Source organism: Pinus tabuliformis, chromosome 6, assembly GCF_031772625.1.
Source record: "Pinus tabuliformis cultivar Carrire ecotype Pingquan chromosome 6, CPIR1, whole genome shotgun sequence".
In the NCBI taxonomy this organism is placed as follows: domain Eukaryota; kingdom Viridiplantae; phylum Streptophyta; class Pinopsida; order Pinales; family Pinaceae; genus Pinus; species Pinus tabuliformis.
This window is the reverse complement of record NC_142292.1, coordinates 730,673,093-730,745,181: the sequence shown is the minus strand read 5'-3', so window position 1 is coordinate 730,745,181 and position 72,089 is coordinate 730,673,093. Positions and strand designations below refer to the sequence as shown.

The following is a 72,089-nucleotide window of genomic DNA, read 5'->3' as shown; positions in this document are numbered from 1 at the left end:
CCCTTATTTAAGCACTACTAGTGACAGACGGAGATTTAGTAGATCTAGCGACATGGCTAATTTCATTAAGACAGCCGGTGACAGAGCATGCAGCAGGGCCAATGGCAGAGGCAGGGCAGGAGTTTCAGTTGACTTGGTGGACAATTTCAGAATCAATAGAAGTGCTAAGGTTTCGTAATCCTCCATCATGATGCTATTAAATTTCAAGTAAGCGATATCTCCCATTTCGGTTACTGGGATTTGGGTATCACTAACTCTGAATAACCCTATCTGTTTACATAGAGGGAGAAATAAGAGCAATGGGGTTGTTGGATAAGCAGTGTAACAGTACTCTCACAGGCCCTCGCCTTGAGAATGGCCTTGGTAAACTCAACAGGGAAGGGAAGGTCTGTTTCATCACATATCTTCATTCATCCCTTCATTTGCATTCTACCCAGTTCCTTACTTTACTTTGGGACTTTCAAGGCCAAGGCTGGAAGTGAGCTGTTGTTTGTTTTAACTGTATTGTCAGGGATTACTGTGGATGGAGGTAATGCAGATGTAGCTGTTGATCAATACCATCGTTACAAGGTATTATTATCTGCAAATCTAAGAACAATAAATGTCACTAGGACAACCTATATGCAGTGGCTACTTGTAAGCCATCCTCAAGTTTTATGTGCATGTCCAACCCCATTATTGTTGTTTTCATACTAATGTATCAATAGTTAAACTCCTAGATGATTTGGGTATCAACCTGATGCAAAATTTCATGTGGGTTTTGAAGGAGGATATTGATCTAATGTCTGCGATGGGAGTAGATGCCTATAGATTTTCAATCTCATGGCCCAGGCTTATTCCTAGTATATTTCTGTTTGAGCTCTGACCACATGTTTAATCCTGAGAATTTAGTAAACACTCCCTTGAAGGCAAGATGCCCTGATCTTCATTGTAATCTTTACTTCTTTTGGTTAACTGTGTCATATATGGTTTCTTTTCTGAACATGTCGAAATTACTTGGTCTTTTGTTTTGTCAATGGCACACCTACATTATTCGCTTTACTCTAATATAGTCTGTGAGCTATCATATCAAGGATTTTTCTTATCAACGATGCTATGCTATCTTAGTTATCTTAGTGGTACCAATAATTGCGAGTTCTAATTACCGATTTACCAAATACCTTGGTTAGGATCAATATTTACTGGTAATTGAACTTCGATTCTGAATTTCGCTGAGCGATTATTCACTGAAATGTAGTTGAAAGTGAAACAACAAACTTCAATCTAAAACTTGCCAAAAAGTCTCTTGCTATTCGACTAGATTGCTCCTTTGAGTTTCAAAACATTTGGCAAGTAATGCCAGTCCAAGTCAAACTACTGTGATAATTAGATTTTGGCAGTCATCTCTATTCCAAGTCCAACTACATTAGTAATTAGATAGCCTGAGTTTCCAAACATTTGGCAAGTAATGCCAGTCCAAGTCAAACTACAGTGATAATTAGATTTTAGCAGTCATCTCTATTCCAAGTCCAACCACATTAGTAATTAGATAGCCCTGAAATGTGGGCTTCATATACTGCAAAATCAGGGCTAATGGGTCTTTCTGTTTGCTCATATAATATAATTGTAGAATTGAATTCCTTGGTATTAGTTTAAACTAACACAGAAAACTAAAAAGCATAAGGCCCCAACCTTGCCGAATGACTGGATTGGCTGCATTATTAAGCTGTGTTTTTGAAGTAACTGATATTGCGCCTGTTGCGCCTGCCCAAAGGCAAGACGAAGGCATATAAACTAATATACAAACCGTGAAAAGAGTAGATGCAATCCATATCTATAGAAATATGTTATCAGAACACATTCATAGAATGATAATGAATGTTCAGGTAGCGAATTTGTCAACAACTTTATCTAAGTGTAATGCCTTAACATTGCATTTTTTTTAAATCTAAATTACTTATGTATTAATATTGTAAAAAAAGTTACAAACAATATTAGGTGTGGTCTACCATAATAAAAAACCAGGTCATACCTTGCTGCCAGCTAGCATAGGACCATTCTGAGCATACACAATAGTATATGTGTGCTGACAAAACAAAAGACCAAGTAATGTCCACATGTTCTGAAAGCAAACCAAAAATTCAAGAGCTAACCAAAAGAAGTAAAGACTGCACTGAAAATCAGGGCATCTTTCCTTCAAGGGCCAGCTTGCAAGGATGGACTAACTTGTTCGTTGGTCATTTTGACTTTCCCTTTGCCTGGAGGTGTTCATGCAGGCTCCTCATCAATCATGACCGGATTGGAGCTGGAAACGATATTTCCAGTTTTACAGCCCTATTAGGCCATTGAACTCAGGGAGTTGGCATTTTGACTCTTTTTCAAAATGAAACTTTTATTAAAGCTTCCAAGCCTTGAACTACAAGCCTCTGAACTCAAATAGTTGGCATCTTGGCTCCTGTCATGAAGAAAAACTTCATAGCTCTTATTGTTTGCTAAAATTTCAGAAATGTGCAGTGTTTCTAATCTGTCTGGTTTGCTTCTGCATCTTGGATATCACTGCAGAAGCTCTTACATGGTTTGTTTGTGTTTGTGTGATCAGAATTAAAAACAAAAAACATGATTACTGTTTGTACCTTGTGTCTGTTGTCCTCGAAGGGGTCTGATATAGGATTAAATCACCCACCATGCCCTGGGTGCATAATAGACAAGTGGAAACCCCCCCCCCCCAAAGCTGGAAGTTCAAAAAGTTTCCTGCTGGGCTTTGTTTCTAATTTTGGAGGGTAGATACTATGAGTTTTTGGTGGCTATGAGTGAATAGCATTTGTAAATCATATACTATTACTTTCATACTGAATGGCTCTGCTATTGATTATCCGAATGATACTGGCAAGCAACCTGGTTTGAATTGTTACCCTAGTGATTTGGTCAAACCCATACCCTGGGATCTGTTATGTTCATTAATAATTCCCATGATTCTTGTATGATGCCTATATCAAGTCCATCTTGCAGGAGCATGCACACTAAACTAGAGGAAAGCCATGAAAGGCATAGGGTAAGATCATATAATGAAAAGTATGCTTTAGACAGTAGGATATATTTAAGACATCATATTGGACAGAAGAATATATTTAAGAGTTTGTATTGCTTGTAGAGTGAAGAAATTATTGGTGTTGGGCTAAGAGTTTTCTTCCATCCCTAATACATAGAATTTGGTTTTTCCTCTTCCACTCTTTCTCCCTTTGTATCTTCATCTATACATCTATTGCAGTGACCACTGCATAAATTCTCCCAGAATTGTTATGCTTGTGGTTTCATTTTCTGCATGCATAATAATATAAGGTCTTGTTTAACATTTTTGCAATATATTCTTCCTTTTTCTTCTTTGTATCTATATCCAAGCACTGTGCCATATCTTCAACCTAGGCTAGCACTATTTCAATTCCATGGCATCGATGAACAATTTCATTTTCCATTTTCCCATGAGAATACAACTATATTGTAGTGACGCTTGAGCCATCTTGAAATTGATGAACAATTTGATTTTCCATTTTACCACGAGGATACAACTATATTTTAGTGACCCCTGAGCCATCTTGAAATTGCCAAAGTAGACTTTTAAGGTTTTAGTTTTTATGGTTATTAATCGATACTACAAAAGGATTATTGTGTTTGATAAGTTTATTAAGTTGTCTGGTAATGACACCTCTTGTAGCTCAATGTTTTTTGCCAATTGGTTGGCACATTAAAAATTCAGTTGAATTAGTTTATTGCATTAAGGTGGTTTGTTTCCAAAGTGGATTGTTAGTGGTTGAGTTCTGTCTGTTAACTGATTTCTCCATTGAACCTGTTGCCCTTCCATGTTTGTTATTTCAATTCAATTCAGATTGGGATGTTTTCATTTTATATGAACTATGTATTGTTTTTGAAGCATGTTAAATAAATCAGCAATAAAAATTTGGACTCTATCATATATCTCCCTTTTCAGATTATCCATGCCTTCCACTAAGAGATGAAGTTTATATTTAAGTTTGCAGCTTCTCTTGTCAGTGGACAAAGGCTACAGAAATATGTTTACGATAAGATCTCAAATGAAATACCTGAAGGGTCTTACTGTCTTGTTTACATTCATACCTCTGTTCAAAGGAGTGAAAACAGACCCACCGTGTCTACTTTGTGGTTGATCTATGAATAATTTCCTCCGACTTTTAAGGAAACGCTTCAGGTGGTGTATTTCCTACATTCAGGACTTCAATCAAGACTGTTTTTTGCAACCCTTGGCCGTTTCTTCTTGAGTGCAGGGTGAGTATTAAGCTGAGTTTGCATTTTGACTCAAATAATTCATTAGAACTAATTGTTGTAGATGTGATCATAAAGTTTTGATGTGTTATGCAGTTTATACTGCAAACTGAAGTATGTAAATCGTCTAGAATTTATATGGGATTACATTAGGAAGGGACAGATTGAGATTCCTGATTTTGTGTATGACCATGATGATCAACTGGAAGACAGACCTTTGATGGACTATGGTGTTGAAACATGATTACTATTTGTACCTTGTGTCTGTTGTCCTCGAAGGGGTCTGATATAGGATTAAATCACCCACCATGCCCTAGGTGCATAATAGACAAGTGGAAACCCTCCCCTCAAAGCTGGAAGTTCAAAAAGTTGCCTGTTGGGCTTTGTTTTTAATTTTGGAGGGTAGATACTATGATTTTTTGGTGGCTATGAGTGAATAGCATTTGTAAATCATATACTATTACTCTCATACTGAATGGCTCTGCTATTGATTATCTGAATGATACTGGCAAGCAGCCTAGTTTGAATTGTTACCCTAGTGATTTGGTCAAACCCATACCCTGGGATCTGTTATGTTCATTAATAATTCCCATGATTCTTGTATGATGCCTATATCAAGTCCATCTTGCAGGAGCATGCACACTAAACTAGAGGAAAGCCATGAAAGGCATAGGGTAAGATCATATTATGAAAAGTATGCTTCAGACAGTAGGATATATTTAAGACATCATATTGGATAGAAAATATATTTAAGAGTTCGTATTGCTTGTAGAGTGAAGAAATTATTGCCAGAGTAGACTTTTAAGGTTTTAGTTTTTATGGTTATTAATCGATACTACAAAAGGATTATTGTGTTTGATAAGTTTATTAAGCTGTCTGGTAATGGCACCTCTTGTAGCTCAATGTTTTTTACCAATTGGTTGGCACATTAAAAATTCAATCGAATTAGTTTATTGCATTAAGGTGGTTTGTTTCGAAAGTGGATTGTTATTTGTTGAGTTCTGTCTGTTAACTGATTGCTCCATTGAACCTGTTGCCATTCCATGTTTGTTATTTCAATTTAGCTCAGATTGGGATGTTTTCCTTTTATATGAACTATGTATTGTTTTTGAAGCATGTTAAATAAATCAGCAATAAAAATTTGGACTCTACCATATATCTCCCTTTTCAGATTATCCATGTCTTCCACTAAGAGATGAAGTTTATATTTATGTCTGCGGCTCCTCTTGTCAGTGGACAAAGGCTACAGAAATATGTTTACGATAAGATCTCAAATGAAATACTTGAAGGGCCTTATTGTCTTGTTTACATTCATACCTCTGTTCAAAGGAGTGAAAACTACCCTGGCGTGTCTACTTTGTGGTTGATCTATGAAGAACTTCCTCTGGCTTTTAAGGAAAGGCTTCAGGTGGTGTATTTCCTACATCCAGGGCTTCAGTCAAGACTATTTTTTGCAACCCTTGGCCATTTCTTCTTGAGTGCAGGGTGAGTATTAAGCTGAGTTTGCATTTTGATTCAAATAATTCATTAGAACTAATTGTTGCAGATGTGCTCATGCAGTTTTTGATGTGTTATGCAGTTTATACTGGAAACTGAAGTATGTAAATCGTCTAGAATTTATCTGGGATTACATTAGGAAGGGACAGATTGAGATTCCTGATTTTGTGTATGACCATGATGATCAACTGGAAGACAGACCTTTGATGGACTATGGTGTTGAAACATGATTATTGTTTGTACCTTGTGTCTACTGTCCTCGAAGGGGTCTGATATAGGATTAAATCACCCACCATGCCCTAGGTGCATAATAGACAAGTGGAAACCCTCCCCTCAAAGCTGGTAGTTCAAAAAGTTGCCTGTTGGGCTTTGTTTCTAATTTTGGAGGGTAGATACTATGATTTTTAGGTGGCTATGAGTGAATAGCATTTGTAAATCATATACTATTACTCTCATACTGAATGGCTCTGCTATTGATTATTTGAATGATACTGGCAAGAAACCTAGTTTGAATTGTTACACTAGTGATTTGGTCAAACCCATACCCTGGGATCTGTTATGTTCATTAATAATTCCCATTATTCTTGTATGATGCCTATATCAAGTCCATCTTGCAGGAGCATGCACACTAAACTAGAGGAAAGCCATGAAAGGCATAGGGTAAGATCATATTATGAAAAGTATGCTTCAGACAGTAGGATATATTTAAGACATCATATTGGACAAAAAATATATTTAAGAGTTCGTATTGCTTGTAGAGTGAAGAAATTATTGGTGTTGGGCTAAGAGTTTTCTTCCATCTCTAATACATAGAATTTGGTTTTTCCTCTTCCACTCTTTCTCCCTTTGTATCTTCATCTATACATCTATTGCAGTGGCCACTGCATAAATTCTCCCAGAATTGTTATGCTTGTGGTTTTATTTTCTACGTGCATAATAATATAAGGTCTTGTTTAACATTTTTGAAATATATTCTTCCTCTTTCTTCTTTGTATCTATATCCAAGCACTGTGCCATATCTTCAACCTACGCCAACACTATTTCAATTCCATGGCATCGATGAACAATTTCATTTTCCATTTTTCCTTGAGGATACAACTATATTGTAGTGAACCTCAAGCCATTTTGAAATCGATGAACAATTCGATTTTCCATTTTACCACGAGGATACAACTATATTGTAGTGACCCCTGAGCCATCTTGAAATTGCCAGAGTAGACTTTTAATGTTTTAGTTTTTATGGTTATTAATCAATACTACAAAAGGATTATTGTGTTTGATAAGTTTATTAAGTTGTATGGTAATGGCACCTCTTGTAGCTCAATGTTTTTTACCAATTGGTTGGCACATTAAAAATTCAGTCGAATTAGTTTATTGCATTAAGGTGGTTTGTTTCCAAAGTCAATTGTTAGTGGTTGAGTTCTGTCTGTTAACTGATTGCTCCATTGAACCTGTTGCCATTCCATGTTTGTTATTTCAATTCAGTTCAGATTGGGATGTTTTCCTTTTATATGAACTATGTATTGTTTTTGAAGCATGTTAAATAAATCAGCGATAAAAATTTGGACTCTACCATATATCTCCCTTTTCAGATTATCCATGCCTTCCACTAAGAGATGAAGTTTATATTTATGTCTGCATCTCCTCTTGTCAGTGGACAAAGGCTACAGAAACATGTCTACGATAATATCTCAAATGAAATACCTGAAGGGCCTTACTGTCTTGTTTACATTCATACCTCTGTTCAAAGGAGTGAAAACTGCCCTAGCGTGTCTACTTTGCGGTTGATCTATGAAGAACTTCCTTCGTCTTTTAAGGAAAGGCTTCAGGTGGTGTATTTCCTACATCCAGGGCTTCAGTCAAGACTGTTTTTTGCAACCCTTGGTTGTTTCTTCTTGAGTGCAGGGTGATTATTAAGCTGAGTTTGCATTTTGATTCAAATAATTCATTAGAACTAATTGTTGTAGATGTGCTCATGGATTTTTTGATGTGTTATGCAGTTTATACTAGAAACTGAAGTATGTAAATCATCTAGAATTAATCTCGGATTACATTAGGAAGGGACAGATTGAGATTCTTGATTTTGTGTATGACCATGATGATCAACTGGAAGACAGACCTTTGATGGACTATGGTGTTGAAACATGAATACTGTTTGTACCTTGTGTCTACTGTCCTCAAAGGGGTTTGATATAGGGTTAAATCACCCACCATGCCCTAGGTGCATAATAGACAAGTGGAAAGCCTCCCCTCAAAGCTGGAAGTTCAAAAAGTTGCCTGTTGGGCTTTGTTTCTAACTTTGGAGAGTAGATACTATGATTTTTTGGTGGCTATGAGTGAACATCATTTGTAAATCATATACTATTACTCTCATGCTGAATGGCTCTGCTATTGATTATCTGAATGATACTGGCAAGTAGCCTAGTTTGAATTGTTGCCCTAGTGATTTGGTCAAACCCATACCCTGGGATCTGTTATGTTCATTAATAATTCCCATGATTCTTGTATGATGCCTATATCAAGTCCATCTTGCAGGAGCATGTGCACTAAACTAGAGGAAAGCCATGAAAGGCATAAGGTAAGATCATATTATGAAAAGTATGCTTCAAACATCAAGATATATTTAAGACATCATATTGGATAGAAAATATATTTAAGAGTTCGTATTGCTTGTAGAGTGAAGAAATTATTGGTGTTGGGCTAAGATTTTTCTTCCATCTATAATACATAGAATTTGGTTTTTCCTCTTCCCCTCTTTCTCCCTTTGTATCTTCATCTATACATCTATTGCAATGGACACAACATAAATTCTCCCAGAATTGTTATGCTTGTGGTTTTATTTTCTGCGTGCATAATAATATAAGGTCTTGTTTAACATTTTTGCAATATATTCTTCCTCTTTCTTCTTTGTATCTATATCCAAGCACTATGCCATATCTTCAACCTACGCCAGCACTATTTCAATTCCATGGCATCGATGAACAATTTCATTTTCCATTTTTCCGTGAGGATACAACTATGTTGTAGTGACCCTTGAGCCATCTTGAAATTGATGAACAATTTGATTTTCCATTTTACCACGAGGATACAACTATATTGTAGTGACCCTTGAGCCATCTTGAAATTGCCAGAGTAGACTTTTAAGGTTTTAATTTTTATGGTTATTAATCGATACTACAAAAGGATTATTGTGTTTGATAAGTTTATTAAGTTGTCTGGTAATGGCACCTCTTGTAGCTCAATGTTTTTTACCAATTGGTTGGCACATTAAAAATTCAGTCGAATTAGTTTATTGCATTAAGGTGGTTTGTTTCCAAAGTGGATTGTTAGTGGTTGAGTTCTGTCTGTTAACTGATTGCTCCATTGAACCTGTTGCCATTCCATGTTTGCTATTTCAATTCAGTTTAGATTGGGATGTTTTCCTTTTATATGAACTATGTATTGTTTTTGAAGCATGTTAAACAAATCAACAATAAAAATTTGGACTCTACCATATATCTCCCTTTTCAGATTATCCACGCCTTCCACTAAGAGATGAAGTTTATATTTATGTCTGCAGCTCCTCTTGTCAGTGGACAAAGGCTACAGAAATATGTTTACGATAAGATCTCAAATGAAATACCTGAAGGGCCTTACTGTCTTGTTTACATTCATACCTCTGTTCAAAGGAGTGAAAACTACCCTGGCGTGTCTACTTTGTGGTTGACCTATGAAGAACTTCCTCCGACTTCTAAGGAAAGTCTTCAGGTGGTGTATTTCCTACATCCAGGGCTTCAGTCAAGACTGTTTTTTGCAACCCTTTGCCGTTTCTTCTTGAGTGCAGGGTGAGTATTAAGCTAAGTTTGCATTTTGATTCAAATAATTCATTAGAACTAATTGTTGCAGATGTGCTCATGCTGGAAACTGAAGTATGTAAATCGTCTAGAATTTATCTGGGATTACATTAGGAAGGGACAGACTGAGATTCCTGATTTTGTGTATGACCATGATGATCAACTGGAAGACAGACCTTTGATGGACTATGGTGTTGAAACAGATCCCTTTCAAGTTTATGACATGGCTACCAATTGATCATCTGATTCTTGATACTCCTTAAGATGGGCCTCCTAGTCACTGTGCAAACTTTATCCATCAATTATGGCCATTTGTTGTACAACATTTTATTTTCTTTCTTTTCCTTTTGTATGCAAATGTGAGTGATCCCTTTCCAAGTGACCTCCCTTGACAGGAGACTGTGTTCTTGAGAGAAGGCACTTTCTTGTTTTTCTATTGCAGTTTAGTTAGCAAAAATCCGTGTGCCATGATTCTTGTATGATGCCTACGTCAAGTCCATTTTGCAGGAGCATGCACACTAAACTAGAGGAAATCCATCAAAGGCATAGGGTAAGATCATATTATGAAAAGTATGCTTTAGACAGTAGGATATATTTAAGACATCATATTGGACAGAAGAATATATTTAAGAGTCCATATTGCTTATAGAGTGAAGAAGTTATTGGTGTTGGGCTAAGAGTTTTATTCCATCTCTAATACATAGAATTTGGTTTTTCCTCTTCCCCTCTTTCTCCCTTTGTATCTTCATCTATACATCTATTGTAATTGCCATTGCATAAATTCTCCCAGAATTGTTATGCTTGTGGTTTCATTTTCTGCGTGCATAATAATATAAGGTCTTGTTTAACATTTTTTCAATATATTCTTCCTCTTTCTTCTTTGTATCTATATCCAAGCATTGTGCCATATCTTCAACCTAGGCCAGCACTATTTCAATTCCATGCCATCGATGAACAATTTCATTTTTCATTTTTCCATGAGGATACAACTATATTGTAGTGACCCTTGAGCCATCTTGAAATCGATGAACAATTTGATTTTCCATTTTACCACAAGGATACAACTATATTGTAGTGACCCCTAAGCCATCTTGAAATTGCCAAAGTAGACTTTTAAGGTTTTAGTTTTTATGGTTATTATTCAATACTACAAAAGGATTATTGTGTTTGATAAGTTTATTAAGTTTTCTGGTAATGGCACCTCCTGTAGCTCAATGTTTTTTACCAATTGGTTGGCACATTAAAAATTTAGTCGAATTAGTTTATTGCGTTAAGGTGGTTTGTTTCCAAAGTGGATTGTTAGTGGTTGAGTTCTATCTGTTAACTGATTGCTCCATTGAACCTATTGCCATTCCATGTTTGCTATTTCAATTTAATTCAGATTGGGATGTTTTCCGTTTATATGAACTATGTATTGTTTTTGAAGCATGCTAAATAAATCAGCAATAAAAATTTGGACTCTACCATATATCTCCCTTTTCAGATTATCCATGCCTTCCACTAAGAGATTAAGTTTATATTTATGTCTACAGCTCCTCTTGTAGGCTACAGAAATATGTTTACGATAAGATCTCAAATGAAATACATGAAGGGCCTTACTGTCTTGTTTACATTCATACCTCTGTTCAAAGGAGTGAAAACTGCCCCGGTGTGTCTACTTTGTGGTTGATCTAGGAATAACTTCCTCCGGATTTTAAGGAAAGGCTTCAGGTGGTGTATTTCCTACATTCAGGGCTTCAGTCAAGACTGTTTTTTGCAACCCTTGGCCATTTCTTCTTGAGTGCAGGGTGAGTATTAAGCTGAGTTTGCATTTTGATTCAAATAATTCATTTGAACTAATTGTTGCAGATGTCCTCATGCAGTTTTTGATGCGTTATGCAGTTTATACTGGAAATTGAAGTATGTAAATCGTCTAGAATTTATTTGGGATTACATTAGGAAGGGACAGATTGAGATTCCTGATTTTTTGTATGACCATGATGATCAACTGGAAGACAGACCTTTGATGGACTATGGTGTTGAAATACATCCCTTTCATGTTTATGACATGGCTGCCATTGGATCATCTGATTCGTGATACTCCTTGAGATGGGCCTCCTAGGCACTGTGCAAACTTTATCCATCAATTATGGCCATTTGTTGTACAACATTTTATTTTCATGCTTTTCCTTCTGTATGCAAATGTGAGTGATCCCTTTCCAAGTGAATTCCCTTGACAGGAGACTGTGTTCTTGAGAGAAGGTACTTTCTTGTTTTTCTATTGCAGTTTAGTTATCCAAAATCCTTGTGCTATAGAATTATGCCATTCCGCATTGGGTGTACATATATGTAAATAGTCAAACCTAAAAACATGGCAGCATGCAGTTACTATGATTTAGTAGTTCATCTTGCCGAAGGTGTTGATGGAAAAAGGGTGTGTAGTGCAGAAGCATGGTGCAGATTATTGTCATTGGAAAGAAAAGCTACTTTTTGTGTTAAAACTTGGCTTTCAAAAGTTTCAAAAGCATGCCTAGCACACATTGTCTGCACGGTTTTTGCCTCAAAGCTAGCCAATTTCCACTACTTGACTGAATAACTACTCTTATAGTCAAATTTGTATTTTGACTGTTGAATTAAATTTTGATGTACCTTCTATGTACAGAATAATATATCCTGTCATGAAGAAAAACTTCATAACTCTTCTTGTTTGCTAAAATTTCAAAAATGTGCAGTGTTTATAATATGTCTGGTCTTCTTCTGCATCTTGGATATCACTACAGAAGCTCTTACATGGTTTGTTTGTGTTTGTGTGATTAGAATTAACAAAAAAAAAAAAAAAACATGATTAACCAACTGTTCTGGACAGACATATTTATAATGGCTTGAAAAAGAATTACTTGTTTTGCAGCGCTTTCCCTTCTCTGAAAAAATCTTCTTGAATGATAATGATAAGTTTACTTGGACAATGTTCAGTTATCTGAATAAAAATCCTTTTTGAATGACAGATAGGTTACTTGGACTATGTGGATTTTGGTCCCATCAAATCATGAAGTTTGTTCTTATGTTCATGGATCTTTTCTCAACGATCATCAACTTTACAACATTGGATCAGTAAATTTTGCCCAATTCAGATTCTAGAGCATGAATAATTGGGCTTGAGAGGCAAACACACCTCTGAGCTCACCAAATTTAGTTGAAACGATATTGCCAGTTTGTTCTTATTGTATCACACTTGGGCTATATCATTATGCCTGTATGGTCGATCTTCTTGTCCGTGTAGGGCAACTGGATGATGCACATGCCGTTATTAAAAATATTCCCTTGAAAATTGATTTTCGGGTGTGGGGAGCCTTGCTCAGTGCCTACAGGATTCAGAGATGGTAGCAGGGAGGATTGTACAGTAAAATTTATATGTTCCATCACCAGAATATGGCTGAGCTTAAATGGTGGGGTGTGGGGAGCCTTGGTCAGTGCCTGCAGGATTCAGAGATGGTAGCAGGGAGGATTGTACATTAAAATTTATATGTTCCATCACCAGAATATAGCTGATCTTAAATGGTGCAATTTGCAAATGAAAAGAATTAAAGAGGCAGTAGCAGCTGCATGAGTTGTAAAGCAAGCTTATCAAAGACTATGGTCCAATACACTGTGAACCATGATCAGGTGTAGCATTTTGGAGTCACTCCAAAATAAGGCAAATCATCAGAATTCTAATAAATGTTAAAATTATTGGATGTTTTAGTAAAGTCTCAATGATGTGTAATTCAATCAAACATAACACAGTCATTTCTCAATTAGCAATGTCTTTATTCCTAAAATAACCTACAATCTACAATTCATGAAAACTTCCCTTGCCTCATTATTCAAAGCTAGAAAACCCAATTCCACATACAGAGATGAGAAGGAAAATAACCTAATCATGCATCAATCTCATCTCCATACAAGATTTTCAAGGAAGTAGAAGTACAATGTCTAAATTCACCTCTTGATTTGGTGTCATAAGTTAACTAGGGGAACCTACCCTCATCGGCTATTATATTAAACTTGTCAATTACATATCTTTCGTACTCTTACATGATGTGGCCTCGGCATTGAATTCAATCTTCAAGCTTCTTGCAAATCTTTTCTCTGCATTGTAAATCCATTTTGATAATTCTCTGGATCCCATATACCATAATGAACTAGTCCCCTGTCCCACTTGTGACTTGTAAGACATTCAAAATAATCTTTTAGCCTACTATTAAAAGGTCTCTTGCCAAATTTCAAAATCAGATGAGGACTGAAGGTTGGAAAAATTCATAGCTGCATCAATTTTGTTCATTATGCTTTGGGGTTTTCTTTGGTAAACTTGAAATGTGGCTTAGAGTTCACAATCAGAGGAGGACTAAAGGTTGGAAAAATTCATAGTCGCATCAATTTTGTTCATTATGCTTTCGGGTTTGCATTAAAATCTCCATAGTATTCATGGGATGCATAGCTATAACAATCATCAGATTAGAATGTTTGCAAGAGATCAGGAGACCCATATCTACAATTATATTCCAAGAAGAGGAGGTAGTAGTAGATTCTAAATAAATTAGCAATGCAACAACATAAATGTTTGCAACAAATTTAGAGAGATCCACCTTCTTGAATAATGCACACACTACATGGATAATGGATTTCTGCACTTTATGCCTTACGGCGTTTCCTTTGCAACATCTGGTGCAAATGCTAGTTTAAATATGTCAAATAAATTTAGCTTTAGGCAATTTTTTTTTTCTAGGTTAAGACTAAACTAAGTACCCACGGGGAATTGAACCAGTGACTTATCACAAGGAGTGCCTTAACAGCGCACCCATTCACCGTCAATCCAAAGTCCCGTGGGCAGCTTTAGGCAATTTATATAATTTGTTATTATTTTTAATTTCTCTAGTGCTTAAAAGGAATCAAAATGGATTAAATATAAATTTTAGTGATTAATGTGAATCAAAATGAATCAAAATAGGGTTTTGATACTACTTTCACTTTGAATAAAAATAACCCATACAATTTTGAAAATTTTATATAACTTCATATTTATTAATTATAAAAAAGTAATTTAATTAATAAAAAATATAGATTTATTTTGAAAAATTATCTATTTAAAAAAATATAGATATATTTTCCCCCGATCGGGGTGATAATGACGGTGTTCAGGGCAATTAATACAAATCAAGTAAGGGAGGATGACGAGGCAATAGGAATTCGGGTAATGATGAAGGAGGACAGAGAGATCAGCAGAAAGGATATCATGCCGAGGAGGAGCGGCGATGAAGTAATGAAGGATGAAGCTGGTGGAGGGAATACGGTAGAGATTGGACGTGGGTACGACGGCACAGAGGAAGGACGAAGGGAGGTGGGTTGTCATGAAAACGGCAGGTGGCAGGAGAATCAGGAGAAGAGAAGGGAGGAGAATTGGCGGAGGAGATATCATAAAGGAGGAAGGCGAGACAAAGGAAGGAGGACGATAAATGAAACTGCAGAGGATAAGCGAAGAGCCAGGGTGGTGAGAACATTAGGTAAGCTCACAGAAGGACAAAGGAGGCAGAGAAAACAATCAGGCAGCGCCGAAAGGGGGAATCGAATGGCAACGAGGAGGAGAATGAGAAGCGAGGCGGATGAAGAGAACAGAGGTCGAAGAAGCCCGGAAAAGAAAGGGAAAGGAATCGAGGCTGAAGACACTGCAGAGCAGTATCAGACAATTCAGGTCGATACTGAAGATGATGTGGAAATGTTTGATTCTGATGAGGATAGAGCTGAGCAACCAAAAAAGAGGGTATGGAAGGATGCGGGGTCAACAAAGGACAAACCACAGGAGGACAGAGAGTATGGAGAGAGGAGAAGCAAAGGGCGAGAGGAGGGAGGCGACTTCGGGAGCACCTCGGGTATGAAAAGTCGGGGAGGCAGGGGAAATTACAGGAACAGAGGAAGAGCAGGACGGGGACGAGGCCGGCACAATAGAGGAAGAGGATGGGCGGAAGGGAGACGGGAGGAGCATGAGCCATTACCGGCAAGAAAATATAGAAAGACATTGAAGAAGAAGATACAGTTTGCAGAGCAAGCCTACTGTGAAAACACTAATAAAGATATCAGAAGGATAATACAGCATCTGGAGGAAGAAGCGACCCAGGGTCAATCAGGATCAGAAATGGAAGATTGGGAATACCTCCTACCGGATCCAGGGAATACTAGAGGACGCATGACTCTGTATAAACAGGCCTTGCATGTATACTGGGTCATGAAAAGGCTGTTGGCAAAGGCTATGGAACAAGTTGCCATGGAGATGGCTAAATTGTCCCAGGGAATTCCAAATTTGAAGAAAGAAATGCAGAATATTCAGGTCACCCTCATAATGCAGGATAAAAAACTGGAGGAGATACAACAGCAGATAAAGAAGATCAACCCGGGCATAAAGAAAGAAGATGATCAGCAGGAAGCCATGGCGGAATAATATTTGAAGATATGTACATGCTCTCCGTAGTTTTTTGAATGTCGGTGGATAGTTTGGTTTCTTTTTTCAGTTTATAATGCAAACAAGAAGCAGTAGTAATCTTTTTGATTGTTTAGTTTACATAGCCTGGACAAGAAGAATTAGTATTTTTTGCTTTTGGATGGCTGTCAAAAACTTAAGGTGGCCAACAGACCCGGTTTCCCTTCGGGGCGGGTTGAGGCCACCATGAAAATGTACTGGTTTCAATTCGAAGTAATGGAAAAAGAATGGTCCCTCCTTAGCTTACAAGAAAAATATATATATAAATATATTTTGAAAATTTATCTATTTATAAATGATATTCACAACATCCTATAAATTTAGAGTTGTATTCACTAGTTTGACTTATATTTATAGAGTTGTATTCACTAGTTTGACTTATGATATGATTTAATTCATGTCTTTAAGCCTAGTATGGACATGGGTCTCGTTGAAGAACTTGATTATGATTGAGTTGTTAGGTCAAAAAAAGTTAAACATAAAAGTTTATTCAAACTATTGATAAGTATTGTTTGAGCATTTTGATTTCAATTTTAAGCAATAAGGTTTTGGTGTTTGTGTTTATTATTTGATTGTAGTTGTTTGTATTTGATTAACATTTAACTTTAAGTTTATTTTAATATAAGGAAATGAAAATAGATAAAAATAAATATTTTTTTTTTAATTAACTCACACACAACAAGGAAAGCTCAAAGTTCACATATTTATACATAATTTGTATAAATGAAAACTACATACTAAGAAAACTAATTCATTTTCTTATATTTTGTTGTTTTCACCACATTCAAATTCATTGTGGAAAACCATCTTTAAATTGCACATACATATAAATCACATTAATTTCATACTAATACTTGTGCCACAAAATAAATGCATTAAATGTATCTTATTTATATCACATGCCTTTCGAGACTTTAGTAGTCAAATCAGTGCACACAAACAAGTCTCTTGTTCCACAACCAAGGGGGTCTCATACACTAATTTGGTGCATGGATTAGCAATGACCTTAAAATTATATCATTTTTATTGTCATTATAAAGAAAATAATGCATGGATTTTTAACTTTCATAAATCATACTAGTTAAAGGCTTTATCGATCATTCTTTTCATATCTATGAAAACAATTAGAATTTTTTTATATCACAACTCTCTAAAAATCAATAAAATGATTATACTACCCCCTCATGATATTGTCCTTATACATTGCTATTTAATATAATATAACCTTAATAAAACAAATTGTTATCTACCTAGATCTATTTTCTTTAACTATTAAAGCATAATTATAAGAAAATATTCTTCACATGGAATCAACCATTATTAAGAATATTTTAAGATTGGTCAATTATTAAGAATGTTAGTGTTTGGTTAATTATTGATATATATGTTGTTGACCATAGGTCCCTAAAAGTTTTTTGGCTAGGTACCATGAACCATGGGTCATTAAGGTTTCTCATCTTGAAATACTCATCAGAACCTATTACTCAATCCAAATGCAATCTAATCCACTAAAGATAACAACTAAGCAACTCAATCTTAATTAGGAAATGGAGCCCCAATGAAGCAACCCAATCATAATCATATAATGGAACAAACATTTCTCTATGTGAACTCTCCATTAACTAGTTATGTTATATAATGTTTATTGTTTCTAACATTTCCATTGCACGTGGATGGGCATGACCAAATTGACATTTCCTCCAACAAGTTTACATATTGCAATGCACAACATTGAAGCACGGTTTCTAGCATCCTTTAAACATTGAAGCAAAGTAAACTCTTCTGTTTTTTTTGTCTAAGTGTGCATATATGGAAGTCAAAATTCCTATATATAAAAATATATGTGAGTGACACATATACGAAGTTGGTTTCCTTATATTCATGAATTCTATATATCAACACATATATGGAAGCTTGCTTTTGTATACGGAAGTCGTGCATAAATTGATGTCAACACATATACAAAAATGATGCATATATGGAAACACAAGCACATATATGCACACGTGTTATTTCCATATATGTGCACATCTATGGAAGTGAAAACACATGCATGGATTTTGTATGTGTGCTTGCACCCTCATCTATACATTGCTTCCATACACGTGCTTGCACTTCCAAATATGCATTGATTTTTGTATATACACCACTTTCGTATATGCGCTTGCATTTATTGTATACCCACTTAAGTTTCTTGCGTGTATGCATACATATATGAGAACACACTCTTTTATATCCTCTTCCTACTGTCCATATATGGGTTAAACTTCCTTGGCACTCGGTCTCATGCTGAAGTGACAATTGTCTGCGAGCAATAAGAAATTGATTGGGAAAGTACTTGGATAGGGTTGAACCCAAAGGATCCTAGTTTGCATGTCCCAAGATTTGTGTGGAGGTAGATTTGGAGAAGGGTTTTCCTTCATAAATTAATCTCACCCACCAGGGGTTGGAATCATCATCAGAGTTTAGATTATAAGAAGTTACCATTTAAATGTTGATTATTCCATCAATATGGCCATATTGCAATATATTGCAAGGAGGCACAAGCAAGTAAAGGCACAGATCCACGTATAGGACAAGAGGAGAAATGGATTATCCAGAAGTGAGGATGGAATTGAAAGGTAAATCAACAACACCTAATACCTAAACTACACAAGGAAAAATGGGGTTTCACCATCGAAAAATCCATTTGATGTTCAATATATCCAAGTAAAAAATGATTAGGAAGAATCCAACCCTGGCTCAAAGAAAGGAGATTTCGTGGATTTCAAAGAAAGGGGATTTCGAGAAACACTTCTTCACTCAAAATTATCTATGGCAATCTTGATGATGAGGAAAAAGTGATGTTTGAATAGTAGAGTTCGACAGAAAGGTAGAGTCTCATATCTACCTGCTGACTGTTGTACAAATCACTCCATTCTTACTTTATCATAAGCTCAAGGGAATTTAAGCTATATCATGTTGAAGTTATAAGAACTTGCCCATCAATGTCACCACTAGTAAAAAAAAGTATTCAATTGGAGTTACAAACTGTTTTCATTAAAATAAATAAATAAATATTCAATTGGAGTTATAGATTGTTTTCAGTAAAATCAAACAAAAATGTTTAAGATCTTAGAGTATTAATATTTCATTCCAACTATTTGGATGAAGTTCTGCAACTTTTTAGATATCTAGATCAATCTCTAGGATGTGTAATGAATGGTAGCAAAGCATTATGAATTGGGGAATCTATGCGTTATCTATGCATTAAAAATGTGTAGTTATTACCTCCTTTGTAGGAGATTTACGTTAATGAGTGATCATGGAGGGCTGCAATACTTATTTGATCAGCCTAAATTGAATGTGAGACAAGCTAGTTGGCTAGCAAAACTTAACAAATTTGACTTTGAGATCAAATATAAAGGAAAAGGAAAATAGGGTTTTTGATGCACTTAGTAGAAAAGTGAAAATAAACCACCTAACAACCATAAGATCTTATGGAATTGATATTGGAGAACATATTAAAGATGCAGGACGATATGACGAACCATTTCAACAGATAAAAGAACAATAGGACAGTGAGGGAGAGAAGTGTGAGGAATATAACCTCACAAAATATGGCTTGATAAGATTCAAAAATATAATCTATGTACCAAAAACTAGTGAATTGAAGAAGCTCATACTCAAGGATTTTCATGCCAAGCCATATTCCAGCCATCTAGGATATTAGAATACTCTCATTTTCATCAAGAAGTTTTATTAATGGCCTAATTTGAAGAAAGAGGTAGTTGGCTTTGTTGCGAAGTGTATGGAGTGTCAGTAGGAAAAGGTTGAATGCAAACACCCAACAGGATTATTGCAGCCTATTCCCATTCTGGAATGGAAATGGGAAGTGATATCCATGGATTTTATTACATGGTGCCAAGGACATCTAGGCAACATGACGCAAGTATAGTGGTAATTGAAAAATTGAGCAAGGTGGCTCACTTTGTAGTAGTTAAGTCCACCAATTCATCCAACGAAGTAGCCCAAATATTCATCTGGGAGATTGTGAGACTGCATGTGATTCCCAAGAAAATCATCTCATAAAGAGATTCTAAGTTCACCTCAAGATTTTGGAAGGAACTATTTGTAGGCTTGGTGATGTGAAATGGAGTAGATTAGTAATTCTGTGTTAATTCCCCATTCAGAATAAAACCCAAGATGCTTATCAAGTGCTTAAGGATTCACCATTTTTTCTTAATTAACTGATTCCCATGAGAGTTTCTTATGTAAATGTTATAAACAATTTAACATAAAACATATGCTGAACAATAACAAAATAACAGCAAAGAACATGAAAATACAATGCACAACACAAAGATTTGATGAGGAGTTCAACCCTCCTGGGCTACGTCTCCTTAGTCTAACTTCCAATGCTTGGGCCTCTCTATATGCTCAAAATTACAACCAAAATGTGTTTACAATGCTCAAATGCCTCTGAAACCTATCTCAATGAATTCAAAATAGTCAAAACTACTAGAATTGACTCTTTTTGCACCTAATTTTTATAAGAACTGAAGAAGTTATGACCTCTCCCAGTTCTCCCACATTTTTCTCAACAAATTCCCCTTTTCTGGTCACTAACCATCAAATTCGGTCTGAAATCCTCCAAATTTGCCACATTTCGGCCACCGAAGCTATACTTCCTTGCAGGTTCGGAAATTGAAATCGGTAGGGACTAGTGGGCTTAAGATTTTTGAATGCGGCAACGATTGTGCGACTACGATGTAGCAGACCTGACATAATTATAAACTTGAATTCATAAACAAATTGCATCTGGGATATCACAATTGGTGGAGTTTCGGTGGTCTTAAGGTCTACAGGACTCTACCCTGTTTGCGATACATGATTGTGATATCTCATCGCAACCTGGTACCTGTCGGGGGCCGATTCTCCGTAATGCCTTCCTTCGCCAATATGTGATTGCGATCGCATCGCAATCCGATAGCTGCCGAGGCCGATTTCTGTAATGCCTTACCTGTTGCGTAGTGCCATTACGATTTATCGCATCGCAACCCTAGCCTTGCTTGGGGCCAATTATTTAACTCGACCCGCTTGCGACATGCAATTTTCGATATGCGGGGGCTAATGGAGGCCTACCAGTTGGTGCCTCCTCATTCGCTAAAGGACCTTGCCACATCATCCAATCCTGCCATGTAAGCAAGTCAAATATGATGTTTGACTTGCTCTAACTTCTTCATACGAGCTCGGATTTGAGTATCGTTTACACTGTTGGAATCAGAATGACAAGATATTCGATCTGAAACTGAGTTTAACAAAATTTCAACACTTTTATTTTTGAGCACTTGATCACTCCTCCACACTGGAATCTTTTGGACCGAAAAATATTATATTCAGTTATTGAACAGATGAGGGTACTATTCCCTCACCTTCCCCTCTTCATTCCATTTGGCCTTTGATCGATTTGTACCTTTGAGACCCACTCGAAGATAATCAACATTTCCCCTCTTTGATGACCTTGTTCTTCTGTCAAGTATGGTGTCTTGTTGAAGCTCATCAAGAAATTCTGGAGAAAAATCTTTAATTGATGGAATCTATACACTTTCTCCTTGATCTTCAATCAAAGGAGACTCATACAATCTCAAATTTTCATCATTAACAATAGAATAAATTTGCATATATGAAGGCAAATCAACGTTGAAAGTATTATTACCAATATTTTTGAGAATTGTAAATGGATTATAACGGATTGGTTTCAAATTTTTACCTTCACCTTGAAGCATTTCCTTTCTAATGTGAAGCCAAACTTCATCACCTACTTGAAACTGATGATCCACACGATGCTTAGCATGCCTTGCCTTATACTTGCCTTTACTCTTTTCTAGTTGTTCTTGAACTGTTTGGTGAATCAACTGAATTTGCTCAATGAATTTATTTTCTCTGTCTATGTCACTATGTCCATCTACAGATACATCTTTCTCAAAGATGAAATCCAAAGGAAATTTAGTCAACTAACCAAGACATGCCTCAAAAGGCGAAGTTAGAGTAGAAGAGTGCTTTGCTCAGTTGTAAGCATGTTGAATATAATGCAACTGTTCATCCCACAACTCAGGATGTCTGCTGCAATATCCTCTTAGCAAATGAATAATTTCCCTATTAACCACTTTAGTTTGACCATCTGTTTGTGGATGGAAGGCTATACTTTTCTTCAACTTGGTCTCCGTCAAGTTCCATAAATTTGACCAAAAATTCCCAACAAATCGGGAATCACGATCACTTACAATAGAAGTATGTAATCCAAAATGAACCCATACATTTTGGAAGAAAAGTTGAGTTGTTTGTTTAGTTGTAATTTTTTTTTACAAGTCATTAATATGCACATCTTGCTGAACCTATCCACAAATACGTACAAATAATCATGACCTTTTCTTGATAAAGGAATACCTCCTACAAAATCCATAGAAACACTCTCCCATGGACATGAAGGCACTGGAATTGGTGTGTACAATCCTAGTTTCCTATTACTAGGCTTACTGACTGCACATAATGACAACCTCTGATAAAAAGTGACACACTTTCAAGCATACGAGGCCAGTAAAAATACCTCGGAAGATTTTCCATTGTTTTACTTACACTGAAATGTCCAGAAATAACAGAAGTGTGTGCTTCCCTTATGACATTTACTCTCTCTCCCTGTGGAACACAAAGTTTTCCCAAATGATACAAAATATTATCATGTACATGGTAGTCCAATTCCTCAACTTGGTGGCCTTGACTCAAGTTTGAATATACCTCTTGAAAGTCAGCATCATGTGTGTATTGTTCAACATAAGTTTCAAGAAAAACATAATGGTTCTTGAGTAAAATGGATACATTAACAAGTGGTGTAGAAAGCATATCAACAAATCTGTTATAAATACCTTTCTTATACCTGATTACCAAGTGAAATTTCTGTAAGAATCCTATCCAATGAAAGTTCCTTGATTGCTGCATTTTTTTTTAAGATTGTAGATATTGCAAAGGTTGATGATCAGTGTGAATAATGGTTTTTTTTCCCATTAAGTAATGCTTCCATTTCTTCACACTTTGCACCAATGCGTAAATATTTTTATCATATGTAAGATAGTTAATAACATCACCATTAAAAATCTTAGAATGAAATGAAATGGGCTTACCATGCTGTAAAAGAACTGCACCCATGGCGTAGTCACTTGCATCTGTTTGTATTTCAAATGGTTGTTTCAAATCTGACAATGCTAAAATTGGGGCTGAATTGATCTTTTGTTTTAAAGCATCGAATGTTTTTTTTTTTTTTTCCTCCCCACTGGAAGACAACCGTCACACTGGTCAAAGCATGTAGTGGAGATGCTATGGAAGAGAAATTGGCAATGAACTTCCTCCAGTACTATGCTGCTCCTAGAAACTCCTTACTTTTGTGGCTGATTTGGGTATTGGCCAATTCACAATGACCAAAACTTTAGAGGGGTTAATCTTCAGCTCACCTCCTCCAACTATGTGGCCCAAATACACTGAGGAATTTTTCCCGAATTCATATTTAGACATCTTCAGAAATAACTGTTCTGTTTTCAAGACATCCAACACTTTCCTCACATGATTGACATGCTCTTCTCGTGATTTGTTGAATATCAAAATATCATCTAAATGGACAATTACAAATTCATCAAGAAAGGATCTTAAAACATCATTCATAACTCTCATGAATGTATTTGGAGCATTGCAAAGATCGAAAGGCATAACTAGCCATTCAAACAATCCCTATTTGGTTTTAAAAGCAGTCTTCCAAATATCCTCCTCAACTATTCTGACTTGATGATTTCCACTTCTCAAGTATAATTTAGTGAAATATTTTGCATTCTTCAACTAATCTAGCAAATCATCTATTATGGGCAGTGGGTATCGATTCTTTATGGAAATTTTATTCAAAGCTCGATAATATACACACATGCGCCAAGTTCCATCTTTCTTGGGCACCAAAACAATTGGTGAACCACATGGAGAAGTAGAGGGACGAATTACACCTTTATCTAACAAATCCTAGACTTGTTTCTTAATTTCTAAGCTTTCTAGAATTGACATTTGATACATACCGATATTTGGGAGTGGACAATATTGTTGTAGCTGAATTTCGTGTTGAATTCCCCTTTTTGCAGGCTGCAATCCCTTTGGTTCTTGAAACACATCTCCATATTTATTGACCACATCAACCAATTCGGATTTCATCTTCACTTCACAGCCTGCAAAGGATTCATGCTCAGTGTCATTCTTCTGCTTGACCATAAGGAGCACGAGATTCTTGCTGGAATTGACCAATCACTTCATTTGTCCTATGCTTGCTAAAGACAAATTAATCTTTCACGATGGCCTCTCAGAATATACTCCACTCCATATTTGAACAAATAATATTTTTTCTCAAATATATGGAAAACAACTTTCCAGACATACAGATACAGGCTTCCCAACACAATTCCAGAAATATCCAACGACACTACATCTAATTCGACTTCATCAACGAAATTGGCAGTAATAGCAAACCTGAAAACACATTTCCATGTGACCTGAAGATTTGCATCCTTGGTTATCCAACCCAACGAATATAGTTTATGATGAGGCACGGCTTCCAGATTCAACGTCTTGACCAAGTCTGTAGAAATTAAATTTGCCTGGAATCCACAGTCAAACAGCGTATCAATCCTGGTGTGTTTGGAAATAACTCTGATATGGAATAACTCAGTTTTGTTTTCTTCATTTGAAGCGTTGTTGGAGTTATTTGTTGCGATGGTGCTTGCCACAGCTTCCCCTTTGCATGTTTTTTCGACGACTTTTCCTTTAGTGTATGTGGCTGCAATCTTTGTTTCATTACCTGAGTCAAAACCCAAGTCTTGTTGTACAACAACGTTTGTCTTATGTTTCCCTTTCTTGTTAAATTTATTCGGCCTTAATTCAAGATGAAGCTTCCAGCAATGCACTTCATCATGACCCTGTTTGGAACAATTATTGCACACATGTTTCTCCCCTTCTTTCTTAACAGAAACATTTTTCTTCTCCTTTCCTTTAGATTTCTTTCCTTTTTCACCACTCTAGAATGGCTTCTTCTTACCTTCTTCTTATACATTTTTCCCTCTTACTTCAATGTGTGTAGCTTGAAAACATACCTCATCAAGATTCATGGGATTAAACATAAGAATGGTGTGTCAAAGATAGTTATGAAAACCTCCTATGTATTTCAAAAAATCTTGTGACTGCAAGTATACTCCTAGCATAAGAGCTTTCCTCCTAAACTCTTGAGTATACTCTTGCACATTTTGACCTTTTAACTGTCTGAAATTTCGCTAATTCATAATAGCTTTTGTATATGAGTGTTGTAGTGGCTACAACCACCCTCCAAAATTTTGGCCTGCACCAATTTCGGAGCCTCGTTTGAAGAGTGTCTCTTGATGATTGCACACACTCAAGCTCACTCCATGAGCTTGTGTGAGTCTTCATATTCACCTTGCTTGTTCATGGCATCCAAGTCTCTACATGTTGATGTCCAAGTCATGCTTGTGACCGTGTTTTGGTTATGCTCAAAGTATTTGCTTCATATGCATCTGTTGTGTTCACCATGAAAGCATCTGTCACACTCACACATGGAGTCACATTCACTGTCACGCAAGAGTCGTCTCGATCATGAATGATAAATCACAAGTGTAGCGCTTGTCGCTTGCACCGTTGGTCATTCATGTTGAACATGTGTGTCTGGATGGTTTGGTCATTTGTCATCAAGTCATGCGAGTGTGTGTTCATATGATCACCTATGCATCTTTCGACTATTCACACACTTAGTCATTTTTGCTGAAGTTCTAACAACCAAATTCCTCACTGATAGTTGGACCATCACCCTTCTTTCGACTTGACCAACTGTCAACCAGAACAGCGCAAAAGCACCAAGCTAGTTCCTTCAAACTGCGCTACCCGGAAGCAACTCAAGCAGCACTCATGTTGGCTACCTGGACAGTCGACCAACTGTTCATCTCAGAAATTGCACAGTGTTCATGAGCAGGCCTCCCTCTGCCCATCAGTCAGCTCAGCTCAGAAATTGCGCAAAGATGATTAGCAAACCGGTCTTTCGACCTTAGTGCAGTTTTCCCAACCAGCAGCTCCCAGCCGTAGACTACCTGTTCCCTACAGGAATTGCGCAGTTTCTACTGCTAATGACCCCAGTAGCCAATTGGAAGTTCCCTCCAGGAATTGCGCAGTTTTTGTTGCCAGTGACCCCAGCAGCCAACTGCGGATCCCTTTGGGAATTGCGCAGTTCTGGCTGTCAGTGACCTAAGTAGCCAATTGGCAGTTCCCTTTGGGAATTGTGCATTTCTCATTTCCAGTGACCCCAGCAGCCAACTGGCAATTCCCTCTGGGAATTGCGCAGTTCTGGCTGCTTGTCTCCCTGGCAGTTCATTAGAAAAACTGCGCAATCCCTCCCTACAGACCCTTCACGTAGCCCGACCCGTTCCTTTGAAAAATTTTGCAAATATGGTTGTCCATCCCCTGCTGACTGTTCATTCCAGAAAATTTGTAGAGAATGCCCGCCTTGCCCTCCTACAACTTGGACTGTCCCTCCTAAAATTTGCGCAATTTTGCCTCCTAGCTGAGCTAGACCTTGCAGAAAGTCATTGTTGACTCAGATTGTCTGTCTCCATCTCTTAGTGACTCTTGCGTGGTTTTCATTAGCAGTTGCCCAGAGCCATCATCCTACATCATATCCCAGCTTCCTCTCCCAGTCACCTACCTTCGAATGATCATGTGTCATGGTAGACTAGAAGGCTTTGGATTTGATGTCGTCTCTTCATGAGTGACTGCAAGTACAGGTACACCAACAAACATTTCAAGACGATGAATAGGATGAACGAAGGGAGCACATGCAGATGAACATGTTCACCAACGAACAAATGAATGAAGCATGCAAAGCAGACGAACGTGACAAACATGCACCTTCACGAACAAGTGATCCTGTCAAGCCTTCCAGAATGAAAGCAAGGAACAACATGCTAAAGCTTCATCTAGTGAACCAAGGACCATCGAAGACTCAGCGCACTTTGCCATGTTGAGGTGAAGCTATGATGCACCATGAAGACATCCATCAGTCAGCAACACTATAGCTCGACATGCACTCCAACAACAACACGAATGTACCAGCATTGTCATGTCATGTCGAGTCAAGTCATGAATCATGTAGCATGGAAGTCCAAGAGACCCACTTGTTGAACATAGAGTCATGTAAGTCAAAAAGTCATGGAAGTCGAACGATCATGAGGGTAATCGAACAACCACAAGGGTGAGTTTCACCCTTGGCTATAAATACCCCCCTCATTTGTACATGAAAGGACTTTTCACCTCAGCTCCTTCCACATACGCAAGAGAGCCTGTAATATTTTCTTTGAGGAGTAAGTAGTGGCTTCAACGCCCCGCTGACAAGGTTAGTGATGTATGGTGTAACGATGTGTCTTGGAACTTTTGCTTAATTCAGAAGCTTGTCAACAGGCCAGCATGTTTTCACACATATATTTTATTTGTTGTAAGACTAATATTTAACACTTGTAATGCATGTTTCTTTAACTTGTATTCTACATATGAACTGATTCATTTGTTGTAATTTATAATCTATTAATGGAAATGTGTTGTATATGTTTCTAATGTTGTCCCGTCCGTGTCGACTGCTCTACTGGACATCAGACAGACCTTTCACATGAACCTTGTTGTAACAATCGTTGCACTCGTTCAGACTGATCCGTGATTGTTGTACGTGTTATCTTACCTTGTATGTTGTGACTGAGTGGACTGCTCCACCGGAAGCTATGTATGTCCTTTGTGTTGTGTGTTCCTAGCCGAGTTGGGACTGATCGCTTTCAACCTGGAACTCACCTTCACCTTCTTCCCCTCACAGTGAAAGAAACATTGACACAAGTACACTTACACTCACTAGGCAAGCGAAACTCACTTCTTGAAGACAAAGCGAACCACTATCTTGTGCTAACAAGAAAGAGTTGAGGCAAAGCCTTAAGCTAATGGCAACTAGGCCATCATACCGAATGGGACTCCCACACCAAACAATGTGAGGTCTAGTTGGGACTTCATACCGGGGTGATCCCGTGAATGTTGGTGGTCCAGCACTGTCAACATTTCTGGCACTAGAAGGAGGGCATCCAGTTGTACATGGCTGAAATTCCCCTCACACTCACTCATCAACCATCTGCTCAAGGCAGTAACTCACACTCCCTCTCTCATGACTCAGCAGTCGGTTACTCATCACCTCCCAGAATTGTACATGAGATTTCATATCAACACCTTCGCTCCATCCATCCCATCACTCGCCAGTTCGTGAAAGCAGTCGGACTGATCCCAGGCATACAATATCTTCCACATGCATCTAAGAAGCCAAAAGCCACTCCCACAAGGGTTGTTGTATCATCGGTGGAAGAAGCAGTCCTTGCTACCCTTGAAGGTTTGGAAGAATCTATTGAATGGAGAGGAACCTCCAATCTTCTTTGAAGATGAACAAGGAACTCTTGTGATCTTGGGATCAAACTCTGGTATAAGAGGTGGTCAGGAAGGTAGCGGAGGAAGTGGAGGTGGAGACAAGCCGACAGACTCAGATCCAGAACCATCAGATTCCGAAGGAGAGGAAGAAGATGAAGAGGACGAAGAGATGGCTGACCCAAATCTTGAATGGATGACTCAGGGACCATTGGCTCTCCTGGCTATTCTGCACAAGATGCTGAAGTGAGCAGAGAGAATGAACATCAAGTTCAACCCTGATAGTGTGGTGAAGGCAGAAGACCATTTAGACAACTTCTTCCTACATCTGCAAACCCTTGAGCTACGTTATGACAGCATAGGATGTAGAATGTTTCCATGTACCTTGGACGGTTGCGTAACTGCTTGGTATCAAAACCTTCCACCCAATTCCATACAGAACTGGGGTTCTTTCAAAGGTATGTTCCTTGAAAAGTTTGTTGATGATAAGACCCCGGTCATGTTACTCAAGGAATGGGGAAGCCTCAAGATGGAGGGAAAAGAGAAAGTGAAAGATTTCAGTCAGAGGTTTATGCGTATTTTGAACAAGTTTTCAGCAAACACCAAACCTCATGACTCCATCACTATCGAATATTACACGTCTTCACTTCCAACCACCATTGCGCAGTTCATTAAGCGAGCTACTAATCCAACACTATTAGAAAGCTGCGAAGAGGCTATTGTTGTTGAGAAAGACTTGCTCGCCATTGGAGTCATCAAGGATGACGAATCAACAAAAGACTCCAAGGATGCGAGAAGAAATCCTCAAGCAATAGCGAGAAAAGGCATAGACAAGGAAGCAACTGACATTGAGACCCTCACTTGCCTTGTCAATAACTTGACCACCAAAATGTCTGAACTCAAGCAATGGAAGACGGACACATTTGCAAACAGTCATCTGCCCAAATAGAGACAGGCAAGCAGTTCATCAACTGACTCATCAAGAAACATTTGGTTCAATTCAAAATTTGCGTAGAAGCCTATGTTCCAACTCGATCAATGCGATGATCCTAAGTATTGTTCCTTCCATGAATAATTTCACCCTGAGAACTCTTGTTCAGATTGGAAGTGAGTTGTTACCTCTGTCTGTACTCATACATTCGATGTGGATTATGACATACAGGAGCATTCGGAAGACACTAATGATAACGAAGAGGTTTGTAGAGCCTCTACTCTACACCTACTTGTCTACCATTTCCCTCAGTTTTTCCTCATCTTTTCTTCACTTTTGCCTCATTTTCACTGTAAAACCACCCAGATCATTACATTAGGTGTCATTAAGCATGATCAAGTAAGTTTTGCTAATGGATGACTGTTTTGTTTAGATTTTGATTTACTTGCAGGAATTCCGCAGCTGTCTGGCAATCCCGCAGCCATCTGATGATCCCGCAGCCTTTTTGTTAAACTCAAGGTTCTACGTGTCAGTTTGCTAAATGAGCCACATGGGCACTTAGGTATCAACGTGCTCGAGGTTCCTGTGCCATTTGTTCAACCATCCACGTCATCCATACCGCTGGTCAAAACTGGTCAAGTTATGGTCAAATAAAGGCAGCTCAACGGTGATTGTAAGCTGTTAGGTCACGTCAGCCCAAACGGTGACTTGTCCGCGTTTTGCAGGTGGTAGGGGACATGATCCAGCATGGGATTCATTGCCCATGATGACAGAACCTCCAGCTCATCCACGCAGCCTTATGATGTGTCAATGAACCTTAAATACGCATTACAGTTAGTTGTTTTTCAGTTATTAGCTGTACGTGTAGACCATCCTTCAGATGCTTATATATACCTGCGTCTGCGTACGCTTATTTTACTTTTTTGTGGCTGTACTTTCTGAACTTGTGATAATTTTAAGAGATTTTGCAAACTCTGTTTTTATAGTGCTGTTCTAGCACTCTGTTTTGTATATTTCTGCAAATGGAGCAATATAAATAGTGTTGTTTTGAAGCTTTCAGTTCCTTAAGTCTTCTTGTGGCTGAATGAGTAGAGGGCCCCTATTCATGTTAGCCTCTGTAAAGTATTTCATGTTCAACATTTCTTTATTTTTTTCATTCAGCATTTCTTTAAACATGTATAGTTTGATTTATTTGATTTCTTTTCTTTCAAGCTGATCAGTATTGTTTCCTTGCAGATTTTTAGCCCGGGATTTGTTTTTATGTTTGTGTATTTGCTTTACAAACTAATGGTATTTGAAGTTGACAGGTTCAAGTTGTTGCCTTTGTTCTTATAGCTGATTTTTAGTCTTATTTCTCAAAGTTCTGCTAACACATGAATGATCTTTTATCATAAATTGCTACCTTTTAAGGATCAGAATACCACTAACTTGCAGTTGGCTTTGAGTGCTTTCTAAACTAATCTTTCACTACTTTCTAATCATACTTTGCATAGTACATATGGCAGAAGTAGAGAGTTAGAAAGAGCAAAACGTTATCACTAGTCTTTAAAGTATATTTTTCTTATTTTTAATCACTTTTCTAATTCAACTTGAGCTACTTCTTAATCGTACTTTACACAGCACTATGTGTTTGAAGTAGGGAGTTAGGGAGAGATAATCATTATCTTTGGTTTTAAAAGTGACTTTCTTTTCTTTTATTTGCAGCAGCATGAATGGTGTCTAGTGCCATTGGAAGTGGTTATTTGCTTTTAAGTTATTTTCAAGTTATTTATTTCTTTCAAGCATTTCCTTTCAAGCAAGTAGTTAGCAATCACTAATCACACACTATCACTCATCTGTTTATAAATCACCACTTCATTTTAGGAAGATAAATTAACCACAACAACACCCCCAACGATAAAAAAACTCTAAGAGGTTGCTTAAGTACATATAGTACACCTTCAGTTCATCAGCTTACGAGCCCCGGGTTGACAATTAATACTAGCAATTTAGATAACACTAAATTGACTAAACATTTTGGCGCCGTTGCCGGGGAAGTGAAATTAAGTAGCCATATTCTTAGAAAAAAAAACATAAAATTTCAAGAAAAGAAGTTAATAGCCTATCTAAGTATGCTCTCCTCTTGCACTTTGAAGTGATCTGGAGGATCAGAAAGGAGAAAGTTATTGATTTAATAGTTTCTTGAGTATGCTCTCTTCTTGCACCTAGAGTGACCTGGAAGATCAGAAAAAGAACTATTAACTTGACTTGAAGATAAAATAAAAATGACATGCATAGAGCTAGAGATTCTAGGGGAAGGTTTTTAGCTAGAGCTCGAAGTTCAATTTTTACAAGTCCATCTGCTTCAAGAGATAGACAAGAGACACCTCCCTTATCTCCAACCGAAACTCCTAGTCCTAGAATTCCTGAAATTCAAGAGCCAAGAGTTGACTCTCCTACACCTTCTATTGAGTTTGAACCTGGAAGAGACTCTTCTCTTTCTCCTACAAGAAAACCAATTGTGATTGAGGAAATAGACTCACCTGAAGAAGAAGGAGAAATCTCTTCTCATTCACCCTTTGTAGAAGAACCAGAAGATTTTGAAATCCCTAGGAGAATCATCATGGCAGAGGAAGAAGGAGGTGGTAGAGGTAGAGGTAGAGGAGGAGGAGGAAATAACAATAATAATGGAGGAGGTAGAGGTCCCATTGGAGGAAATAGAGATGGGGATAACTCATTTGGGTTTCCCATTGTTAATGAGGATTCCCGAGCCACCATGAAAAACATATCACCATCCGTCCTCCCAAATTTTCATGGGTTAAGAACGGAGGACCCTAAAACATTCTTGTTTGAATTTGAAGTTGTGTGTCGAACCTATGACTATCTGGATGATACTCAGAAACTCAAACTGTTCCCATCAACATTAAAAGATCAAGCTTTGAAATGGTTCATGGGGTTACTTACTCAATCCATTAGGACTTGGGATGAAATGAAACAAACCTTTTTGGATAGGTATTTGGACTATTGTATGCCTACTAATCACAAGGACGAGGTTTTTAAAATGATGCAAAAAGAAGATGAGAGCTTAGAAGATTTACTTGAGAGATTTCAATATAACTTAAAAAGAGCAAAAATGAGTACCTTGGATGAAGAGACCTTAAAATCCCTCTTATTAAAAGCCATTAGGGATGAATGGATAGATATCTTAAACATGATGGGGAAAGGGGATATTTCTCAACTTTCTCTCAATGATATAGCAGAACTTTGTATCCATCTCTCAAGGGGCAAATCAAAAACTCAAAAAGGGCCTAGAGATCCTTCTCTCCTTAGGGCAAATAAATCTGCAACAGGATCAGTGAGTAGGGCTGAAATCGGTAATATGCTAGATGAATTTAAAACTGACATCTTAGGGAGTCTTAGTGAACAAATTGATACCCTTAAGATTCAAAATAAACAAAAAGCAGAAGCCGAGGCTATGACTATCTTTTGCCCGAAGTGTAGAAAGAAGCATGCTTTAAGGGAATGTCCCTTGGAAGCACAAGTTGTGGAAACCTGTGTAATTTGCTCAGAAACTCATGAGACCAAGGATTGTCCTTCAATCCCTGGGCTCAAAGCAGTCTTTCAAGAAGATCCAAGCACGCTTGAATCTCTTTGTCTTGTTGCAAGAAGACCTTGGCAGGGGCAGCAAAATCAAGGGTTTAACAACTCTATGAATTTCCAACCCCCACCAAATTGGAATCCTTGGCAACAACCTTGGTCACAACCACAAAATCCTTTCCAAGCATGGTTGCAAAGGATGCAAATGCAAAATCCTTATGGGAGATTTGCCCAATTCTATCAATATCCTCAATCCTTTCAAAATCAGCAAGCTCCCCAACTTCCAAATCAAGGTCAACAACTGTCATTGCCATTCCCTCAACAACAACAACAACCTCCTCCACAAAATCAAAATTCTCAACTCTTGCTACAATCTCAACAGAGGCCAAATCAACTTCCTTCTCAGCCTCAACCAAACCCCAATAATAGGAATCCTCAAAATGCTTATGTGATGGAAGGTCAACCACTCATGGAAGGACAACCATTCCCTACCTATATGGTTGTTCCTCTCAATGAGGTACAACTCAGATCAGGTAGAATCCTAGACCAACCTTCTACAAGTGCTCAACAACCAAGCATTTCCGAGGAAGAATCTCTCAAAGATAATAAGGGTTCTGAAGCATCCCTTCAAAACCCAAGCATTCAAGAAAAAGAAAAAGAATCAACTCCCATAGTTGAGCAACCTACATCTTCAACTACACCTCCTTTCCCTGAAAGGTTACAAATTGACAAGGGGGTGGAAAAACAAATTTGGTTTCCTGACTATGACTTTCTAGATGAATTGAAAAATGTCTGTATCAAGATTCCCTTGTTAACAGCCATTAAGGAAATTCCTATCCTAGCAAAGACAATAAAGGAGTTGAGTTTGAAAAAAACAGGAAAGAAAACCAGAGATACCAAAAGGATACATCTAGTTGGAAAAATTGCAGACATTATGATGGGTAAGATTACCATGCAAAAGTATGTGGATCCCGGTAGCCCTATTGTTAAAATTCATATTAATGGGGTTGAAATCCCAAATACTTTGATTGACTTAGGAGCCGCTATCAACATCATGAGTAGACAGACCATGGATCAGTTAAAGCTTCCTAACCTTCTCTTTACACCTACTTTGCTGCAACTTGCAGATAGATCAATCATCAAACCTGATGGTGTATTGGAAGATATTCCAGTCTCACTAGACTCTTGGGAGTATCCAGTTGATTTTATGATTTTAACTCCCAAGAACAATCTAGGAGGACATCCTCTTATTTTAGGAAGACCTTGGCTGGCCACAGCTGATGCTTTCATAAGTTGTAGGTCTGGAGACATGTATATATCAGATGGTAATTCTACCAAGAAATTCAACTTGTATCCTCCCGCAAAGGCAATAACAGAAATAGGAGAAGATGAGTGGGTCGATGATGAGGATACTCTTCAACCTGTTCTAACCATCTCTGAGATTAGTGAGGACAGTCAAATTCTAAATACATTAGAAAATTTTGAAACACCTTTAGAATATGACTCTACACAGTTTCAGTTAGATGCAGACATTGAATATCTCTCCTCTAGACAGATGTCTCTCTTCTCAATGGAAGAGTTTGGTAGTTCTACAGTTGAAATCTTTCCAGGAAAAACATTGAACATTAACAAGAACTTGGAAAGACCACAACAAGAAGAATTAACTAAACTGTTGCAAAAACATTCCACTGCCTTTGCATGGGAATACACTGACATGAAAGGAATCGACCCTAAGACTTGTATTCATCACATTTATATTGAAGAAAACAGCAGACCTATTAGGCAGCCACAAAGACGGATGAATCCAAATCTTAGGGAAATTGTGAAAGAAGAACTTCAGAAATTGCTCAAGGTAAACTTCATTTACCCCATTTCAGATAGCCAATGGGTTTCTCCCTTGGTTATAGTGCCCAAAAAGAATGTTAAATGGAGAGTTTGCATTGATTATCGAGAATTGAACAAGGCAACCTTAAAGGATCATTTCCCTCTACCTTTTATTGATCAGGTACTAGACACTTTAGCAGGTAAAAAGTATTTCTCATTCTTGGATGGTTTTAGTGGTTACAACCAAATTCAGGTAGCACCTGAAGATCAAGACAAAACCACCTTTACTTGTCCTTGGGGAACTTTTTCCTACCGAGTACTCCCTTTTGGATTGTGCAATGCACCCGCTACATTTCAAAGGGTTGTGCTAGGAATCTTCTCAGATCTGATTCATGATTGTGTAGAGGTATACATGGACGATTTCACAGTTTATGGTAATACATTTGAAGAAGCTTTGGAAAATTTGGAAAAAGTACTGGTAAGATGTAAGGAAACAAATCTTTCTTTAAGTCATGAAAAGTGTTTTATGATGTTTACTGAAGGAGATGGAATCAAAGTTGATAGATCTAAAGTCGAAGTCATCTCTAAGTTACCTGTTCCAAATTGCCAAAGAGATGTTAGAAGTTTTCTTGGGTTTACTGGTTATTACAGAAGATTTATTGAAAACTTCACTAAGATAGCATCCCCTCTTTTCAAACTACTTACTAAAGATTGTGAATTTAAGTGGGATCCTGAATGTCAATCTGCCTTTGAAGCTTTAAAGACTAGAATATCTGAAGCACCCATTCTAAGGGGTCCAAATTGGAAACTCCCTTTCCACATTTCTACTGATGCTTCAGATACAGCTTTAGGAGCTGTTTTGGGACAAAAGGATTTGATCCCTTATGCGATTTATTACACAAGTAAGAATTTGACTCCTACTGAGTTAAATTACATTGTTACTGAAAAGGAATTTCTAGCCGTTGTTCATGCTATAAACAAGTTTAGACATTATATAACCGGCTATGAAACCTTTGTCCATACTGATCACTCTGCCATCAGATACCTCATGAACAAGCCAGTCACTAATGGTAGAGTTACAAGATGGCTTTTGCTTTTACAAGAATTCAACATAACTGTGTTAGATCGACCAGGTAAACAGAACACAGTAGCTGATTTCTTGTCTAGAATTCAAAACACTAATGAGGATTCTCCTGTAGAGGATAAATTTCCAGATGAGTATTTGTTTGCAGTAACTACCAAAACTCCTTGGTATGCTGATATTGCTAATTATTTAGTTACTGGAAAGTTACCTTTACATTTATTTCCTAATGAGAAAAGGAAAATCATTCAGGAGAGTTCACATTATTCTTGGATTTCTAATGAATTGTTCAAGACAGGGCCAGATTTTATGATCAGAAGATGTGTACGGGAGGATGAAATGCCTGACATCCTTAAGGCATGTCATGACGAACCTTGTGGCGGACACTTTGCTGATAAGAGGACAGCCTATAAAATCCTTTCTTTAGGATATTATTGGCCTTCTCTCTTTAAGGATGCAAAGCAATATGTTAGAAGGTGTGACAGTTGTCAGAGAGTTGGAAGACCAACTCTTTCAAATGAAATGCCACTACAGCCACAGGTATGCATCGAACACTTCGAGAAATGGGCTCTAGATTTTGTTGGACCAATTAATCCGCCATCCAAGCAAAAGAGATATATATTGGTTTGTACTAATTATGTTACTAAGTGGGTAGAAGCTAAAGCATTGACTTCTGCTACTGAAAATTCAGTTGTTCAATTTCTTTTTGAGGATATTTTCACTCGTTTTGGTGTCCCAAGAGAAATTGTAACAGATCAGGGGAGCCAATTTACATCAAGGATGATGGAGAAGCTGATGGAGGAGTATAAGATCAAGCATAGAACATCTACTCCATACCATCCGCAAGCGAATGGTCAAGTGGAATCTACAAATAAAGTTCTTGAAAGCATCATCACAAAGACTGTTCATCTTCATAGAAGAGATTGGGCAGAAAGGCTTCCTGAAGCCTTATGGGCCTATAGAACTACATGGAGGAACACCACAGGACATTCTCCCTATGAACTTGTTTATGGGAAGGAAGTCCTGTTCCCCATTGAGTTCCAAATCAAGACCTTCAAGACAGCAGTTCAATTGGGGATGAGCTTATCAGAAGCCCAGAAGCACAGAATGGACCAGTTAAATGAACTAGATGAAATGAGACAAGATGCAATTCTAAGGACCGATCTAGTTCAGCACCAAAGAATCAAATGGCATGATCGACATATCAAAGAAAAGAAGTTTCAAAAGGGTGATTGGGCACTCTTGTTTGATTCCAAATTTAAGGACTTCAAGGGAAAATTTCAAACTCATTGGCTTGGGCCATATGAGATTGATGAAGTCTTTAATAATGGAGCAGTTAGAGTGAAGACTATTGATGAACTTCAAACTCCCTTTATTGTGAATGGCCACCGGTTGAAAGTTTACCACAAGCCACTCTCAAAAGAGGAGTTTGTTAAGTTGTTCCAAGGCGATTTTGAAATAAGGCTGGTGGAGAAGAATTCTTCTCCTCCATTAGCCTAATCTCTGTTTCTTTCAATTTCAGTTCAATAATAAAAAAAAAAAAGAAAAAAAAAAATAATAATAATAAATGTATGAGCCTGAAAACCAATCTCTGATTGGCAGTCTCATGCAGAAAACCTGAGGTGAAAATCAGGGTCACCTGACACCTCATGTTTTCCAAAAAAAAAAAAAATCTCTCTCTCTCTTTCATCTCATTTCGCCATTTCATCCATTCCATTTCACCATCTCATTCCATCTAACCATTCTCACTTCACCTCACTGCTTTCCACCCATTCATCCATTCATTCCATTTTATTTCATTAATAAAAGTTTTTTCAGACAACTAAGGTTATTTTGTGCAGCTGGAGGACACTATTGCAGTTCCCGCAGCTATTTGGCAATTCTGCAGCCGTTTAGCCTTTCCGCAGCCCCTCTGCACCTGCACAAAGAAACACAGTCTGTTTGAGAAATTTTTACAGTTCAAAAATCACCAATAACAAGGAGGAAAGAGTCATGTAATAGCAATGAGTTAACAAAGGGTTAATGGCAAATCATTGAAAGGCAAACCAAGCACGGATCTGAGGTATGTTTTAATCTTAAACTTACAGTTATTTTCGTTACGCAAAGTTTGCTGGGTTATGTCTTTTTGCCACTAATTGTAATGATTACCCATTTTCCCTACCATGCGACCATATACCATACGCATCTCCCAAGGCTATTAGTCTTTGATTATCATGATTTTGAAAATCACTTACGGCTGCCTCCGTCATTAAGGCTTTCGTACCCTAATGACGTAGCCTAATGTACTACGACTCTCTAAGTCCTCATTCCGCAGCCATGTGTAAATCTACCGCCGAAATCTAAGGATCTAGCCGTTCCTATTCATTATTTCAAAACCCTCCTACGCTCATAACACTTCATTTCACGCTGTTCCATTCTCTCATTTCCTTCATTTCGTTCCACTCACTACGCTGTCTCCATAAACCATACTCTGCTTTTTTCCTCTCTGCTAATTCTGAGAAACAGTGAATACATATAACCAGTGAACGTATGTTACGGTTGTATTACGACTGTTAAGCCACCGTTCCACTGTGTTAAAGCTGTAATCCACCATTTCACTGTGTTCAAGCCGTAAATTCACCGTGTCTAAGGCTATTGTTGAAGCCATACAACCTCCTCTCCACAAAATTCTGGAACAGAGCCGAGAAATTACTGTGTAAAGCCACCATTGAAGTCGTGTTTTAGAACAAGAGCCGTGGATTCAATGGGGAAACTTTTAAGGGCTGAACCAGAAGGTTCAAAATTCCTAGAAGCATACCCTCAAGTTAAGAAGGCATTGCAGAAAGCCAACTGGCTACAGTGCATCAAGAAATTTAAAGGCTACCACAAGGAGGTTACTAAGGCCTTTGCAAGGTCATTCAGAGATAAAGACAGTCAAGTGGAGGTGGGTGATTTAACGTTTGCAGTCTCAGAGGGCAGCATAGCACAAGCTTCATCTCTCCCACAAACCGGTGAAAGGTGGTTTAAGAACCGGTCAATTCAAGATCAACAATGGAAGCAGATTTTTAAAAACCCAGGTATGGATACAAGTATCTTCACAAAAGGAATTCCTATCACTCATGTTAAGGAAGAATGGAAAATTTTACTGTTGTTAGTGCAAAAGTTTTTCACTTGTGAAGGGAGATTTGGGGTATTATATGTTTATCATGGTAAAATTATGCTGCAATTTCAAGGAGAACATGATATAAATCTTCCCTACTTTCTATTCCAAAGCCTTAGAAAAATGTGTTCCATGGCCCAAAGGAATCCACGAAACATTGAAGCACATCTCTGTCATCATAGTCTTGTTAAGATGTTAGTGGAGGAACAATTAAAAGCAAAACGAGACACATGGGAGAAATTTCTTGTGAGAAATTATTTTGAAGAACCTGGAGAAACCTCTGTACCTAGAAAAAGTAGAAGGAAAAGAAAAGAGGATACCCCTGAAACTGATATCTTAGAGGGAACTGTCCAAGGACAGATTGAAGAGGAAACTGAAATACATCAGTCTGAACATGAGATGGAGCCTGAACCTACTGTGGACAGTGATCCAATAGCTCAAGGGATTATCACACAAACCCTCTCAGAACTTGCCCAAGAAGCTGCCCAGAAGATAAAAGAAAATAGGAAGAAACAAAAGCAAGACAAGGGAAAATCCATAGTTCAAGAAATTTATCAAACTCCAGAGACTTCTAATGAGGAAGATAGTCAACCCTTAGCACAAAGGCTGGCCAAACTCCATGCAAAAACTGCCCTTTCTAAGGAAGTAAAAGTGCAGAAACCAAGGAAAAAGGCACAAAAAGAAACACAGAGTGTTACCAATGTAAGAAGGAGCAGCAGATTGCAGAATAAAGGGAGAGCCACAAGGACACTTTTCATTGATCTAAGCACACCTGAGAAGGGTGCTATAAAATCAGACCTTGAGGATAGTCCACAACGTGATGCAGCTACTCCTCCCAGGGAGGACAGTCCATTTCAGCCGGAGTTTGAAACTGAAATTGAGCATGAACACAGTCCAAGGAAGTCACCAATTGTTGACCCAGTTCAGCAAGAGGTGTACAACTATTTTGAAACATTGGAGCAGAACACTACTGGTCCAAGTAATATCATACCTCATGAGCAGCAAATAGACATACTCAAACAAGAGATCTATGAACTTGAGGTGCTAAATCGCCACATTAAGCAGAAAAATGAAGAAATGAAGCAGCAAGTTGATATTGCCAAAGAAATCCAAGATAACACCATGCTTCACATGGGCATGTGGCAGAAGAAAAACAGCAGACTCAAGAAGAAATGTAGAAGGCTAAACAGAGCCTTAATCAATTTGAAATTCAGATGCATGTTCAAGAGACCAAAAGTTAATGTCTCCACACAGAGGAAGAAGAGGAGATTGGATGTCTTAGCAGAGGCATCCTAGCAGGTGGATTGAGCTGTGTTTTCATTGCATGAGGACATGCAATACCCTCGTAGTGGGGGTATGTAGAGCCTCTACTCTACACCTACTTGTCTACCATTTCCCTTAGTTTTTCCTCATCTTTTCTTCACTTTTGCCTCATTTTCACTGTAAAACCACCCAGATCATTACATTAGGTGTCATTAAGCATGATCAAGTAAGTTTTGCTAATGGATGACTGTTTTGTTTAGATTTTGACCTACTTGCAGGAATTCCGCAGCTGTCTGGCAATCCCGCAGCCATTCAACGATCCCGCAGCCATCTGATGATCCTGCAGCCTTTTTGTTAAACTCAAGGTTCTACGTGTCAGTTTGCTAAATGAGCCACATGGGCACTTAGGTATCAACGTGCTCGAGGTTCCTGTGCCATTTGTTCAACCATCCACGTCATCCGTACCGCTGGTCAAAACTGGTCAAGTTATGGTCAAATAAAGGCAGCTCAACAGTGATTGTAAGTTGTTAGGTCACGTCAGCCCAAACGGTGACTTTTCCGTGTTTTGCAGGTGGTAGGGGACATGATCCAGCATGGGATTCATTGCCCATGACGACAGAACCTCCAGCTCATCCACGCAACCTTATGATGTGTCAATGAACCTTAAATATGCATTACAGTTAGTTATTTTTCAGTTATTAGCTGTACGTGTAGACCATCCTTCAGATGCTTATATATACCTGCGTCTGCGTACGCTTATTTTACTTTTTTGTGGTTGTACTTTCTGAACTTGTGATAATTTTAAGAGCTTTTGCAAACTCTGTTTTTATAGTGCTGTTCTAGCACTCTGTTTTGTATATTTCTGCAAATGGAGCAATAGAAATAGTGCTGTTTTGAAGCTTTCAGTTCCTTAAGTCTTCTTGTGGCTGAATGAGTAGAGGGCCCCTATTCATGTTAGCCTCTGTAAAGTATTTCATGTTCAGCATTTCTTTATTTTTTTCATTCAGCATTTCTTTAAACATGTATAGTTTGATTTATTTGATTTCTTTTCTTTCAAGCTGATCAGTATTGTTTCCTTGCAGATTTTTAGCCCGGGATTTGTTTTTATGTTTGTGTATTTGCTTTACAAACTAATGGTATTTGAAGTTGACAGGTTCAAGTTGCTGCCTTTGTTCTTATAGCTGATTTTTAGTCTTATTTCTCAAAGTTCTGCTAACACATGAATGATCTTTTATCATAAGTTGCTACCTTTTAAGGATCAGAATACCACTAACTTGCAGTTGGCTTTGAGTGCTTTCTAAACTAATCTTTCACTACTTTCTAATCATACTTTGCATAGTACATATGGCAGAAGTAGAGAGTTAGAAAGAGCAAAACGTTATCACTAGTCTTTAAAGTATATTTTTCTTATTTTTAATCACTTTTCTAATTCAACTTGAGCTACTTCTTAATCGTACTTTACACAGCACTATGTGTTTGAAGTAGGGAGTTAGGAAGAGATAATCATTATCTTTGGTTTTAAAAGTGACTTTCTTTTCTTTTATTTGCAGCAACATGAATGGTGTCTAGTGCCATTGGAAGTGGTTATTTGCTTTTAAGTTATTTTCAAGTTATTTATTTCTTTCAAGCATTTCCTTTCAAGCAAGTAGTTAGCAATCACTAATCACACACTATCACTCATCTGTTTATAAATCACCACTTCATTTTAAGAAGATAAATTAACCACAACAACACCCCCAACGATAAAAAAACTATAAGAGGTTGCTTAAGTACATATAGTACACCTTCACTTCATCAGCTTACGAGCCCCGGGTTGACAATTAATACTAGCAATTTAGATAACACTAAATTGACTAAACAAGGTTTCACCTAATGAAGCACCAATTTTTGGGCATGTGGTGAACGCATACCAGTGCTCGCAAGTAGTCTCAAAGAATAACATCGAGAAGAAACCCCAAAAGAAAAATGATTGTTACCATCTTAGGAGTAAAGGGGTTCCCCCTACACTTGAGGAGATGCAAGAGAAGGTGAGACATCTAATAAAGAAGGTCAACCCACCAGCTACTTCAAAGAAACAAAAACAAAGCAAGTCCGGGAAGACAGCGGCGGATAAGAGCAAGTCCATAGGCAGAAAATTGCAGAACAATCCGCTGGACATCTCGGTAAGTCTACCACCTTTGGATTACAACATTGTAAATGACATGAAGAAAACGAGAGTGAACATCAATTTGTTTGAGCTAGCAAAATTACAGAGTCAGCGAGATATCTTGCTGCGTGCATGGGGACAAACAACAACAGATAACGTGGCCTCCAATGTGTGTCTTTTGGAGTTTCCATAAATTTGGAAATCAAGCTCACTCCTTGCATGATATCCGCTCTTGTAGTTGTGAGATACATGAGGCTGCCAACCAATCTTTTGAATAAAGTTGGATTGACATATGATCCTACATCATCCTTGTTTAACTTTGTACCTGTTGCAACTGGTGTAGGGACAGGTTTGCAATTTTCCATCCTGGATCTTTTCAATAAATCTTTGGCATATTTGTATTGACAAATAAAAATTCCTTTTTCATATTTCTCAACTTCTATGCCAAGAAAATATTTCATGAGACCAAGGTATGTCATCTCAAATTCTTTCATCATGGCTACTTTAAATTCATCTATCTCAAAATCACCTATAAAAATCATGTCATCAACATATAAGCAAACAATCAAAATATGTCCATGCTCATTTACCTTTGTGTATAAGGTAGGTTCAATGTTGCTTCTGCAAAATCCATTCTTAATCATGTATCTATCGATTCTGCTCTACGAAGCTCTAGGTGCTTGCTTCAGTCCATAGAGTGCTTTCTTCAACCTGTAAACTTTATCTTCATTACCTTCAACTTCATAACTTGGAGGCTGCTACACATAAATTTATTCTTCTAGAATTCCATTCGAGAAGGTTGATTTCACATCCATTTGATATAATTTCCACTTGCTCTAAGTTGTTGTGGCTAGAACTTCTCTTACGGTATCCAATTTGGCTACCGGAGCAAATGTTTCTCCAAAGTCTATTCCTGGTTGCTACGAGAATCCTTTTGCTAAAGTCTAGCTTTGAATTTGTTAATTTCACCTTTCTCATTCAACTTTGTCTTGTACACCCACTTTACACCAATAAGATTTTTGTCCTTTGGTAAATCACTCAAATCCCATGTATCATTCTTTTCAATAGCTTCAATTTCTTCATCCATGGTTTGCACCCAATTTTCATCTTTGATTGCTTCTTCAAACGAAGCAGGTTGTAATGACAATAATGCAAAATTTGAACTAACATCTAAATCATCATAAGTATCTTTCAAACTTCTAGTATTTCTCTTACCATTACTTGATTCATCACCTGATTGATTGTTGGGAGAATCTTGATCTATTGATCTGCTTGAAGATCCATGCTGCTATGAAAATCTTGGAGTCCTTGTCGGTGTGTCTCTATTTGGTGTCTTCACCTGTGATTCTTGCTGCTCATTTTCTGCTACATGATCTTCCAGTCGTGGCACTTGTGTATCAATTGTTTCGTCTACAGTTCGATTCCACGACTCTTGTTCTTTGAACACAAGATCTCTGATAATTATGGTCTTCTTTATGACAGGGTTATACAATTTGTAAGCTTTTGATTGCTCATTATAACCAGTGAATATGCATTTTTCACTTTTATCATCTAATTTTCCTCTTCGCTCCTTAGGCACATGTGCATAAGCTACACATCCAAATACTTTGAGATGAGATACACTACGAGAAATACCGCACCATGCTTGTTCTAGTACTATGTTCATCACACTCTTTGTAGGAGATCTGTTGATCACATAAATAGCACATGCAACTGCTTCTGCCCAATACTCATTAGACAAGTTTCTGCCTTTCAACATGCTTCTTACCATGTTCATAATTGTCTTGTTCTTTCTCTCTGCTACACCATTCTGTTGCGGTGTGTACCTGGTTGTAAACTGTGTTTTGATTCCATGTTTACAATAATCATGGAATTCCTTTGAATCATATTCTCCACCACGATCTGACCTCAATACCTTGATCTGTCGATCACTTTGGTTCTCTGCTAAGGCTTTGAATTCTTTGAACTTTGCAAAAGTTTCAAACTTCTGCTTCAAGAAGTAAACCCAAGTCTTTCTACTATAATCATCAATGAAAGTAAGGAAGTAACAACTTCCACCAATCGACTGTGTTCTCATAGGTCCACACAAGTCTGTATGCACTAGCTCAAGAGGTTGCTTTGCTCTGTATGCAACTCCCTTTGGAAAACTTTCACAGTGTTGCTTTCCCAAGATGTAACACTCACAAGTACTAGCAGGTTCTTTGATGGGAGGTAATCCTCTGACCATCTGTTTCTGTTGTAACAATCTTAAATCATAAAAGTGCAAGTGTCCAAACTGAAAGTGCCATAACCAATAATCATCAGAACATGCAACTATAAAAGAACTGACATGATCATTGTAATTCATAATTAGAGGAAAGAGTTTGTTCCTCGTCATCTGCACCTTTGCTATCAGTTGCTTGCTTGGGGGCTTGTCATATATAACACTTTCTTGACCTTGAAAGATAACTCTATATCCTTTTTGTGTCAATTGACCAACACTTAACAAATTACGTTTGAGAATAGGAACATAATATACCTCTAATATTGTCTTCGACTCCCCCTACTTGGTCATAATTTTGACCACTCTTTTCCCATTTACTTCCAGAGTCTTGTTAGTCCCAAACTTTACCTCTATTTTCACAGATTGATCGAAATTTGCAACCAAATCCTTGTTGCATGTCATGTGGTTACTGCAACAACTGTCTAACAACCACACACTAGCAGAAGGTTCATGCATGGTATGGAAAGCTAGGAACATGGAGTTAGCAATCTTGGTAGTGACATTATCTCTCTGGTTCCCTTGATTAGCTATCTTCTTCCTCCAATCACGAGCATAGTGACAAAATTTATTGCAATAATAACATCTCACCTATGATTTGTCAACTCTTCGATTATTGTTGAAGCTTCTGTAGTTGCTTCCACTTTCATGTTCATGCTCTTCTCGGCCATCTCTTTGACCACCATATCTTCCACTTCGTCCTCTACCTCTCGTACTACTTCTGCCTCGACCTTGGTCTCTTAAAATAGAAAACTGAATTTTAAAAGTGGTCTCTAAACTGGAATCCTTATTTATGTCTATTTTTGCCTCGTGCGATAGAAGTGATCCCATCAACTCATGAATTGTCAATGATGCCAAATCCTTGGCTTCTTCTATGGCTGCTACCACAACATCAAATTTGGTAGACAGATCTAAGTACCTTCTTAACCATTGTTTGATCTTTAATTTCCTCACTATAGATTCTTAACTGTTTTATGACAGTTATACTCCGATTCATGAAAGAATCGATGTCCTCTGTCTCCTTCATCTGCTGTCAAAATCTCTCTTAGACTTAACAATATTGACTTTGGACATATCTGTATAGTTGGTCGCCAAAGTATCCTATGCCACCTTTGTTGAAAAAGTGATCATAATCTTCTAGAACACTGTTCGATCCACTCTTTGTTGGATATGTTGCAATGCTTGTACATTCTTCTTTTTGTCTTTCTTCTATTGTTCCCTCTCTATATTGTTGAGAGCTCGTTTTGTTGCTTTATTCTCAGGTTCTGAAAACCCAAACTTGACATAATCCCAAACATCATGAGCCTACAACGTGGTCACAATCTTAATTGCCCACACATCATAATCTTTCCTTGTAAAGAATGAAAAATGAGGCTAGAAATTTGAATAAACCATCTTTCTCCAAAAAGTTTCTTTTCAAGAAAAACTCTTTTAATAAACTTTTCAAAAACACCGCTTTCAATAAAGCCCTAAGTTTTTATATAAGTTTTTATTTTATATAAAAAAAAAGCTTAAAAAAAATTATTTATAAAATTTTCTAAACCTTTATATAAAAAAATCTTGTTTACAGGATGCTAATTGGGGCAACTTGTTTATTAAATAGAAAAGTTCATTATGCTATATAGAGAATAAAATCCAGTTGTAGTGTTCGATGAGGTATGATGCCAGAAACGTAAAGTATAAAAATAAGTGGTGGTAGAGAGTTGTGAAGGCTAAAAAAAATTATTTATAAAATTTTCTAAACCTTTATATAAAAAAATCTTGTTTACAGGATGCTAATTGGGGCAACTTGTTTATTAAATAGAAAAGTTCATTATGCTATATAGAGAATAAAATCCAGTTGTAGTGTTCGATGAGGTATGATGCCAGAAACGTAAAGTATAAAAATAAGTGGTGGTAGAGAGTTGTGAAGGCCCGTTGAGGTAGCTGCCTTTGCTGCCATGGCTCCACAATATCTTATCTTGTTTACATGGCCAGAGTTTATGGGCCATTAAATAACCATAATTTACATGGCCACAGTTTATGGGCCATTAAATAACCATAATTTAGATCAATCTAAAGTTAAGTTGAAAGTTGAATTGGATTGAAATTTTAGATCAATCAATTTTATTGAAATTTAAAAGCTCACAATAAAATTTAAAAGCTCTATGGGCCAAACTTTAAATAACCATAATTTTCCAATCTAAAGTTGAATTAGAATAAAACTTAAAAGCTCTAAAGGAACCGAAAGAAATGGTAATATTTATTCTACGTTTTAATGAAATCCAACAATAAAACTTAAAAGCTCTAAAGGAACAGAAAGACATGGTAATATTTTAAAAGCTCTAAAGGAACAGAAAGCCATGGTAATATTTATTCTACATTTTAATGAAATCCAATAAAATTTAAAAGCTCGGAACCAAAAGCCATGGTAGTATTTATTCTACCGTTTTAATGAAATCTAGAAACGAGCGGTAAATAAGTCTAAGAAAATAAATTTTGTGACCTTATTTATATAACGAAATTAGGGCACCTTTTATGCCATTATGTGAAATGTGAATATACTTCACGATTATGTGAGATCGGTGTTAAGACTATATAGTTCCACATTTATGTCTTGACTATGTGCTAAGAGGAATGATTAATGATGACACGTGGTATGAATTATCAAAATTATTCTAATTGCAATATCTAGGTAAACATATACAACACCATAGAAATGATTAATGATGACACGTGGTATGAATTATCAAAATTATTCTAATTGCAATATCTAGGTAAACATATACAACACCATATGACAATGAGCATTTAAGTTGCAAAGCCATTTTATTTATTTCGCAGACAAATTAAATTAATGAATTCTATTAACAATAAATAAATCTCATTAACCATCCTAATGGTAAATGTGACGGAAGTAATTGAAAGGGCGGTAACAGCACATTGAAAAAAAGTTAACTGAAAAAGGCACTTTCACCACAGTAGCCCAGAACAAAGGATAATTTATTTAATAAAAACCATACCATACATCTTGCGCATGTAGGGCAGCAAACATCTTGCGGAACTACGCATCATACATGAAAATTGACAGCAGTTTTTCACATTCTTCCAAAGCTTTACATGTAAGTAATTCGTTGAGACGGCAGAAGAGGTCCACTGGGCTGGATTCCAGAAGTTGATGGTGAATACCTTCAAAAGCATATGTGGTAAGAGGATGGGGAACATTTACCATCATTTATCATGAAAGAAAAGGAATGGAGAACTTCTGTCCCACCAGACATCTCAACATTTCCCAACCATCTCCAAGGAGGAAAGAAGCAGCAAACACAAAATACCACCCCAATCGATTTGTGGATTTGTGGCCATTACAGTAATTAAATACAAACAGAAAAGGTCCAGCGCCCACAAAACCATCTGCAAAGTAGATAACTGTGCTATGAAAATTGACAGGGTGGATAACAGTGCTATCAAAATTGATAGGAGGAGGGTATTAATGTAAAAGGAGTTCTCAACGAGGAAAGAAGTAACAAAGACAAAATACCATCCCCCAACAATATGCCTGTAAGTACAAACTTTCCAAGATTTCCCAATTTCAGAGGCAAATTTGTGGCAAAGATAGACTACGGCTAATACGATTCGAGAGGGATTTATAATCAAGATTTCACCTATAAATCAATTCCGTCGAACTGGAAAGTCGCACTCATAAATCAATTCCGTCGAACTGGAAAGTCGCACTCCAATACAGTAGGATCCGGTCGCACTCCAATGCAGTAGGGCAGATTTGTAAATCAGGAGTTCACCTACCTCAATTTTTCCCGTCGATACCTCGGATACGTCAATTTTTCCAGTCGCCGAACCGGAAAGTCCGAAAAATCACACTAAAAACCCACAGGAAAGGCTTCCATAGACAACTGCAAAAACAACCCCACAGGAAAGGCTTCCAAGAAAGGCTTCCAAAAAGTCGCATTATAGACAACTGCAAAAACAACCCCACAGGAAAGGCTTCCAAAAAGTCGCATTATAGACAACTGCAAAAACAACTCCATTGTAATAGTTTCCGAAAATCCACAACCTCGAAAATTTCAAGTCAATAGTTCCACCTGACTGATGGAAATAGAACATCTGTGCCAGATCTTTTCGCCAAAGTGGAACCTTTCTTCCACAGAATGCAATATACAGGCTAGAAAGATCAGGTTCGTCGGATTGAGGCATTTGCTAGCAAAACTGTTGTCAATGATTCATAAACTGGAACATATCTTCCAACCCTTCACCACAGGAATGCCGATCCAACAGTCTTAACAAAAATCTGCAAATTGAAATATAATTAACATAAAGAAAACGTAGTCAATCGCGGCCATTATCGATAGAGCATCACCATCACATGCCAAACATAATTTGAAAAAAGATAAGGAAAAAACCCAGCACGACTTCAGAACCATCACAATACACAAACAAGCCCCGAGTTACAATTCAATTCCTAAAAAACTAGCAATAAATTCATTAAAATCCCCAAAACCCCGTGACAAACGAAAGAGATGAATCTTGTAACAGGCCAAGACCAACATCTATAGTCACGACCTCCGAGGCTCAACTTTCAGACACAATGCACACACAGAACCTCACCTAGAATTTCAGTCAGTGTTGAACCTGAACAATATACCATAGTCTGTAAAATCTTGGGAATATAAGGGTGGTAAGATATTTTTTATGAAGAACTCCGTTAATATGACACTATTTATCAAAAATCAGAAGAAACAAGACCGACAATCAATAGCGATCGAGGATTATAGAATAGTAAAATACGATGCTAAAATCAGTAACAGAATTGAAAGATTAGGCGACATAAATAAAGAACGGCATAACTCACTGTCAATAAAGTAAACACATGCATAGGCGGCCTCTGTACACAGTTTAAACCCTGCTGCTCGCAGATTGTAAAGAAAAACCGAAAATCTCCGGAGTCACAATCACAATGCAAGGTGACGAAGGAGAGTAGCAGCGTATTTAATGAGAGGCAGTCGGCCGACGTCCTAATACAACGACACGGGTGCAGGGCATGCACAAAGACACGGGTGTAGGGCAGGCATTACGAGATTAATATAATCATGAAAAGAGCGTGATGTCTCCACGAAGAGGGAATGGTAATCGAAATGATTTTGGCGGTGGAGTTACATGAATTGCAACCTTTCCACAGAGCGCGTATTCCTAATCGAATAATCGAAAAGCTCGAGCTCAAGGGGTCTTTGGTTCACGGTAGAAATCGACTGTCCGACTGTGAATCCAACACTGAGATTTGCAATTTGAAAACAAAAAATCATATTTTTATCACTTTAAAGTTTAATAATAAATAACTATATAATGTTACAAGTAACAAAACCAAGTAAAGCCAAAAAAAAAAAGAAAATGACCTAAAATTTAACAATAAATAACTATATAATATTACGAGTAAAAAAACCATTTTTCATGTTTCCAGTTTCTAATAGCGAAAGTAAAGCAAAAAAAATAGACCTTAAATTCCTTTGATATCAAAAGTGATGTGGGAAACTAATATTGTGAAAATGTTGGACAACTCAAACAAGATAGGCCATGTGTGTCTTACTCACAATTCAAACAAAGATCCCGCCAATTATAAGGAATACACCAATTGATTCGATATACCTTTAAAAGTGACTACATTTTTGTACTATTGAATAAATATGTGTTCAATTATAATACATAAATTCAATAAATTCAGTAATATTGGCTAAATATAATAAATTCATGGTAAGATTTTTGTTTTATCATAAATTTTCTTTTTTGAAATTGGAATAATTCATAACTCGTTCAATTTTCTAAAATGAATTTAAATTGAAACATAAAATTTTTAAATCTAAATTTAATTAATATGGGATATAAATAAGAAATTAAGATTTCAACAATGAGATATAATAAAATATTAAGAAAATATATTTTTGCTTTGTTGAAGTTGATTAATTGTAAAGTATTTTAATGAAGTAATATGAAGATATTTTTAAGATTTGTTTTTTCTTACTCTAAATAGAACAAAATTATCATCTTATTGTATTAGGAGGCTAGCCAAATTCTTAGCTATACAAAAAACTTCAAAAGCTTCCTATCCCTCCATGCCCATGTCTCCAAGAATGACAATGCGTATATGCTCTAAGAAAAATATCATTAGAAATATTTCTTCCCGAAATTATTAAAATTTTCATTAAGCTCCAACCTCTCAATCTACTTCTTCCTCTTCTCTATATATCAAGTTTCTTTCCCCCTCCAAGTTTCCTCAACCACACTCAATAACCATCAACCTCTCCCTTCTAGATTTTTGGGAATTTTTTTTAAAATAATAAAATGTTGATTAAATTTCATAAAATAATAATAAAAAATGCATATCCTTCTTCTCATGCTATTTTATAAATGTGATTGGACAATTTCCCCCAAATTATGACAACCCACCACACCCATGTAATTCATCATACCAATCATCAATTAAATCAATTTGAGTATTTAATGACACCATATATTTATATATAAAATATAATTTACATGATTATTAAACCATCAAGTAAATGTTTAACATCTTAGGTTATTAATTAATATATCATAAACAACTTACCAATCATCAATTAAATCAATTTGAGTATTTAATGACACCATATATTTATATATACAATATAATTTACATGATTATTAAACCATCAAGTAAATGTTTAACATCCTAGGTTATTAATTAATATATCAAAAACAACTCAAAAAAAAGAAGGTGAAAGACTATTACAATTAAAAAGCAAAGATATAAGAATGCACAAGGAAAGCCTTTGGGAAAGTTTTTGGGAAATAGAGAATTATCCAGTCACTAAAAATCTTATTCATCAAGAAAGGGAAGAATTTCCCAAACTACATATTGCTTTAAAAGAAGAAAGGGGAGACTATAATCAAGAAGTTTGTGGTTGAAATTGGGTGACAAAAACACTGATTTTTTTCATAAACAAGCCAAGATGAGAGCATGGAGGAATAATGTTATAATAATTGAAGTTAATGGTATCTCACTCTCTTCCTAGCATAAAATTAAATAAGCAACTATTCCATATTTTAAAGCACTATATCATGGGTAGGTAAGAGGTAACTCAAGAGGCACATCAATTGTTGGAGCATATCCAAAGAATAATCAATATTAAAGAGAATGATATATGACAAAGGATACCATGGAGAAGGATATAAGGGATGTAATATAGTCTTTTGACCTTGATAAAGCATTAGGCCTAGATGGATTTATGGGACACTTCTATTAAAAATGTTGGAACATCATAAAATTTGATGGGGGGAACATTGGCCAAACTGTGTAAATCATCTTATTTTGCTAAAACCTATTCTTGCTTCTCTCACCCTCCTCTAGTTTCTAGCTTTTCTAGCTCCACTGGGTTTCACTTATCTATGTCACAAGAAATCTAGACATTTTTATCGCAAGGAGGCAAATCCAATTCCAAGAGATCTCATATTATAAATTGGAAAGTTATTCACAACCTAAAATCTCTAGGTGGCTTTGGAATAAGAGACCCCTTTCTCATGAACTTAAGAATGGGAGCCATCTAGCTTAGAGGTTGGTCTCTGAATCAACATACTAGTGGAGACAAAAATCATAAACAAGCCAAGATGAGAGAGTGAAGGAATAATGTTATAATAATTGAATTTAATGGTATCTCATTCTCTTCTTATCATGAAATTAAATAAGCAACTATTCAATATTTTGAAGCACTATATCATGAGCAAGTAAGACGTAACTCAAGAGGCACATGAATTGTTGGATCATATCCAGATAATAATCACAATTGAAGAGAATGACATATGACAAAGGATACCATGAAGAAAGAGATAAGGGATGTAATATAGTCTTTTGACCTTGATAAAGCATTAGGCCTAAATGGATTTATGGGACACTTCTATTAAAAATGTTGGAACATCATCAAGTTTGATGGGGGGCACATTGGTCAAATTGATTAAATCATCTTACTTTCGTCAAATCTATTCTTGCTTCTCTCACCCTCCTCTTGTTTCTAGCTTTGCTAGCTCCACTGGTATTCACTTATCTATGTCACAAGAAATCTAGACATTTTTACGACAAGGAGGAAGATCCAATTCCAAGAGATCTCATCTTATAAATTGGAAAATTATTCTCAACCTAAAATATTTTGGTGGCTTTGGAATAAGAGACCCCTTTCTCATAAACTTAAGAATGAGATCCATCTAGGTTAGAGGTTGGTCTCTGAATCAACAAACTAGTGGAAACAAATTATACACCATAAATACCTAAATGACAACAGGAAATATTGTATTTGTAATCTCCCCACCATTAAACTGAAGCTCCCAAATATGAAGGTTGATCTTGGTTGTTATTCCTCTAGTCAACTCCCAACTTACATGGATCCCTAGAAATGGAAAATTGATAACTTAGAGCACTATTGGAATAATTAATCACCGCCCTTTAATTCAATATCATTGTAACAATCATTGGTTTATTTTCCATGAAAATAAAATAAGACCAAAGTCATGGGACACATATTCGAAGCTGAATCATGGGAAAACATTATAGTGGACATCATTTATGGTTTATTAATGGCTATGGAAATTGGAAAAGGTGAAGAGGAGATAATTGGCATTTAATTAAGGAAATGAAGGAAAACATGAGAAAAGGAAGGTGAAGAGACACAAATATGCACGCAAGGTAAATTAGAGGGAAAATGAAGGAAAACCCAGAAAATAGAGGTATCAATGATAATAATAATAATAAAGCATCATAGAAATAGTTTCTAGCCTTTTGATAGTTTTGGGTTTAACTCTTGTTCATTCTCTCATACACTTTACCACACTTATACCATTCTTGGATAATTCTAGCATTCACTTGGATTTGGAGGAAGAAAACAAAGGGCAAGCAAAGAAAGAAAGGAAGCACAAGGAGAGAGTTAGACCAACAGCTACAACAAGATTACTTTGTAGGTAACATGTTGCATGTGTGGTCTCCTTATTGGTTTTTGGATGCATGAAATATGCATGTGATTTCTTGCTTATGTGTTGTCATTGGAAAATCAATAAGCTTATAAATTCAATAAAGCTTACTACTTTCTTAACTAAGGTGATATAGTGATAGTTAATAAGCTTAAGATGGGCATCATAGGCACAATATGGTCTCTTATACCAATATGCTTTTAGTTCCATATCATTGTTCTCATTGTAACTAATACATGGGAACCATATAAGAGAGATAAGGGTCAATACATTACTCAGCTTAAGCTAATCCAACTCTATTCACTAGTCAAAGTTGGAAAGAGCGTATTCAATGATATCGAGCTAGAATAGGAAGATAGATATATAAGTAATGAGCTTACATTACACCTATGACCACATTAGCTATTAGAATACAAGATTATTTATTAGGTAGAATAATGTGTGATATTACTTTATCCTTCTATATGATGAATATGGACATTGTTGTAATATTTCTTGGATTGACAATGGTTTCAGCCTTGCCTTGTTATTTCCTGGATAGCCATGGTGTAGTGGGTTTCCCATTCGGTTCTATGATTGGTTCTAAGGTTATTTATGGTTATGGGTTGGGACAAATTCTCTGAAGCCCTAAAACAACTTGGGTTCCCTGGAGGCTGTGGGTTGAGATGGGAGATCTATGGAGCCCTGTAACAACTTGCGTTCCTTAGAGGTTGTGGGTTGAGTTACTAGTTCCTGGAGCCCTAGAAAGATTAGGTAGAGACCAATCTGGTTGATGTTAGTGATCTTTGGACCGTATAGGTGAGATCACTTTAGTTGAGGGTTGAGGTGGTTGGCCTCTGGAAGCCCTGGTTGGTTCTATTTGGTTTAACCCATGTGATCCTAGATTCATGCTTGGAATATGGCGGAGGGGTGATTGGTTGAAAGAGAGATTTGGTTCAGCCCAATCTATGGTCAGGTGGTATGTGGAAGTCCCTGAATTGGTTGAAATTTTCATATGTTAATATGACTTGTTTTCCTATGGTGATCTATGAGGACATGTACTGGTTATTATGTTGATCTTATAGTTGATTTGTCATGGATTCTATTCTGGTTATATGTTGGTTATATACTTGGTTATATGATGTGCTCTAGTTATGGATCTCATTCATGATTTGCTAAATTACTAGATGGATGATAAATGCATGTACCTAAAACTGTTATTGCGGCTAGCTAGAGAGGGCATAGAGCCTTCCTGGTGATTCTAAGATGAAGTTCAAAATTTTATGATCATATATGCATTCATGACTTGTAGCTTCCATGTTTACTATATGTTTGATGAAGTGTCTATCTCGTTAGATTTTCTTGCATACACCATCTGCTAATTGGCAATGATTTCATCTTTGATTGATTAATTAAGCTTCAGCCGAGACAAAGATGACACCAAATTAACAAACAAACAAAAATCTTGGTTTATCCCTTACATAAAATGCAATGAGTCTAAAGCCCGAACAATCCTTTGAGCACATCTTTGTCTCATGCAATGATCATTTATTGTATCCCTTGGCAGAAGTTGTTTAAGTGTATCTCTAAGAAGAGTATTGTCAATATAGATGAAAATTGTGTCTTTATTGTTCACTCCTTAATGATAGACAATGGAGTCATGTTGTCATATTTATGTCAACAACTGCATTCATAAAGCATTACTTAATGCCTACAGGTATTAATAGATATCTTCAACATCTAAATTATTTCGAATATTCATGAACTTGAAACACTTCTCATCTATGATTACATGGAATTGGGATCCTAATTTGATTTAAATAACCATTGCAAACAATTCCATAAGAAGAATTTTTCTTCTCTTTTTAAGCCCCACTCCAAAGCTCAAAAGAAACGTGGTTGGAAATATTCCTAGATTTTCTAAAGTGTACAAACTCGGAATTTCAAGCAACCATGTAAGATGGTTGTGCCTTAGAACTTATAGTAAATGGAAAAGTACAAGCCACTGATGGCATAAAAATACCATGTTTAAATTGCATACTATTTTTATTTTATTTTTAAGTTAACTTTAATAACGTAGATAATTTTATTTCAGCAAGTTCCCACATAGAACAAAATGCCAAGAACATGTAACAACCTTGTTGAAAATTCCATGTAAAAATATATAAATACCACAGATGATGGGACACTAATTCCAAACTGAATGGTGGGGGAAACATCCTAGCGGGTGTTGATTCAGTTTATTATGGCTAAGAAAATTGGTAAAGGCAATGGCTAAGGCATTAAAGAGGAAAAAAGGTATTTTGGAAGGTATTATTTATGAAAATAAAGGAAATTAGGAGAAAAGGAAGGTGAAAGGTCATAGGTTTCATGTGAGGAGGAGATTGAAGGAAAATAATGGAAAATGAAGAAAATAGAGGCCTCATTCATAAAAAGACTTTTGAGGATCAGTGGGCACGACATGGTCAGTACAGTGTTGGAGCTCTCTTCTATTCTCTCTCTCTCTCATACTCTTGAATACTTAGAGTTTTCTTGGAGCACTCTTGTAGGGTGTGATAGACTTGGATTTTTGGAGCAAGAAGGCAAAGGAAGAGCAGGAAATCGCAAGAAGGCATCGATATCAGCAGCTACGTCAGATTTTCTTGCAAGTACTGAGTTGCACGTATGTTTCCTTCACTAGTTTTGGCATGCATGTGGTTTTTTGGTTGTGATCTGTCATCGACATGGAGGATTGCCTGGATCGACAGTGGATTCCCTAGCCTTTCCATTTCTTGGATAGCCATGGTGATTGTGGGTTTCTTTTCATTTTTGTTGATGTAGGAGCATCCGGCTCAGAAATATCATTGTATTTTAGTAGACATAGGGGGTCTTGTGTTTTCAAGGAAGTTGGTTTCCTGAGTATTAAATTAATGTAATTATTAAGGTTTTTAAGTAATTTTATGAGAGATATTAAGAATAGGATTTAATTAAGTATTGTGAGGCATATTTTTAAATGTTCCCAAATGTTGGAGAACATGAGAGAATTATGATAATTGAGAGATTGCGAGATTTGGGAATTAATTGTAAATCTTAGATTAGGAATTGGTTTCATGATTTGTGGAACTAGAGAGGATCCTTAGGAATTAATTGAGTCAAAAGTAGACTTAGAGGATATTCAGGATTTAGTTCAAAAGATTAAGGATCTGAACCGAAATGGGTTATAGAACCTTTTGTATAAATGTAAGCCTAAAAGGCATAGAGAGAGTTAGTTAGTGAGTTAGTTAGAGAGTTAACGAGTTATGGAATTAGAGTTCAGAGATTAGATAGGGTTTGACTACAAGCCCACAGGCAGGAAAGGAAAAGGCCACAGAGATTTAATTCTGAATCATGCAAGTGTGGATTGAATAATCGAATGATAAATTGTGTGTGAGTTAGAGTAATTTTGCATAACATAGGTTTGTAGGTGTGTAGAACCAGAGAAGAAGTGAAGAGAAGAGTGTTACGGGGTTGCACACAGACAGTACTAGAGAAAACATTTAATGTGACAGCAAAGGTATAACTATAAGGTTTCCTAAAACCTAAGGATTTACGAAGGAAATGTAAAGGTGTGAAGAAATGAAGTAACAGAGTGGAGATCGAGATCAGAACAAGTGAAGACCATAAGGCGAGAACAAATACACAGGCAGAAAGCCGAATGGGCTATTACATAGTAAGAAACAAAAGAATGTAACAGTGCACAATCATTGTTGCATCAATCAGATCAACGGATGAGATTGTGTAAGATAAACAGCTAGGATTAAGTCGGGAAAAATAAAGTCAAGAAGATGAATGGCGGAGATTAAAACCACGTGTTAGTTGAATAGTGGTGTGGTCTTCATAGGCGGTAAGTGGTATCTCGCGCGGTCTCAAAGTGGTAAATGGTATTTTACAAATTCACACGATTAACCTGAGGGGTTGACATGTAGCATGCGATGGAAAAGGAAAACCACTTTTCTCGCACGCTCTCAACCTGATATCGACCGAGCAAGATTTCACAGGAGATTGAGCGATAGTCGTTCGATTGGATGGGTCACATCGACGATGGAGATTGTCTGGGCTAGTTGGCGAGCGGACCACGCGACAACCATTGGATCGGACAAGATAGATCAACGGTGGAGATTTAATGCACTAAGGAGAGCATCGATATATGTACAAAGGCTTGTGAAATAGAGGAAAGGTAAGGTTTAAGTGTGGTTTATGAAATATTTCTATTATACGGAAATTATAATAGAAATAAGCGGGATTAATGTATTATGGTTTAAGTCGAGTTTAACCAAAGTCTAAAATCCATGGTATGGTTAATATGCACGGGTAATAAGAATTAACCAAAGATTATGAAGGATTTATAGGGTTCTGCTCAAAGGTTTATAAAGGTCCAAACTTTGGATAGTTAAAGCAAACATTTCCGCATAGATTTTATTGAAGGAGCATTAAACCTTGGTTTAAAAAGGTTTTACTGGGCAAGAATATTAAAATTCCTGAGACATAGTGTGACATGCAATTTTATTTGCATATTGTGGGTAGATGTGGCTTAGGTTGCGTCATTTTTGGTATCAGAGCTGAACAAGGAAATTTTGCGTGAAAATTTTTTTGAGAAATTTAGAACAGAGTTATGTTTTGAAGGTATGTATACAGGCAAGAGGAGATCAGATTTTAAATCTGACAAACAGTAGCACATAGAGATAAAGTGTAGCAGAATTTGCAGATGCAAAGGAAACAGAGAACAATCCATTCAAAGTGCAAGTGAATGGTAGAACAAGATCATGCAGAGGTCTTGAAGGTAGTGGCATAAGAAGGTGAGAAGATTGCAGCAACCTAGAGCAAGAAGTGCTCAATTAGTTCAAGAGGAGAGAATCAGAGAGATGCCAAAAGATTGATCTCAGAGGAGAGAAGCTTAGTGAGGTATGATGTAGAAAGGGGGACTTGTTACTGCAAAGGTTTTGTTGCAGCTCACGGAAAGATCATAAAGGAAATTCCACAGAGGATGTGGGTAGAATTGCTAAGGAATGAAGAAAGCTGGTAAGAATTTTTGAGTGAAAGAAGAGGTGGCCAGAACCTAGTATTTCATTTGTGATTGAAATACAAGAGGACAATTGTGTTCTTAAAAGGTGCAGATGAGTTGAAGCCTAGAAGGAGCAGAGAGAAGTGCTCAAAGAGGTTTGAGAGAATAGAGAACCAAGTGCTTGCCAAAGACCAACTACAGAGGAAAGATTGGTGAGGTAAGTGACAGTAGGGAAGACTTGTTGTTGCAGAGGCTTTAATACAACTCATAGTGAGTGAGGAACTCATGAAGATAGAGGAGAAAATGACTACTAATAGTCATAACAGAGATAATAGAGCTTTCGAGGAAGACCACAGTAGAAGAAAGGTGAAGAAGGAGGATGCCAAGGAAAATGGCATACAAAGAAAATTAAGTGAAGAAGAATATTGGAGGGAGAAGGCTGAGATTGCAGTTCATCTTGAGTTATTGATGGATATGTTGCAGATGAATAAAGAAGACCAGAAGCATGGTTATGTCATAAGGAAGAAAGTAAAGTGGCCGAGGCTACAAGAGAAGAGAAATCAACAGGTGAATATGCAGTTAGCAGAAGAGTTGATGAAGCTTGAATAGGTAATGAATGTTCAATTGAAGTCTGAAGAACTCAGGGAAGCTGAGTTGAGAATGGAATTTTCCATTTGTGAAGCAAAACAAGGTGAAGTTCTGGGTGAAGATGAAGACTGAAGATCTGTGAAAGATCTTATGAACCATTGTGCGAATTCAAGACAACAAGAAGTTTACTTTGCCGAAGAATGAATTATTGATGATTTTATGAACTATTGGACAAATTCGGATCAGCAGGAGGATGTGAAACCTTGTATTTTTTAATCTAATAATTTGGATGTGATTAAAGGTTTTGCAGAATATGAGCAGTCTTTTGAAGCTGTCAAAAGTATGGAAGAGTACCTTTCAAAAGATAAATACTCTGAAGTAAAGAATGATGGAAAATGTCTCTTGAATGAGAAAAGCAATGAATTATTGCAGCAGAAAGAATTTAGTATTACATTGATGTTTGAAGTTGTTACAACACATGAACAAGTTCTTGTGAAAGAAGGAGATGAGATTCAGTCTGAAGAACTGATATGTGAAGCAACAGTTGAGACGGTTGAACCTTGTAATTCTCAAACTGATAAATTGTGTACAAATGCTGGAATTATAAGTGATGATGAAGTACTTATGAAGTGTCGAAGAGAAATTGAATTGCTGGAATATTTGTTGGAAAACTCATAGTATGACAGTATGATTGCAGAAGAAGGAGTTCACTATAGTGGATAAGAGCAGAAAGACATCATTGAAGTAGATGGTGTGGAAGAGAGACTTGCTAACAGTTTTGAGAGTCCTTTAGAGAATTCTTTAAAGAGGTTGAATCAGCATACTGATGTGCTGATAGAGAAGGAAAAGTCATAGCAACATACTGAAATGTTGCCAAAGGAAGAAGAGGCACTGAGGCCTTATGTTTTTCATTTTAATAATTGTTTTGTGAGTGCAGGTTTTGTTGCAGATGTTGGAGAAAATTTGGCACATATGAGAAGCCAAGTAAAGATGGAAGAGGAAGGAAAATATGTTGGAATTGATGAACAACATAGTGATGTATTTGAGAGGAATCAAGTACAAGGGGAATTGGAAGACAATTTATTTTTTGAAAGTAAATTTATAGATATTGAACAAAGGTTGTTTGGAAAGTCACAAGAAGGTAAGGATGAAAGGGTGGTAGTAAGAATTCAACAACTTCAAAGAGAAGATAATGAACAACCGTTTAAAGATGAGTGGACAGAGTATAGCAACAAATGGCAGAGTATGTACCAACCCAAGGATGTGCTCGAGATAGAGATTGAAGAATTATGGCAATTAATGATGAGGTAGTCCAGATGGAGGAGATTGACAACAACAGGAAGAGTGATCAATCAGAATTTGAACCTGATTGACAAGGAGAGGAAGACGAAACAAAAGACAACAAACATACAGCAAAAACAAAGGAACAGAGCATTCAGACAACTAAAAACTAAAGTTTGGGACCCTGGAGGTTTTTCTATCAACATATGAGGACACATGATCTGGAGATCATGATTATTTTAACCTTGGGAGTTTGATGCAGGAGCATCCGGCTCAGAAATATCATTGAGTTTTAGTAGACATAGGGGGTCTTGTGTTTTCAAGGAAGTTGGTTTCCTGAGTATTAAATTAATGTAATTATTAAGGTTTTTAAGTAATTTTATGAGAGATATTAAGAATAGGATTTAATTAAGTATTGTGAGGCATATTTGTAAATGTTCCTAAATGTTGGAGAACATGAGAGAATTAGGATAGTTGAGATATTGAGAGATTTGGGAATTAATTGTAAATCTTATATTAGGAATTGGTTTCATGATTTGTGGAACTAGAGAGGATCCTTAGGGATTAGTTGAGTCAAAAGTGGACTTATAGGATATTCAGGATTTAGATCAAAATATTAAGGATCTGAACCGAAATGGGTTATAGAATCCTTTTGTATAAATGTAAGCCTAAAAGGCATAGAGAGAGTTAGTTAGTGAGTTAGTTAGAGAGTTAACGAGTTAGGGAATTAGAGTTAAAATATTATATAGGTTTTGACTGTAAGCCTACGGGTAGGAAAGGAAATGGCCAATGATTAGAAAATCAGGCCAGAGAGAGAGACTCATTATGTAATTATTTGTTTATATATACATAGAGATTTAATTATGAATTGTGCAAGTGTTTATTAAGTAATCAAATGATAAATTGTGTGTGAGTTAGAGTAATTCTGCATAACATAGGTTTGTAGGTGTGTATAACCAGAGAAGAAGTGCAGATAAGAGTGTTACGGGGTTGCACATAGACAGTATAGGAGAAAACCTTTAATGTTACAACGAAGGTATAACTGTAAGGTTTCCTAAAACCTAAGGATTTACGAAGGAAACGTAAAGGTGTGAAGAAATGAAGTAACAGAGTGGAGATCAAGATCAGAACAAGTGAAGACTGTAAGACGAGAAAAAATACATAGGTAGAAAGCAAAATGGGCTATTACACAGTAAGAAACAAAAGAACGTAACAGTGCACAGGAACTGTTGGATCAGTCAGATCAACGGACGAGATTGTGTGAGATAGATGGCTAAGATTAAGTCGGGCAAAATAAAGTCAAGAAGATGAATGGTGGAGATTAAAACCACGTGTTAGATGAATAAGGGCACGGTCTTCATAGGCAGTAAGTGGTATCTCGCATGGTCTCAAAGTGGTAAATGGTATTTTACAAATTCACGCGATTAACCTGAGGGGTTGACACGTAGCACACGATGGAAAAGGAAAACCACTTTTCTCGCACTCTCTCAACCCGATATTGATCGAGCAAGATTTCACGCAAGATTGCGCGATAGCCATTTGATTGGACGGGTCAAAACGATGGTGGAGATTGTCCGGGCTAGTTGGCGAGTGGACGACGTGACAACGTTGGATTGGAAGAGACAGATCAACGATAGAGATTTAATGCACTAAGGAGAGCATCAATATATGTGCAAAGGCATGTGAAATGGAGGAAAGGTAAGGTTTAAGAGTGGTTTATGAAATATTTCTATTATACGGAAATTATAATAGAAATAAGCGAGATTAATGTATTATGGTTTAAGTTGAGTTTAACCAAAGTCTAAAATCCATGGTATGGTTAATATAAGCGGGTAATAAGAATTAACGAAAGATTATGAAGGATTTATAAGGTTCTGCTCAAAGGTTTATAAAGGTCCAGACTTTGGATAGTTAAAGCGAATGTTTCCGCATAGAGTTTATTGAAGGAGCATTAAACCTTGGTTTAAGAAGGTTTTACTGGGCAGGAATATTAAAATTCCTGAGACATAGTGTGACATGCAATTTTATTTGCATACTGTGGGTAGATGCAGCTTAGGCTGCATCGGTTGTGTTTTGGTTGGTTCTCATGTTTCCTTTAGCGTGGGTTGAGTTATTAGTTCCCGGAACCTTGGTTGGAAAAATGATCTGGAAACCTTGTAATGGCTTGGGTTGAGTTATTAGTCTTGGAGCCTTGGTTGGAAAAACACTCTAGAGCCCTATAACAACTTGGGTTGAGTTATTAGTCCTAGAGCCTTGGTTGGAAAAATGATTTGGATCCCTTGGTGGGTTGAGTTACTAGTCCTGGAGCCTTGGTTGGACAAACGCTCTGGAGCCCTATATAAGTTGTGGGTTGAGTTACTAGTCCTGGAGCCTTAGTTGGACAAACGCTTTGGAGCCTGGTATAAGTTGTGGGTTAAGTTACTTGTCCTGGAAGGCTGGTTGGAAAAAATGCTCTTGAGCCCTGGAAGGCTTAGATAGAGACCGATCTTATCATAGTTTTGTGATGTCTGACCGTGAGGTAGAATCACTATTTGATGGGTTGAGGTGGATGGCCTTTGTATTCCCTGGATGAGTATTGATTGATGTGTTCTATGAGATCCCGCATTCATGATTGGAATATGGCATGGGGGTGAATGGCTGAAGAGAGATTTGGCTCATCCATTTTACGGTCGGGTGGAACGTGGTAGTCCCATCTCTAGTTGGTTCATTGCATTCGTTAATAATAAATCCATTCCCTTTATTTTCATGTGTAAAGGCACTGATGTATTTTTGGATTTGATGGTTGATATGTTTATTATGTTTCTGTTCCTATTATGTTGTTATATGCCCATTTTATGAGAACAGTTATGTATGGCTCTCAACTTGTTTTTAGTTGTATGTGAATGGATAATGTGTCTATGACCTAATAGATGATAATGCAACGAATGACATGAGAGAACAATGGTTGATACCGATTCTCAATTAAGTATGATATCCCTACATTTAACTATGTTATTTACACCTATAGGTTACATGTCAATGATATGTTTGACGAAATGCCTTTTATGGCTAGTAGGGATCCAGTCAAGGTCTTGAACAAGTATTTTCATTAGTACTTTCATTTTCATGTTACTTTACTGATTTGAAGAGATGGATGAGTTCCAGGTAGTGTCTTGGGCTCTGAGCCTGAAAGAGTGGTTTAAATCCTGGGGTCGTTGGCACATCATTGACAATTTTAGTCCAAATTCGCTGGCAGGTAGGCTTGTGAGAGTAACTTTAGGTTGTTGGTCGCTCCCTTTCCCATAGCATGAGAGAGACTATGGCCCAAGAGACCTAAAACAATAGTGGGACCCAAAGACAGGTTGTCTGAGTGGTTGAATTGTCCTCTGAGGGTTCTGTTGATGATGTTGGATGTCTATATGGTGTGTTTTCATCGGTTCCACTTCCTTAAGGTGACTTAGGAGGTCGAATCATATCATAGTTTCCTCTCGTCGCGTGTTTACCTCGACTGGTCGGTTGCTTGGGTAGATGTGGGAGGAGGGTGTTACAGAGTGGTATCAGAGCATGGTTGCGCTCTCCTTGGGTTGTGTGTTGGTCATGCATTCATGATTGGTTGCATATGTGTTCCTTATGCATGTAGTCCATGTGATTGTTGCACTTGCATGGTGTTGATCATGGTTGTAGTGATGTTGCCATGTGAAGGTTGAAGGTGTTGTCATGGAATATGTCTTCATGTGTGTATGGTTGATTACGCATTGTTATGCACGTCAGTGTTCACATATTATCAAGTGCACGTGATGAGGTTGTTGTTATGATGCATGAGGTCATGGTTTGTGTAATTGATATGGTCATGCATTGATTACTAGACTCTAGCTAGAATGATGTGTGTATGGTTTGGTACTCATTTTTTATATGTCTATATACAATTGTTATGAATGTATGGTCTTGGTTATATTTTGAATAGTGGGTCAAACATGCTTTGTGAATTCATTGTATGCAATTTAGGTAATCATGATGCTATTGGTTGTTATGATTCTAATGTGTTCGCTGAGATAGAGTAGGGATGCAAATCATCATAATGAGGTTGCAGCATTGGACTTTGGGGTAAGAGCAAATCATCATACATATATTGTATGTTTGGCATGCAAGTATGTAGATTAAGAATTGTTATATGCATTAGGTTTATATACATTAGGGTTATGTGCATGTCTTTTGATGCTATGGTTACATTCATGGTAGATGTTAGTTGATTAGTGTAGTTATATGCATGTGAGTCAAATAGTCAAGAATGATGGTAACCTATGGTTGTATGCATTGCTTTTGTTGTTTATGTTAGATAACTTGATGATTAGGTTATATATTGTTGATGAGTATGTTATAGGATAGTTAGCTTGATGATTAGGTTATATGTTGTTGATGTGCATGATATATAGATTATTGTTGTTATATGCTAGTAACTTGATGATTAGGATTATTTCATTGAGATCTTGATGTTGTAATCTGGATTGGTAATATGCGTGATGGTTATGTTCATTGCATTAAATATCTTCAGTTAACCTAGTTTGACCTATGCATATGGTTATGGTTGTGATATTTAGGTATGAGCCGACATATTTGTGATATGACATTGTATTGATCTGCACTGATCGGACATATGTGATTGTTATGCTTGAACGACAAATGATTATGCGTTGATGTTAAGATAGCCTCCCCTGATATACATTAAGGTATGAGTTTTCTTATGTCGTATATTTGGTGCTTGGTTGTTTGATTATGACGTCTATTTGGTGTTTGAGTGTTTGGTTCCTAGTTGATTTATTGAACATGCTATGTTTGCAAGTTGGTTGAATGTTTGATGAATTTCATAATGAGTATGCACTCCAATGATCTTGCTTTAAGATGGTTTTACTACCACGTATGTGTTGAGACAATTGATATGTGCTTGAGTATAGTAGGTGATAGTTGTAGCATTATGTCTAATGACTATGAGTTGACTATGGATTATGACATGATTGTTTGTAATATTTGATTTTCAAATTGATAGATATGATTGTCTTGATATTTGGAACATGTGGTTGATATATGTGATGCTTGGTATGAGCGTGATGAGGTAATACTTGATGTGTTTATATAACTAATAGTTGGGTGACGTGACAATATATAGTAGGACTCAGTTGTAGTAGGGTAAAGGTAAAAGAAAGGAATCGGGTAAGAATTCCTTTGGCTATGTTTGGAAACCCTAATTCCAAACGAGCGAGTGATTTGCATACATGGAGTCTTCTTAACCTTGATTTTGTTTGACATTATGTGAATATGTGCTAGATTCATGAAAATGTACTTGACATGTATATTAGCTAGTCTTTAGTTACAGGTGGGTTTCAAAGGATTGAAGTCCCTTGAGAGATGGTGTGGGTGTGTTCAGTTGTAAGCAACGTGCTTGGCACACCAAGATAAGGTAATTGATGTATTGTTATGTTTATTTATACACTGATAGTTATGTGTTTATGAAAATATGATGCAAGGGACTACATGGAAAAGAGAGGTTGACATGAAATCTTGAAGAAGGCTCTGGTTGAGTTTCCTTGGGAACCATGGGAATTGAGTCATGGTGTTTGTTGTTAGTCTTATTCTTTTGGTATTTTTTATTTTCTTGTGTTTGATTTGCAACTTTATTTATGTCTATATTATGTCCATACCACTTCGTTGCAGAGTCATGTTGTTATTGGTTTTCATGGGCTTATTCTTCTTGTTGTTTCTATTCTTTCCTTTTATGTTTTGAGTTTGGGGAACTGGTTGGGAAAGAGGAAAAGTTGATGGAGCTCGGAGAGAGCTGTGTGGTACCCAACAGGTAATGTAAGACACAGATGAAGCTCGGTGCATAAGTAAACGCAGCGGAAGGTAATACTATGATAGTTGATTGGGCGGGTTGGCTCAATTATGGTAAATGGACGATGACAGAACAATCATGGGAAAGGTAATCAAGAAAAGGTAAAGTAAATGGATCTCAGGTGTCGAATGCCTTGGCTATGTTGGGATTGTTGTTCTTAATATTGCACATGTGTTGCATGAATAAAGTAAGTTCTCTTAACCTTGACCTTATAATATCTAGCAATTTTATTGTGATCATGATTATGTTGATGTTTATATATGTATACATGTAGGCGTGTATTTATGTCATGTCTAACAGGGTGATCATGAATCATGAATATTTATGCTAATGTTTATATGTACATATGTATGTATGTATGATGTTGACTGATGAGATCATTATTATTTTATGATGTATGTATGTGTACATGTATCTATGTCACTGTCTGACAGGGTCATCAAGAATCATTCTTGTGGAGGAATGATTTCTTACGCAGGCAAATGACATGAAGAGGTTCCTGGTCTATGAGGAATCAAGTGGGAAGAGTAGTCACGACAAACATACGAGGTTAGTATCATGTGAATATGAATTTATATTGTATGCTTGTATTATGCCTATGCTTATGTTATGGACAGGTTATACCGAGGGATATATTAGCTGGAATGAAAAGCAGTGTGTATTGCGGCATCCAAAGGGAAAGTATGGATAAAGGTTGTGTTGTGCTATACAACAACCCCCCCATTTCAATTTTTAAACTCTTAGTCTTAAAATGCCAAATAAGAAATGGGTCCCCTTTAGAATATAAATAAAAGCAATAAACTTTTGAGTATAATAGATTTTCCATAAAAGTCATATGAAAATTGCTTTTAGAGTATTTAGGACCGCTCATCGCAAATCACATTTCTTTAGAACCCGTGAAAATCCATTTGGAGAGCTTGCGATGTGATCATAGTCATAACAAAACCCTCATCGCAAAGTTTTATCAAGGTAAGCCTTTTATGCACACAATGTAATAAAAGTATCGCATCTCGCACAACATTAATCCCACGAATGACTTAAAGCGATATTGAAACTTTGTGCTGCGATAAGACTATTGCAGTCGCATGTCGTTGATTCATAAGGAAGCATCCAATACACTGCATTGAAGAATCGTGATGCGATTTAATTATCGCATGTCGTGTTCTCGATAAACCAAAGTGATAAATTTTATGAATACATGTGGTAAAGGGATAAATCAATTATAAAGAAATAATGTGATTTGCCAAGATTAAAACCCATCGTCTTCCCATGCCATCTCAGCACTCATCGCAATCACAACTATGCAAACAATCCTTTTTCAGTGTGGTGCTTGCAACCCCCGATTTTCGATACGCGATTATTACACAAATATTAAAATAATGCAATCGTTGATCGCAAATCATGGAGTCACGACACCTATTCTACAAAAGACTATTACAAGACTTGCGATGCGACATATGGTTTCAGCATTAAAGTTTCACGTTGAAAGTTATAGTAAAGCATTAAGGAGCAGTTATGGGTAAGTCCTTTGAAGATTTCATCTGTGATAGCTAAGTACAATATAACATATCATGCATCTAATGCGCTTAATTGCATTTGGTCCATAATTTTTATTATCTCTTCTCAAGTTTTTCGACTGTTATGCTCCTCTTTCTCATTTTGCAGAACTGACTGAGAATCACACAATCAGGCAAGATGTCTAAGAAATCTTGGAAAGCAAAGGCCCCCATTGTAGTGGAAGAATCACCAGCAAAATTGGTGGTAATTGCATACTACCTGTCTAGACCTCAGTAAAATCTCATGGGAAGGCATCTATACTTTACTCGAAGCAGAAGATCCAATGGAGATAGAAGAAGAAGCAACAGCAGATGGAACTGATAAAACAGAAAGCACGCTCAATGATTTGGCCAACTCCTTCCTCCATAAAATAGCAACCCAAGCCAAAGTATTACCATATAATGATCTAGTGAGATGGGTAATCGAAAGTATTAATATAATAGATTGATCTTTTTTCACAGCCGATGGGGGGATGTTCAGGACATCCAAGCCTAAAGATGTCAAGAATATGTATCATTTGCCGGATCCCGAGTGACACTACAACAAGGCATTTCTGGAAGCTTTCGCTAAGGAGAATGACATAGAATCAGACCCTATCAAATAGTGGAGACATTTTCCAAACAAGCATAAACATGAATCCTCTGGTATGTACTCTGTGGACTCCTTAGCATCTCCGTATTGTTATGATGCTGCAATGGTATGTAGGCTATTTGGAAGCCCAGATTTTGCTAGGTTTTCTATAGAAATGGTCCCATTAATGGAAGCAACAGTCAACTCTTTTATTATGGATTGGGAAACCATTCTATTAGATAAAATGTCCAGTCAAATGTTAGATTATAGAAGAAACAGATTTATCACCACCCAAGTCGTGCCCCCATTTTATATTAGCGCCTACATAATGGACACAATCTATTTTAATTCTAACTTTCCCATTTTGGGTTGGAAATGGATTGTTCAAGATCCAACCCCCATTCATATTTATCATAAGTATCTATGGAAGTCCGACTACAAGAATCATATATACAGAATTTTCCATGGCTTTGTTTTACCTATTCATCAAGCCATTTTTAACAAACTTGCTCCTCGTGTCTCTGAAGAGGCCAGCATTGACTTAACTTCAATTGGTAGTTGGTTCAAGAAGAAAATTTCACCTATATTAGGGTTTATGGGTGTATCACACACCCTCATGTCCTTCCACTCTATATTCCAAACAAGTTATTATCAAGGGAAATAGCATACCAGATAGTGGAAAAGGGGATGACTAGAAACCTTAAAGACTCTAAAAAACAAGTGTGGCCTCCTTTTCCCCTCCGTTGTGGCACTTATACATTACATGATTTTAAACATACTGAGAAAGAGGCAGAGAAAACCAAGGACCTGAGTCTAGTAGTGATTCCTAAGAGATAGTATGATCCAAACAAGGTCGCTTACAATTTCACCAGTCAGGTGAAAATTAGCAAATTTATCCATGAGGAGGATGAGTTTGATGATTTATTCGCTTATGCAAAGTTATTCTCACAAGTAACTCATCTGGCACGATTCAAAATAGGAGCCGAAAAGATGGATAAATTCATGGAATACAGGACACGGAGGTTACAGACATTGCCTCTAGATTTATTGAATACTACCCTTACTGTTCAGCAAGCAGAGCCCATTGGTGAGCAGACTATTGAAGAGATTTCCAGGGAAGGGGAAACAATTGAAAAAACCAGTGAAACCCTTAGCACAGATGTTAATATTGACCACATCTTGATAAAAGAATGGGATCAATTTGATCAACAGATAAAAAACAAGAGTGACCCCCAAAACAGTATCGCATCAACATCGCCCACAACACAATAGCCCATCGTTACTGAGAGCACAATTGAAGAGACACCCAGGATAGACATAGCTCAAAAAGCAATTGAAATAATCCCTTAAAATCCTTTAGGGGAAATAACATGAAATATTGAAGAAATACCACCTTTGAATGTCTTTTACAACCCAAAGCACAGGGTTGTAGTCAGGAAACAAATAAAAAAGAGGAAAATTGACCAGACATCATCCATAGCTCCTCAATCTGAATTTATGAATGCTATATGGAAGGATTTAGAAGTCAATCCTTCTGAGGATTTGACTAAATTATCCCAATATGCAGGGGCTTAAAAAACTGCCACAATTGATAAGGCCATTGAGGTTAATCTATTAATCAAAGAAAAAGATCAAAGTGTTGCTCAGCTTGAAGAGCAAACAAAAGTAGAAAAACAAAAGATTAACCAGCTTGAGGAACAGTTGGCCGAAGAAAAATAGAAGAACGAGCAGCTCAAAGTTAAATTAAACCTGGAGAAACAAAATATTGACCAGCATGCCATCCAGAAACAACAACAGTTGTCCCAGCAGCTCGAACAACTTCAATTGACACATCAACAAGGAATGAAAGCTAAAGAGGAGCAAATCTCACAGCTACAACTTTATACAGAACAGTTCAGAGATTATCCTAAGGTTGAGGAATTCAAGAAGGAAGCCTTAGAAGCAAATAAGGCCTTATCACAACAGCTCAATCTCCTTTGCCATAAAATATTGCTTGTCGACCCATTATGCATCATAACTACATCGCTGATTGATTAGGAAGTTAATACCAAATTAGAATTTGAGGACACAGATGACAAGGTCTCAAATTTCCTCAAATGGAAAAGCACAGTGGAAGGCAGAGCTACTAACCTACCAAAAATTCAAGAGTTTCATAAAGAAGTATCGTTTTCGAAATGGGAAACACAGTTAATAAAGGCAGAAAGGGCTACTTCCAGGGCCAGAGCTATAATGAACAATGTGATAGAGCTGGTAAATGATAATTTATATGGAGTCAATTTTATTTCTGACTCTTCCCTTGGAAGGCTACCAAAAGCAAAAATGTTAGAAAATCAATGGAAGCAGGATTTGGTCACCAAAGAAGAACAACTTAGCAGAGTACAAAGCCTTACTTGGGATGCATTTTGGTCCTTTTTGGTCAAGCTGCACAGTCAACAGATGACCATCAAATGCCTTACCGATGTTGTTGATCACATGGTGCCTAAGCTTTCAGATGCCACGTACACGGGACAACTACACTCAAGGATGAGTCATTATCCGGAAATTCAAAATATGCTCTCAATTTGTCAGTTGCAGTACAGGAGAAGAAATAGATACAGTGAATCTTTTCAAAGGAAATCACACTACTATTTTTGCAATTCAAATCCCAGATTTTAATGTTTACAGTTCCAACAGCTCTAAGCGATTTTTGTTGACAGTTTGTTTTAGTTCTATTATATAAACCCTTTTATGTTATTGAAGAAAGGGTCCTCAATTTGTACAAAAACTAGACTTAAGAAGTTGCATTTCTGCACTTCTAAATTTATTTTTTTTATGAGCAGTGGATCAAGGTTTCAGATTTTTGTGAAAGAACTTTTTCAAGACCTACATTTTTGTATCTCCTGGAAGTTTCTAGAATAAAGAGGTGGAACCGGAATGTTATTTACAGATCAAGACTCAAATTCATGCGGTATTTCTATCATTGTTCTTTTTGTCTTGGTTTTATTTAGTATTTCATTTAATTTTCTATATTTGATGTATTCACACAGTTCAAGCAATTCTATATTGAGTCTCTTCTGAATGATTTAGAATTGTTATATTAGAGATATATATTATCAATAAATATTATGATGTCATGTGATATGTTTTTATAATTACTTTGTTTAATTTCTTAAACAAAGTAATCATTATTTAAATGCATCTTTATATGGATAAGTAAATCGTCTATATGATTGTTTGTCTGCTAGAAATTATCAAAAATCGCATTGTTATAAGAATACCCGGGTTATGTAGGTATATTTGTATATTTTAAAGTTATAGATTAAAACATCTACCATCTCTAATATACATTTTCTAAACAATTATGAAACTCGCAAAAACCTCAAAGACAAGATACTCACCCAATACAGAAGGGAGATTATGAAAGAAGTTCGCAGAT

At 36.9% G+C, this 72,089-nt stretch overlaps 1 long non-coding RNA gene across 1 annotated transcript; it reads right to left on the bottom strand.

Moving 5' to 3' along the window:
- Positions 1–48,823: 48,823 nt before the first annotated feature.
- On the bottom strand, positions 48,824–49,768 carry LOC149260788 (uncharacterized). Its single transcript, XR_016248341.1, has 2 exons — positions 49,678–49,768; positions 48,824–49,116 (listed from the first exon to the last, which is right to left on the bottom strand). It is a non-coding gene; the product is annotated as an uncharacterized LOC149260788 (long non-coding RNA).
- Between the last annotated feature and the right edge of the window lie 22,321 nt (positions 49,769–72,089).